This window comes from Oryza brachyantha, chromosome 12, assembly GCF_000231095.2.
Source record: "Oryza brachyantha chromosome 12, ObraRS2, whole genome shotgun sequence".
In the NCBI taxonomy this organism is placed as follows: domain Eukaryota; kingdom Viridiplantae; phylum Streptophyta; class Magnoliopsida; order Poales; family Poaceae; genus Oryza; species Oryza brachyantha.
Window position 1 is genome coordinate 13,479,697 of NC_023174.2, and position 70,245 is coordinate 13,549,941.

The 70,245-nt window shown below is 40.9% G+C and overlaps 5 protein-coding genes, 3 non-coding genes and 1 pseudogene across 10 annotated transcripts; 6 read left to right on the plus strand and 3 right to left on the minus strand.

Moving 5' to 3' along the window:
* Window positions 1-8,653: 8,653 nt before the first annotated feature.
* On the plus strand, window positions 8,654-13,493 carry LOC102716083 (F-box/LRR-repeat protein 3). Its single transcript, XM_006664024.3, has 7 exons — window positions 8,654-9,765; window positions 11,141-11,266; window positions 11,543-11,647; window positions 11,797-12,196; window positions 12,282-12,411; window positions 12,494-12,788; window positions 12,863-13,493. Exons 1-7 carry the CDS (start codon window positions 9,097-9,099, stop codon window positions 13,130-13,132), a joined length of 1,995 nt encoding a protein of 664 aa, XP_006664087.3. The 5' UTR covers window positions 8,654-9,096; the 3' UTR covers window positions 13,133-13,493.
* Window positions 13,494-17,458: 3,965 nt separating this feature from the next.
* LOC102702996 lies at window positions 17,459-20,358 on the plus strand. 2 transcript variants are annotated; one of them, XM_040529212.1, is made up of 8 exons: window positions 17,459-17,981; window positions 18,113-18,158; window positions 18,255-18,335; window positions 18,449-18,487; window positions 18,588-18,659; window positions 18,777-18,848; window positions 18,942-19,013; window positions 19,138-20,358. In XM_040529212.1, the coding sequence occupies exons 1-8, from the start codon at window positions 17,683-17,685 to the stop codon at window positions 19,981-19,983; spliced, it is 1,527 nt and encodes a 508-aa protein (XP_040385146.1). In that variant the 5' UTR covers window positions 17,459-17,682; the 3' UTR covers window positions 19,984-20,358. The 2 variants fall into 2 exon arrangements, with proteins under 2 accessions (XP_040385146.1, XP_040385145.1); XM_040529211.1 differs by having other exon boundaries at window positions 17,460-17,981; window positions 18,449-18,514.
* A 1,709-nt stretch (window positions 20,359-22,067) lies between these two features.
* On the plus strand, window positions 22,068-25,141 carry LOC102703269 (protein SREK1IP1). The gene is made up of 6 exons (XM_040529499.1): window positions 22,068-22,321; window positions 23,644-23,716; window positions 23,823-23,885; window positions 24,230-24,274; window positions 24,363-24,419; window positions 24,671-25,141. Exons 1-6 carry the CDS (start codon window positions 22,083-22,085, stop codon window positions 24,761-24,763), a joined length of 570 nt encoding a protein of 189 aa, XP_040385433.1. The 5' UTR covers window positions 22,068-22,082; the 3' UTR covers window positions 24,764-25,141.
* A 620-nt stretch (window positions 25,142-25,761) lies between these two features.
* On the minus strand, window positions 25,762-28,794 carry LOC102716364 (annotated as a pseudogene).
* A 3,361-nt stretch (window positions 28,795-32,155) lies between these two features.
* On the plus strand, window positions 32,156-32,242 carry LOC121056083. The gene has a single exon (XR_005812986.1). It is a non-coding gene; the product is annotated as a small nucleolar RNA Z159/U59 (small nucleolar RNA).
* Window positions 32,243-32,647: 405 nt separating this feature from the next.
* On the plus strand, window positions 32,648-32,746 carry LOC121056084. The gene has a single exon (XR_005812987.1). It is a non-coding gene; the product is annotated as a small nucleolar RNA Z159/U59 (small nucleolar RNA).
* A 57-nt stretch (window positions 32,747-32,803) lies between these two features.
* Window positions 32,804-32,946, plus strand: LOC121056081. Its single transcript, XR_005812984.1, has one exon. It is a non-coding gene; the product is annotated as a small nucleolar RNA snoR137 (small nucleolar RNA).
* A 442-nt stretch (window positions 32,947-33,388) lies between these two features.
* Window positions 33,389-43,056, minus strand: LOC102716641 (trafficking protein particle complex II-specific subunit 130 homolog). 2 transcript variants are annotated; one of them, XM_006664025.3, is made up of 21 exons: window positions 42,927-43,056; window positions 42,097-42,326; window positions 41,797-41,978; window positions 41,367-41,550; window positions 41,158-41,248; window positions 40,283-40,443; window positions 39,866-39,955; window positions 39,605-39,766; window positions 38,687-38,748; window positions 38,470-38,560; window positions 37,857-38,008; window positions 37,525-37,741; window positions 36,810-37,355; window positions 36,384-36,596; window positions 35,847-36,231; window positions 35,630-35,720; window positions 35,460-35,544; window positions 35,177-35,360; window positions 34,414-34,694; window positions 34,181-34,271; window positions 33,389-33,829 (listed from the first exon to the last, which is right to left on the minus strand). In XM_006664025.3, the coding sequence occupies exons 1-21, from the start codon at window positions 42,988-42,990 to the stop codon at window positions 33,654-33,656; spliced, it is 3,738 nt and encodes a 1,245-aa protein (XP_006664088.1). In that variant the 5' UTR covers window positions 42,991-43,056; the 3' UTR covers window positions 33,389-33,653. The 2 variants fall into 2 exon arrangements, with proteins under 2 accessions (XP_006664088.1, XP_015698684.1); XM_015843198.2 differs by having other exon boundaries at window positions 33,389-33,832; window positions 42,927-43,055.
* A 16,597-nt stretch (window positions 43,057-59,653) lies between these two features.
* LOC102703544 lies at window positions 59,654-65,017 on the minus strand. Its single transcript, XM_015843325.2, has 7 exons — window positions 64,552-65,017; window positions 63,062-63,253; window positions 62,668-62,940; window positions 61,697-61,799; window positions 61,150-61,268; window positions 60,793-60,960; window positions 59,654-60,685 (listed from the first exon to the last, which is right to left on the minus strand). The coding sequence occupies exons 1-7, from the start codon at window positions 64,897-64,899 to the stop codon at window positions 60,077-60,079; spliced, it is 1,812 nt and encodes a 603-aa protein (XP_015698811.2). The 5' UTR covers window positions 64,900-65,017; the 3' UTR covers window positions 59,654-60,076.
* Between the last annotated feature and the right edge of the window lie 5,228 nt (window positions 65,018-70,245).

The window sequence follows — 70,245 nt, forward strand, 5'->3', positions numbered from 1 at the left end:
TGCCTTGCTTGTGCATTTTCAGAATTTTACTGGTCATTGGTATGCAATCCCTCTCGTCTGACGGTTGATTGACATCAAGAAGGATCTGGACCCTGATAGCGACTTGCTGGGAGTGATTTATTCATGTGGTTGATTGCTTTTGCCCTCCCTCTTTGCTTCGACGTACAATCGCGTTACAAACCGAATTGAAGCATGATTATTGTTTTTGATTGATTCAGATCGAAAAAAATTAATTAATGGGTATTAAAGTATATGGTCGATCATTATACTTATTCATATGTCATTAGATAGCTTTGACGGGTATGCCACCTCACACTTTTTTATGAAGAAAATAATAGAAAAGAAAAGAAAAGGAAAGGAAAGGAAAGGAAAAAATGATTAAAAAAGGACAGGGGAAATAGGGGGAAATAAAGGAAAGAGGAAAAGAAAAACAAAAATGTCTAAGCGGGTCAAAATTGTCAATTACTGTAGAGTTAGCGATGATGCTATCTTAGGATTTGTTTAGGGCACGTGCAACGGCCGTCTTCAACCCATCTCGGAGACGGCTGTTATGTAAAAAAAAAAAAGAAAACTTCGCTCAGCCTGGCAAGGGCTCGTGCTTCGAGGTGTTTTGAAAAATTTTAATTATGTTGCTCTTAGTTATTGTTGATATATCTTAACTACATGTAAACCAATAAACAACTGCGGTCATTTTAACGATTGACAATACGTTAGCTCCTGGGTACGTGTTGTACGTGCCCTTAACATGCCACATCAGCGATACGTGAGATTGTAGTTGTAAGGAGAATCACCAAGACGTTGTCAAACTGTCTGTCTTCTCTAAATCACAATCCCGTGCTACCCCTGATGGATAAGGATAAAGATATATATGCATGATAGGTTTCAGATGACCAGACCTTCGTCCAATATTAAGTACGCTTTTATACTACCTTTCTTTTTAATATATAATAACTTATTAACTTTTAAGCATATTTTGACTATTTGTGGTAACTTCTTTTATTATCAAAGATACTTTAATCATTAGTTATATTTTCTATATTTACACTAACTATGTAATAAGATAAATGGTCAAATATTATTGTAAAAATCACCAATATCATTAGTTTAAAAATGACCTTGGGTATGGATTTTGCCACTTCTTCCATCAATTTTGAAGAAATTTAACTTTTTATCACTCTTACGAGTGGTCAAAACTGATTTACCGCTCGCTGTCTATGACATATGAGTTCTCATGAGTTCATGACATATGAGTGGCAAAAAGTTAAATGCCCCTCAATTTTGTCCTCCATCGTCGGAACTAGAGTGATACGATTTTCAGTTAAGCATCTATGCCCAAACATTTCATAAATCAATCAAGCATCTGATCCTTGTTACTCTTTCTTCCAAAGCATAATCCATGGCTAATTGTTCCAATTAATATTCCTCTAGCACTCCCTCATCAACTAACCAGCTTCCACCAAATCCCAGCAGCTGAGCCACCAATTCCAGCCACACAAGAATCATATCAACCACACCAAAACTGCTTTGGAAACAAACATACACAGCATCTCTGAATTTTTCTGCGGCTGGATGCAGACATCACATCTAGATCACACTGCAGTTTTCTAGCTAGATCTGAACATCTGCTTATTATTCCCATATATATCACAGGTGTTGAACTCTCAGGCAAGCTGATACCTTATGCAAGTTTGCAGGGGTGTGACATACATGCTGATGTGAACATGTCTGATGTCTCATTCATTCATATCACCACCTTATCACCATTTTATTCATCATATATGCTGTGTGACCTTTCAGGTTTGGATTAGCCAGTAGCCAGCACATGTATATAATATGAAAAAAAATTATTATTTTAAGGAAGTTAGTATTTGGTTATAATTAAATTCTTTGATTGGGATCTAGAACCAACGGAAGGAACTTGGTCCATCTCTGAAAAATAAACAAAGGAGAGAAATTAGTGAGCTTTGGTTTCATCTGCCTAATCGGTGCTTACGTGGAGATTCCTCCATCATATATAGGTTATGTTCGTACGATGATCAATAGTAAGAATACCAAAAAAGAAAAAAAAACGCTCGTTTATTCTTATACTTTAAGAAAAAAAAGTCAAAGTCGATTTTGGTAACTTTTTTATATTTTTTTAACTTTTATGTTTAGATGGTTAAGAACGTGTATATAAAAATTTTAACGTAAAACTATGTTTTAATTATTAATAAGCGTATGCATTTTGCAAGCAAAACCATGACCCTGCAAAACATTGGGTGATTGATTAATGCCATGAGGTTCTTCAGAAGCATTAGTTTACTGGTCCCCTGGTTCGCGATGACAAATGTATAAAATCATTGTCCTAAAATACTATATATACGGTTGCTTGCTTTTTTCGCCACACCGAGAAAAGTCATGATTTTTCGGTCAACGCCGACGTGAATAAATTTTAATACATACAGTTTATATAATCCTACAATGAAAACACTTTTACTGGATTAGAACACGAAACTTTTCAAGGCAAAACTTTCTTTCTTTCCTAGTTCCAAATAACTCCGGTTCACTACGAGTTCAGGAGGTTACGGAGGACAAATCGATTTTTGGAGGAATTTTCTTAACAGATTTTCTCTTTATTCTAAGTTTTCACCAAACTCAAACAAATCTGATTTGTTTTTACCGGATGGGAAAATAAACCCTAAACCTACCATGGCCGTGTTCGTTTGAGAGGGATTGAAAACATAGTAATAACTTAATACATGATTACTTAATTATTAATTATTAAAAAATATAAAATAGATTAATATGATTTTTTAAAATAACTTTTCTATATAAAAGTTTTAAAAATATACCGTTTAATAATTTGGAAAGTGTGCACATGAAAAACGAGGAGATAAGTTAATTTAGAGGGGCAACGAACGGCCTATATATGTTTATATATGTTAAGAGTACGATACGATGGTATCTACGGGTGCTATGAGTATTTATCATCACCAATAAAGGTGATCTTGACGAGCTTTACTATCGGCACAAAATAAAAACGTGTAAATAAATAGATCCAGTAAATTTAGAATTAGATTGATTTCTTAACAATTAGTGTTATTAATCAGTAAAGATCATCACAAACGTCTATTTTTTAAAGATAACAAACAAAGAGGATTGGTCCAAAAGGTGAACAAGAGCATATATAGCCACAGAATATACTCTAAAATCTCCTGTTCATGCAGAAGAGGAAGAAAAAAAATTCAGGTTTCTTCAGAGACTGTCAGTGCATCCGTGTGGCACCGGGGAAGGCTGGATTGGTTTGGTCGCCTGCAGAAGACAGATGCCGCCGGCCGAGCCTCCACCGATCGGATCGAGTGCGTCCGTCCATCGCCGGCAAAAACATTTCCCCAAAACGCCCCTCATTCTCTCAATATCTAACCTGCGTCGTGTTCGTGGAAGCAACCTATCCGACACAGAAAATATAATAATAAATTACTACATGATTAATTAATTATTAGTTATAAAAAATAAAAAATAGATTGATATGATGTTCCCTCTTCTATAGAAAATTTTCGTAAGTTTGGAAAACGTGCGCAAGTCTGAGTCATAAAGAAAGGGATTCAACAGGGCCCTACTCTACCTAAAATAAGTTCAGGTCAGGTCCTGGATAGGATTTATTATACTTAATTATTATTATTATCTATATTATAATATTTTAACTCTTTGTATTTATATGGATGCCTAATAAATACAAACATATATATATACACTAAAATATGTATTAATATATAGATAGTTCTAGATAAAATTAAAACAGTTTATAATATAAAAAGAGATATTGTAATATATCAGCTTGTTGGTAGATTTGCCTTTGCTCGTAACCTCTCCCAAGTGCGACCTAGCTGGTAAAGAACCTTCCTGGAATGGCTCCGGAGTGGCTAGCCAGCTACCTGGTTTTAATTAATTTCGTTACCTATAAAGTGGGGTGGCATCTTCTTAGATCATGTCACCATCGATCCATGGGTTTAGGACGCATTTTGAATTATAAGTTAGGGGAATTGGGGGTGTAACGTATTTTTTTAGGCAGGGAGAAAATAATCCAAAATAAGTTTTATTCTATTTATTTGGATATGGAAGAAGGACATATTTACACTGTTTCTGGATGGAGAATGTATTGGAAATTACTTTGCGTGGGATGTTACCTTGAGAATAAGTGACTAGGGACTTTTTTTTATCCCTTATCACATCGAATGTTTGGATGTTAATTAATACTATTAAATATATACGGATAACAAAACTAATTGCATAAATAAAGACTATTTCATTAGATAAATTTTTTAAGTCTAATTAATCCACGATTAGTGAATGTGATGCTACTACTATAGCATCACATTCACTAATCATGGACTAATAAGACTTAATATATTCGTCTCGCAAAATAGTCCAGAGTATATGAGATGGATTTTATTAATAGTCTATATTTAATACTTCTAATTAGTGTTTAAACATTCGATGTAACAAGGACTAAAAAAGTCAAAGGGAAACAAACACCCCCTAAATACCCAAGCCTTGTGTTGATAGAGCTGCCTATATGAACCAGCTCAAGCTTGTGTTGGAAAGCCTGCTTATGTTAGGGCATGAAGCGATGTATAAAGATCATGTAGTCTATATAAGTGAGATCCACCACATGTGATATTAATTACGACAAACTTTACAATGTTTATGGATAGAGCAGAAAACAAAGTGGGTCTCAAATAAGAAAAAAATATGAGAGTGTTTATTTTTATGGGCAATCCATATGGCTATAGACTATATTTTAACAGTTAATGTTATAATGACCGCCCTCACCATGTATAAAAACAACTCATATAAGAGCATTTATTGTAAAATATTCAGTTTTGTACTATACTATGGATGCCTTCGTGAACAAGCTGGCCTACCATCGATGGTCTTTAAATCCTTGGAAGTTTATTCAGAATAATTAGGGGTTGTTTAGATGGGGCTAAATTTTTTAGCCCCACGTCACATCGGATGTTTGAACACTAATTTGAAGTATTAAATATGGACTAATTAAAAAACTAATTTTATAAATGAGAGCTAATCCACGAGACAGATTTTTTGAGCCTAATTAATCCATAATTAGTAAATGTTTACTGTAGCATCACATACGCTAATCATGGATTAATTAGGCTCATTAGATTCGTCTCGCGAATTAGTCCAAGATTATGAATGTGTTTTATTTATAGACTATGTTTACTATTTATAATAAGTGTCCAAATATCCGATGCGACTAGGGGCTAAAGTTTAGCCCCTATAAACAAACACCCCCTTAGGTCAAGGATATAGTCATCTCTCATTTTTCTTCTTTTGCTTATGCTTATAAGCCAAAATTTAAGTTTTTAACCTTAAATTTATAGTTGATTTTTTAAAAAAAATTCATCATGGTTTATTTTGCAGCCTTGCTTTTAGATCGTTAAGAACATATAAATAAAAGTTTTATTTATAAATATGTCGTTTGTTTTTTTTAAAAAAAAGATGGCAGCAAGTGTGCTTAGCTAGTTTAGTCTGTACAGATTTTAATAGTGATGTAATTTCATTAATTCCATATATCATAGATTTGCGCTCTTAGCTGTGGCTATAGTAATATATGGTGCAAGAAGGTAACCTTCAACACACGTCTCAAATCACACCGGTGGCCAAGAGGCTATACTAATATATGGTGCAAGAAGGTAACCGTCAGCACACGTCTCAAATCACACCGGTAGCCAAGGGGCGTAAACCAATTTAGTTATTTGTATCATGTAGAGGCACTCTTAAACATAGTAAAAAACCGACCCGACTAGTGGTTGAACCGGAACCGGCAACCATAGCAGCTCGGTTACATTCAAAGACCGCCCCTACAATCAAGACAGTAAAAAATCGGTGACCCGGTCGGTTTTCTACGCCGATTTTCAATGAACCGCTGGTTTTTTAGAACCAGTATGGTTTTTAGATTTGTCCTATAACAGTATTGCATTATGAATTTATTAGGTTAATATGCTATAATTATTTTTTTATATTATAGTCATATAATAATAGATATATTGGTTTATTTATATATATTATATCAATTTATGTTGTATATAAAAATAATATAAATTATGTATAATATTAATAAATAAAAATCAGTGGTTTGACCGGTGAACCGATGGCTAAGGCGGGTCAACCTCCGGTTTAGTTTTATGTACTATGCTCTTAAGTAAGTGCATTCGTACTATGATTTCATTTACGATGTTGTCTTTTGGCATTTCAACTTATCAACTTCCACGAAACAATCAAGAGTCCAAGATATCACTCGCTAGTTTCGAGCTATAAAGCATGCTGGGAGGGTGTACCACTTTGAATGCTTCTTTTTAATTGCATTTCATATATATATATATATATATATATATATATATATGAAATTATTTTAAGTTGGATGTCACCTTACAAAAATGGCTCCTTTAAAATGCAAAATTTTCACAGGATTTCACATGAATTAGTTCGAATTCTCCAAAATGTCAAGCTTCGCGTTGGATGGGTTTCTTACCAAGAAGCCTACCATTGATGGTCTTCAAGTCCTCTAAGTTCACTGGAGATAAATAGGCAATAATATGATGCATTGAACAGTTATGTATCATTTTATATGATGTAATTTGATGAAGTGTATATAGAAGAAAATCTTCGCTACATGACTCGAATGACACCGGTGGCCAAGGGCTATAGTCCAATTTAGTAATTTGTGTCATGGAGCGGACCTTTTATGTAAGGGTTGTCGTCGTCTTTTGGCATTTCAACGCCTCGACTTTTGTGACGCGACTAAGAGTCCAAGATATCTTTTTCTAGCTTGGAGCTATAAAGCATATCATAAGGATACACCATCTTTAATGTATATTTTTCAGTTCCCTTATATTAATATATGGTTGAAGCAATCGTCCAATTGAATATCAACCCATCTAGTTTATAAGGCCATATGGATTAAAGTTCAATAACAATTATTATGCCGAGCTTACTTTTGTAAACAATGTAGAAAGAAATTATAAAAAAATCCAGTATTCTATTCCACAAAGCAAATTAAACTTACATAAATTACTTTGCAGTAAGAGAAAAAGTAACCAAACATATGACAAATGTGAAAATCGTCCAAACTAGGTATCGGAAATATAGACCATATATTTTAGCAGTCCAATTTAGAGATTTGACAAACTATCACTATTTAGATTTTACTTTAAAAATGATATTGGTGGATTCTCGTTCAAAAATACTCACGGCTATATTTTGTCACCGTAAGTGAAATAATTTACGGTCAAGCTTATCTTTGAACGGACAATATGCATGCTACTCACTTTAGTCCCGTAACTCCCGTCGTTCTGGACAACTGTATAGTAAAATTTTTAATACTTTAACTATTAATAATATTTAATTTAAAAATATTAGGACAACATATACGAATATTCTTTATTTCTTGTATTATTTTAATAGAAAAATAACAGTAAAAAGATAGATTTGGAAATAACATTGTGCTATCCAAAATGACACGACTTATCAAATTGGAGGGAGTATAGCTTTGGGAGTAATTAACTGATCATCATAAATATATCATTAACAATTTAACACCGATTCCATGAAGGTTCACGCCCATATCTTTTTGCCTTTACTTTTGCTTATGAGCCAAAATTTGTATTTTCAACTTTAATTTGAAGTAGGTTTTGAGGGCTTTTTATTATAGCTTATATTTAAGCCTTAGCTTTTAGATTACTAAAACACACACAATGTATATAACAGCAAAAATAGACGAGCAAAAATAGACGGAACCCCAACAGCGATAATATTTCTTAGACAAATTCGTTTGTGCGATGTTATTTCCTTACATGTTTGTCAGTGGCATTTTTTAGATTTTCTCAAGTTATATTCACCACTTATATTTTATTTTAAATATATCATTTGATTTTTTTATGAAAAAGCTAAACAATCACCCATTCAATCTGTAACGGTGCACTCAGACTAACAACCATTAATTAAACTAAATTTCTTTAAAACATATTAAACTAAAATAGTATTGACTCTATTTCACATTATAAATATTTTATTTCTATCTAGATTCATTAAATAGTACTTCCTCCATCCCAAAATAATTTTGTTTAAATTTTTGGATAGACTCTTTGACTTATTAAAAAAATAAGATTAATTTTTTTATTGCTATTAGATGATAACACATGAATAGTATTTTGTGCGTGACTATTTTTAAAAAATTTTAATATAATTTTTAACTAAATAATAGTCAAATGCCGGTAAAAACAAAAAATATAAACTATTTTGAGACGGTGAGAGTAGTAAACTTAATAATATAGAAAATAAATACTATCTTAGTCCCGAAATAAGATTATTTTTTGATTTATGTGTCCAACGTTTGATCATTCGGTTTATTTGAAAAAATTGAAAAAAAAATAAAAAAATTAGTCACGTATAAAATACTATTCATATTTTTTTCATATAGTAAAAATAAAAATATTAATAAAAAAATTTTAAATAAAACAAAAAGTCAAAACCCTATATTTAAAAACTAAAAAATAATATTATTTCGGAACGAAAGTATCTGAGACTAGGAGAAGTATAATAAGAGCAGCAGGGGCAATCTGGTCATCTTCTTCCCTCCACTCCTCTCTCCCTCTCAGTTGCTACCTTCTCCTCCTCCCCTTACCTGACCTGAGGCAGGCGGTATTCCGACCGGCGCCATCTCTCTCCTCTCCTCTACTCAACATCTCATCATCTCCACTTCCCCCTCGCCCTCCCCGCCGTCCGTACACCGCGTCGCGTGGTGTGGCTATTCCTGCGTGCGCGCCGCCGGATCAGGGCCGGACCGGGCCGGGACTCTTGTGCAAATCTGCGGGGTTGTGGGGCGCTTCCCTGCCATGCTGCGGCGCGGCGGTGTCTGCCGAGCACGCCGGCCTGCTGCTGACCCGTGCCTGCCGCTCCCCGACGAGCGCCCACTCGTCGCCGTCTTCTCATTCCTCTTTATTCCTACATAAAAAGGTGGGTTCTTGGGGGTGGTGGGTGCGTGCTTGATCCGGGAGGGATTTCTTGGTTCTTGTGTGCTTTGGGGGGTTGGGGAGGATGAGCGAGGAGGAGGCGCAGAGGTATGGCGGTGGCGGAGGCGGGGGAGGGAGGAGCGGCGTCGGGGCGCTGTCGCTGGACCTGCTGGGGCAGGTGCTCGACCGCCTGCGGGAGCCGCGGGACCGGAAGGCGTGCCGGCTCGTGTGCCGCGCCTTCGCGCGCGCCGAGGCCGCGCACCGCCGCGCGCTGCGGGTGCTCCGCCGCGAGCCGCTGCCCCGCCTGCTGCGCGCGCTCCCGGCGCTGGAGCGGCTCGACCTCTCCGCGTGCGCCTCGCTCGACGACGCGTCCCTCGCCGCCGCGCTGGCCGGCGCCGGCCCGGATCTCGCCGCGCTCCGCCGGGTCTGCCTGGCGCGTGCCAGCGGCGTCGGGTGGCGCGGGCTCGACGCCCTTGTGTCCGCCTGCCCCAGGCTGGAGGCGGTCGATCTGTCGCACTGCGTCGGCGCCGGCGACCGCGAGGCCGCCGCGCTGGCGGCGGCGACGGGGCTCAGGGAGCTGAGCCTGGAGAAGTGCCTCGGCGTCACGGACATGGGGCTCGCCAAGGTGGTCGTCGGGTGCCCCAGGCTGGAGAAGCTGAGCCTGAAATGGTGCCGCGAGATCTCCGATATCGGCATTGATTTGCTCTCCAAGAAGTGCCATCAGCTCCGGAGCCTCGACATCTCCTACCTAAAGGTTTATTTCCAAATGAGCTCATGAACTGTTCATTGATTTATGTGATGGAAAGACTTCTAGTAGTACTTGTTTGTTGCTTGGCTCAATTAGGATAAGAATGGATGATATGCAACATAGCTATAACTAAAGCTGGTAAACCGTGGCTTTCGATGTGTGTTGATTTTGACATGGAAAATGTTACCAGTTGGTTGTTCCTGTTAGAAGTGCATTTGAGTGAAAGGTCTGCTTCAAAGGAAAGCTAGCTTGGATCATTTACTTGGAGGAACACAACCGAAGTAGGAAAACGTAAAACCTTTGTTTTGTGTAGTCTTTGGTCATATTTAGTTGTCCTAGGGAACTGTTACTTCTTGGGGCCTGCCATGAATTAGACCTTCTAGTTGTGCTGGAAAAAACTAGGCGTGGTGAATTAATTGTGGTGATTTGTACTCTGGGAGTTTAGGAACTAGAGGCATGGAAAAGTTTGTACTTGGAGAAGGTTAAGGGCATCTTTGGCTCTATTCCATTGTTCACCTTGCCTTTTCTTTGCAATGAAAATATTAGGTATTGCCAAAATTTCGATACAGTTGCTTGTTTGGATTACTACCAAAAGTATTTTGTGGTAGCAAACCAAATAAGTTTGAGACTTGAGGTGTTCAGTAGCCAATCATATTTTTAAGTAACTATTGAAGAAAATGGGAAAACCATGCATCCTTTTCTATTAATTTCAGTTGGGTGATTGATCAGCTGTTTCTGGAAAGGGTGAGCTTGGGTCCAACCAAACCTTGATATTTGGTAATTAAATGGGGTGACCTGGTGGGATATACTTTCTTTGTCCCAAAATATAAACATTTCTAGGATTTGAATTTTGTACCACAATATAAGCATTTCTGCGTAGATTCCCATGATTTCAATCATTCCAATGATTCTAGAGCCAATCAGATGCTTAGAAAGGGAATCTAATCAATTCAAAAATTGACCATTGAAGTGACTAAAAGGGATTCTTTTAACATATCCTTAGTCTATGCTAAACAACCTAGAAATGCTTAGATTTTGGAATGGAGGTAGTAGTTGATCAGCTGCTGTTGGCATGGTTGAAGAAGATACCACTGGAAGCAGGAACAATTTCGACTTTCGAGTAGAACAGCTGTATTTTACATGTGGAGATTATGGATGTTTTGCTACCTAACATCTATGAACCGATCAAGTTAGGCTGTTAGGTTCTCATGCTTGTAGTAAATTGATAAATAGTTGTGTAATGTGTTGCTTCTTGGAGATATAAAATAAGAAAGAGAGTAGACAATGAGTTGGTCCTAGTTTTTGGTAGACGAATTTGATTCATGGATCTAATTCAGTTCTTCAAAACTGAAGATCTGCTTAATTTTTACTTGTGGACCAGGTGGGAAATGAATCCCTTAGATCAATATCCTCACTTGAGAAACTTGAGGAATTGGCGATGGTTTGCTGCTCATGCATAGATGATGATGGCTTGGGATTACTAAGCAAGGGGAGCAGCTCATTGAAGGTAATCACTGTCAAAATGAGGATAGTTATTTGTTACAGGCTTTTAATGCACATTTGCCATGTCAGTTGTGACATGTGAAAGGATGTTTCAAATTTGTAGCCTCTAGAAATCATAAGTTATGAAATTGTCATGTCTATTATGACATGTTGCTTACTCTCCTGCTAATTGGAATTTGTTTATTTAACTGGCAAATGAAGGTTTACCAAGTGCTAACTTTCTTTCAATGAATCAAAGTATTAATCCAGTCTAACTTTCAAGGACTTTCTTTCATTGCAGAGAGTTGATGTTTCAAGATGTGATCATGTGACCTCCCAAGGATTGGCTTCACTCCTAGAAGGTCACAATTTTCTCCAGAAGTTAAATGCTGCTGATAGTTTGCATGTGAGTTGGCATTCATGCTGTCAATTGCTTGTTCACTTTTATGTTAAGAAAAAATGGTTATATATATGACTAACAATCTGAGTGGGCTTAAGTATGAGTAAATAACAAAAGATGGTGGATGACTGACATCCTAGCTTTGAAACTTGTAGGAGATGGAGCAGTGTTTTCTGTCCAATTTGGCGAAACTGAAGGATACACTGACAGTACTGAGACTTGATGGTCTTGAGGTCTCAGCCTCTGTTCTTCAGGCCATTGGTGAAAGTTGTAACAACTTGACTGAGATTGGCCTTAGCAAATGCAACGGTGTTACAGATGAAGGAATCTCTTCACTTGTAGCTCCATGCAGCCGCTTAAGGGTGATTGATCTCACATGTTGTCATCTCCTTACCAACAAGGCCCTTGATTCAATAGCTGCCAACTGTAAGATGGTTGAATGCCTTCGATTGGAATCCTGTTCCTCAATAAGTGAGAAGGGACTGCAGCAGATTGCAACCTACTGCCCCATTCTTAAGGAGATAGATCTCACTGATTGTGGAGTGAATGATGCAGGTTTGTGTTACCTCTTGTTGCTTCATTTGCTCAATTTTCTTTCAGCGTTCTTGCAATGTTATGTTAAAAAAAACTTATTTTGCAGCATTGCAGCACTTGGCTGAGTGCTCTCAACTGCAAATACTGAAATTAGGCCTGTGCTCAAGTATTTCTGACAAAGGCCTTGCTTTTATCAGTTCAAGCTGTCGGAAGCTGATTGAGCTTGATCTCTATCGGTAAGTTAATCTTGTTGGTTGTTCATAACTTTTTGTCATCTTCGGCATGTGAAAGTAACTTCTCTTCCCTTTCTTTCAACAGCTGTAGCTCTATTACTGATGATGGGCTGGCAGCTTTAGCTAATGGCTGCAAGAAGATTAAGATGCTAAACCTGTGCTACTGCAACAAGATAACTGATAATGGTTTAGTCCACCTAGGCTCCATGGAGGAGCTCACAAACCTTGAACTGAGGTGCTTGGTCCGTATTACCAGTATTGGGATTTCCTCGGTTGCTATCGGCTGCAAGAACCTGATAGAACTAGATTTGAAGCGTTGCTACTCCATTGATGATACTGGCCTGTGGGCTCTTGCCCGATCTGCACTAAACCTTAGACAGGTAAATTTTCTCCATAGTTTAGTTTATTCCCTTGAAAACTCAAAAGACTCAATAAGGTTGTTCATGTCCTGCAGCTTACTATATCGTACTGCCAAGTCACTGGGCTGGGCCTGTGCCACCTGATGAGCTCCCTGAGGTGCCTCCAGGATGTGAAGATGGTGCACCTCTCGTGGGTCTCTATAGAAGGGTTTGAGATGGCGCTGCGGGCGGCTTGCGGGAGGCTGAAGAAACTGAAGATGCTCAATGGGTTGAAGGATGTGCTGTCTCCTGAGCTGCTCCAGATGCTGCAGGCCTCCGGCTGCCGCATTCGCTGGGTCAACAAGCCTCTTGTCTACAAGGACTGAAACCCATCCATGCTCATATCGTCGTTTGTGCAGTGTTAATACCCGCAGATTATGAGCCGTTGAGAGTTGAGACCTTACCAAGAAGTATAGCATGCTTGCGAGCCATGTTGGATGTCCGCAATAATTGACAATTTTCATACACAAGATGTAATAGTGATGATGGCGCCTGTGCCGTTTTTGTTTTGCACAACTCCTAGACGACTGATGTTCATCTTCTGTCAAACATTTGCAAACCTGAGGTATCGAAACAGTTATCTTCTGAACAAGTGTTGTAGTTGTACCAGATTGCAATGAAATGCTCTATACATTCTGATATCAGTAGGTGTATGCATTGTTTAGTCCATTGTTTACTCGAAGCTTGCTGACCGATGCTGATTTAGACCATCTGAAAAACTCCGATTCTTGTTGTCCTCTACTTACTCAGTCCCACAATAAACTAACTCTTTGGTTTCCTTGTACAGCGTTCAACTCTTTAGTTTCCGTGTACAGCGTTTGACCATTCGTCTTATTTAAAAAAATTTTAAAAAAATTGAAAAAAAATTAGTCACACGTTAAGTACTATTTATGATTTATCTAAGAAAAACAAAAATGTTAATCATAATTTTTTTTGAATTAGACGAAGAGTCAAACATTATAGGTAAAAAGTAAAAATTGGTTTATTTTGGAACGGAGGGAGTATGTACTAAAATAAGTTTATCTTTTCATTTCAAATTTTAACTGACGGAGGAAAATAAGACATGAATGAAGGCGCAGCACTGCATCAGCAGCAGAGATGCTACCTCTGTTTCCAAATATTCACCATCAAGATTACGATAATAGGAACCATTCGGTATATTGGTCAAGTCATATTTTGGTAAATTTTGTTTAGTTTCCCCTATTGCCGTTGATTATCAGAAGTAACTCTTCTAACTTACTGTCCTTTTGTCCTTTAACTTTAGGTTGCTAACATGTGATCTCTATATCTCATGAGCCTCTGGCTGCATTCGAACATGAAGTTACGAAAGCTGATTAGCCAGATGAAAACGATAAACGTAATTAGTATATGATTAATTAAGTATTATTTATTAAAATTTGAAAAATAGAGTTATTTGATTTTTAAAATAATCTATATAGAAAATTTTTACACGAAATAAATCAAGTAGTTTAAAAAACATGCTAACGAAAAACGAGAATTAGTTATATTGTCCGTGACCCACGTCAACGTAGTAACGTTAGAGGAGACTCATCCGATGATATCGCCCCTATTAGGTGAGGCAAATGTGAGTATGATAACTAGAAGCTACTTCTACGTTACATTTCTCGTTCTTTCTTTGCATAGCAGGAAATCCATAAAATCCTTTGAAACCAAACTAATTTCTAACAAAAACCTTGCAAAAAAATGTCTGTGTCAGACACAGACCTGCATATTTCGTTCCATCCGAAAATACAGCATGCTTAAACTTGGACACCCTTTCTCAGCCTAAAGATATATTTATAAATAAAAAATAATTTATGAATAATTTTTTATATGCACACTCTTACTAAAAGCCAATGTCAAAAAATAAATTTTGGTAAAAAAAATCTCTAAAATCAACTCTAAAATTAAGATTTAAAATTTAAAATTTAGCTCATAAACTTAAAAGGACGACACCATCATCCTGCCTGGGTGTTGGGGTCCCAATCATTGCTGTTCTTGGGAGACGACGAGAACAAGAGCAGATTCACATCTCTACCGAACTTTTGATGCTCGATCGTACCGAAGGAGACACCTGGAGTGCGTACGTCAGCACGTGCTCATCGCCGACGGGACACGTCAGCCACCACGTGGGCGACCGCGCAGCTTTTGTCTTCTTCACGTGTATCGGGAGAGCTCGACGGGCGGCGGCGGCCGGCGAGCCCCTCTCGCCGGTGCCGGCCGCCGCAGGGAGCCTCACGTGACCACCGTGCACGTGTGGCGCGTCGCCGGTGCAAACCAAAGCAGCCGCGGCGAAAGTTCAGCCAACCAAAATGATTGTTTCATCGTTTTGACTTTAAGCTTATAAGCATAATTAAAACAATAAATTCTAAAACTTTACTTTTGAGTTAGTTTTAGAATATTTCTTTAGCATTTATTATTTTCTACATCTGTTTTTAAATTTTATGTAAATTTTGTTCATAAGTTCTTTTATGTGTAATACTACTTATGTCCCAAATACTCTCTTAGGTTTTTTAATTAATAACATTGACTTTTATATCTATGTTTGACTATTCGTCTTATTCGATATTTATATAATTATTTATTATTTTATTATAATTCGTTATTACTAAAGTACCTTTTTAAGTATGATTTATAATTTTGCATATTTAAAAAAATAATATAACGGACAAACGTAAATCTAAAAGTCAACTGCGTCAATTAAAAAATCGGAGGGAGTACAGGTATTTACAGGGTGTTTAGCATTGACTAACAAGATGTCAAAATATTCATTTCTAGTCACTTCAACAATCAATTTTTGATTTTTGATTTGATTATATCTGATTGGCTCTGAAATCGTTAAAATAATTGAAACCATGAGAATTCATGAAAAATGTTTTATATTATAGTACAAAACTTAAATCATAAATTGTTTATATTTTGAAACAAATTAATGGAGCAAGTTGTTATGGATTGAGCGAAATGGCAAGTTTTTTTTTTTGTTGGCTAGTACGTACTGGAGTCCTCCATTTACTGTCAATGTCGTCTAATGTACGATATGATGAGCACTGCTTTGATTGACTCGGTTGATTTTCTCACCGGCGTGATTAGACTTTGTTTTAATCTCTGAAGCACAAGGCTTGACCGTTGTTTGTTGGTCCGTCACGAAGATTACAGGACATGATTTTGGTCCAAAATTTCAGCGGTTCACGTCAAAACCTTATGAATATTAATTAGGATGAATGTGTGATGCGTACGGCGGATTATCACATCCCCAACTGTGGAACACTAAATCTTTCATCTACAACTGAAAGAGTTGTTCAGCCGGATCAACAAAAAATCACAATTATAAGGGATTTTGTGACATTTACCAGCCGCAACAAATTTGGATTTGGGGGTCATTGGCTGGCTTTTTCATTAAAAAAAAACTAATCGACATATTTATAAATAAAAAATCATTTATAAATAAAACCTTAAAATTAACTCTAAATTTTAGGTTAAAAATTTAAATTTTAACTTATACGCATAACTAGAAGTGAAAAGATGATGGTGAAAATTTGATATAACATGATTGATATATGTACTGTAAAGGTTAGCGGTTTTAATTCACTCTATAGATGTTTGACAGGGGTGTTAACGGATCGGATAATATCCGATCCGATCTGATTCGAATCCGCTCAAATTTAGGATGCGGTAGGGGTTTACAACTATCCGATAGATATGAAGTCCGATTCGGATACCGAGTTGTAAATTCGGATACGGATGTGGTATCGTTAATACCTGGTGGATACAGATTATCCAATTTTCTTACCGGATTATCCGAAAATCATTTTGACGGATAATCCGAGTTTTTTAGCCCATAAAGCACTCAATCAAAAGCCCATCAATACCCCAGTATTTTTCATAATGGCAATGTATTGATTGCATATACATATCACATCCGGTCATAATAATCCATTTCCGAGCCGACTCCGTATCATTTCCGACATACTCAACAATCCGTATTCGCATCCGCATCCGAAAACATTCGCATCCGCTCTGTACCTGCTTAAAAGTTATGGTTTAGGATATGGTATAACCATTATCTGTTCGAATCCGCTCCGTTAACGATCTTTCTCGAGGAAATATCATCCCCACACACCACCACGCTTGTGTCCATCCAAACTCATGCAATGTAGGTGTGCACCCTATAGCACACGTCCAGGGTCGTATGTAGGAACTGGAGGTGCTAGTGGGGAACATGTAATAAGACCTTTATAAAAATTTGGCATAAACAAAGCATACATTCACTTAATTATGAAACATCAAATATGAATGCTAAAAGCCCAAAACGGTAAATGTGGTATCCAAGAGAAAAAATAAAAATCCATGCTTAACGTCATCCTATTTAACGTCGTCGTCGTTAGTTATATCAGCGCGGTTCAAAATGATCATTCGTGCAATAAATTTTTTTATGGTTTATTTATGAAATAAATTTTTTAAAAAACAAAATGTCAAAATTTAAGACACTTTGCTGCTGGGCAGAATTGTGCCATCAAGAAGTCAGGCAGCGGACGTGCTGGCTTTGTGGGATCGAACAAGTTGAGTTGATGGTCAGTCCAAGAAGCACAGGTGCAAACTGCCAACCCAAAAGGTGGAATTTTTAGGCGACGATGATCCGAGAGTTTTGGGTCTCGCGGCGCTTCCAATGCCATGCCATGCCATGCCATCCGACCGCCCCTTCCGCCGCGCCTAAAACCTCGACACCTCACCTCACCTCACCTCACCACCCTCTCTCTCTCTCTCTCTCTAGAACGCGCGCGCAAGAACTGCCCCAACTTCCCCCACGGACCCGACTTAATTGCGCGCGAGCGTGCGGCGGTACTACTCGTAGTGATTATTAATCGGTTGTGTTATTATGGGAGGAGGAAGTGGTGGCGGTGGCAGCTCGGCTGCGGGCAGACGAGGCGGCGGCGATCTTCGTGTGGCGCGAGAAGTGAGGGAGGAGGAGGAGAAGGAGGAGAGAGGCCGGGGTGGCGGCGGCGGCGGCGGCGGCATGAGAAGGGCCCGGGTGTGCGTCCGCGCGCCGCACGGCGCCGGCGCGCTGCTCATCGTCGGGGGCGCGATCGTCGGGGCCGCCGTCTTCGCGTGGTGCCGCCGCCGACGTGACGGCGGCAAGGGCGAGGGCGGCCTCAAGAACAACGGCGGGCGACCTTTGTGCGTGTCCTTTTTCGTTTCTTAATCTTGACTTGGATGGAAGAAGATGGTGATTCTTGCTGTTTCTTGGGCACCAGAGCTGAAAAGATTGGATCTTTTTTTTTTCTCTTTGTTTTTGGTGGATTTTGCAGAGAGGAGGAGGAGGCTTTGGATGACGGAGTTGTCGAGGATGAGCAGGTTAGGTGTTCCTGATCGTTTCACTTGTCACGTGAAACTTGAAATTCTTCTCGCTTTTATATTTACGTGTTGTTTGGTTGAAATTTGTGGATTCAGGGCGACACGCAGAAGCTTCATCGAATTTATGAGAATCTGAACAGGGACAATATCATGGCTGTCAATGGATCGGTAACATCGGTTAGTTCTTTAATCTGAACGAGAATTTTGGGAAAAAATTTTGGGTATGCATGCGTTTATGGGGTTGTTCACTGTGACCTTATGTGTTTGCAAATTCCTGGAGTTTCTTTCAGGATGGCAAAGCAACAGAGCAGCTTTATCAGATTCACAAGGTTGATGAGATCAATTCGTCAGAACTGGTTTGTTTCTCAATGAAAATGATTGCAGTTGTCAAAACGCATGTCCTTTGATCTTTTGTATTTCGGGTTTCAGGTTAGTGAAGCTGTGGAGAACTATGATCACAATTCAGTCAGTCAATGTGCTGAGATCACTGCAGATGGCATGGTCAGTTTTGTTGCAACCACGAAACCGTTTTCTATGAATAGAATGCTGATTTTCTAGGAGGCTTTCGCACTTCTTGTTCCGTAAATTCATATCGTTTATGCAAATTTTGGGTTTAAGGTTAGTGAACATGTGGAGAAATATGATCACAATTCAGACATGGACTGTGCCGAGATCACTACACCTGGCATGGTCAGTTTTGCTGTAGCCATGAAACAATTTTGCATTTTCCAGGAGCCGTATTTCACTTCTTGTTCTGTAACTAAATCCTTGTTCTCACTTCAGGGGACAACAAGTGTGACAGAGAATGACGATAATTCAAGCAAGAACATCACCGAGAATAAGATAATTGTACATGTAAATGGTTTCTTCTTGTTACAATCCAAGCAATTGTGAAATCCACTTTCTGTGATCATCCATGTGCTATTATCTCTAGTGGCCTTATTTATCATGTCTGTTTTTTCTGAACTATGATTTGTAGGACTGTAAAGGTGCAGTGAATTCTGATGAAAGAACTGTTAGCCTCAGCAACCTGGGCATCGCCCATGAGGAACATGACAACCACAACTGTGTTGCTCAAGATACTACGTCAACAGAGAGTGCGGCGAATCAAGAACAATTCTCAGAGGAGATGAAAATGGCAGAAATGGCAGAAGAAAGAGAGACCACACCAATGGCTGAAACAGTGGAAGTGAAACTGGAAGAAGAATCGGTGATCACTCCAATGGTTGAAACAGAAGTGAACCCGGCCGAAGAATCGGTGGCCACACCAATGCCTGAAACAGCAGAAGAATCAGAGACCACACCAATGGCCGAAACAGCAGAAGAATCGGACACCACACCAATGGCCGAAACAGCAGAAGAATCGGACACCACACCAATGGCTGAAACAGAAGGGGTGAAACCTGCAGAAGAAACGGAGACCACACCAATGGCAGAAGCAGCAAAAGTGAAACTGGCAGAAGAAGTGATGAAAGAAAATGAGTTTGAACAGAAGGAAGAGAAAGCCAAGCAAGAACCTACTGAACCGGTCAGTTCACTGGCATACTCCTCTGTGCCATCCTCTGTGCCATCTCTGCTTAAGCAAACAGTGAACAAAAGGATGGTGAATCCTGGATGGAATGAGACAGGGATGAAACTAGAGCAAGATTCCCCCTATGGTGAGCTGAAGGATCATGAGCTGACCAAAGGAGGAGCTGCAATGGGAGGAGCTATTTCGACCATGGTTCGTAGGACTGATTCTATGGCCATTCTTGCTCTCATGTTTGCAGTGACCATCGGTATAACTATCGTCATGCGCCTCTATGTTCCCCTGCAAGCAACATGATCTTCAAATAAACTCAGCATCATGTTCGCAAAACGCAAAGGATTTCTTCTGTTCATCAGTGCAAATTATGAGCTGTATGTATGGAAAATGGACGGAGTTGAAGTGCACAAGACTGTGAAATGCCTACTTTCTACTAGTTCATTTCCTAGCCTTGATGCCAGGTGTATGATGAACTTGCAAGGCCTGGTACCAAGATGCAAGAGAAAGATAAGAGGTTCAGATCATGAGTTTCTCCCCAAGTGGTAGGCGTTCTTCTTTCGTTTTCTCTAGGGTATGTCATTACTTCAGTGCTGAAGAACATCACAAAGGTTGTGAGAGGGCAACCAGCAACGCTATGTTGAAATTCTGATGAACAGCATTCAGTTTATCTTATCATTATATATATCATCCTTGTCATTTCCTGAGCCGAAATTTCTTTTTGTTTGCTGCTGAACAATTAAAAACTGACGAACAAGACAAGTTATTATGATACACAAAATACTCGTAGCAGTATTTGTTTTGACAAGGCAAATGCTCAACAGTATTCCTTTCGTTTGACGTTATAGGACTTTTTAGTATTGCCTAGATTTATATGTATGCTAATAAATCTAGATATATATAAAATATATATTGATACATGAACGAATGAATCAAGATAAACTTAAAAGGTATTATATTATAATATGGAATGGATGGAATACTCGTGATGATGTATGGACGTCAATGTTGTGGAATCTTTTAGCCTACCAATTTTCTTCCATTGTGCTAGACTTTTTGATGTAATGTTACTGGATGTCAATTCTTGATAGCCAAATGTTGTCCTGGCTGCTATTTCTGAGAATCTGACGAGAAAGCATGGGGTAGAATAATAACACAGTTTTTCGGGATGTACGTATACAGATATTGCAGCTCTACAGATTATACAGGCATATGGCGTTCTCCTTCTCACGTGTTGCTATAGGAGAACTGTGGGATATCACGTGTTGTTGTAAGAGAACTGTGGGATAATATAGTAGATATAAGTTCTAAAATAAATTTCTTACCTACTATTCGATTTCATTTCTTACCTACTATACGATTTCATGTGTTTATATATTTTTGGGCCCTTATCAATTATCGATAGATTATAAATGGTTGGGTTGTATGGTGTGTCTTTTGAGGAAGAAATCTCTTGATGAATCATTCAAAGGCTAAAAACAATTGAGGTGATGTGAAGAGATACAATTTACACCCTTGATATATCATTCTAAGGCTAAAAATAATTAAGGATAAAAACAATTGAGGTGACGTGGCTTCAGAATTAGTATTAACTACACTTACTGGGCCTTAACTACTTTGTAGAAAGAAGGGATACGTTTCTTATTTTATGTTGCATTGCTTAGACCACTTATTTTAAGCTACTTATTAAGTTTATTTTGTTAAATATTTAATATCCTGTTTTTATTCATCTAAAGCAAAATCTAAAAAACTAATTTTAATAAAAAAAAACCTCTAAAATCAACTCTAAATTTAAGGCTAAAAATTTTAATTTTGGCTTATAAATACAAGATCACTAGTTTCACACTAGTGGCCCGTTTAATTCGCCAAAAGAAAATTTTTTAATGTCATGTCAGACGTTTGATCGAATATCAGAAGGAGAGTTTTGGACACGAATGAAAAAACAGATTTTATAGCTCGCATGGAAACCACGAGACAATCTTTTGAGCCTAATTAATCCGCTATTAACACATATGAGTTACTATAACACTTATAGCCAACTATGGACTAATTAGGCTCAAAAGACCCGTCTCACGATTTTTTTCCTAACTATATAGTTAGTTTTTTATTTATCTATATTTAATGATTCATTTATATATCTAAAGATTCGATATGATGTTTTTAGGAAAAGTTGTTGAGAACAAAACGGGCCCTAATTTAACTCAGGCTGGATTTTCTTCGTCAGGTTCCAAATGGGCCGGAACATCAGCACTACGTGGGCCAGCTAGTAGTACACGTCACCGCGCACGTGGCCCACGTGACCGCCTCTCCGGCCGGCCCATAATAACCTCGCATCCGCGGCGCCTCCGTCTCGCGCAGACAGATCCGCCGCCGCTGCCGCCGCCGCGACGAGCTCCGTGTCCATGGCGCCGTCGGCCGCCGCCGCCGCCGCCGCGGCCACCGCCTCCTCGTCGTCCTACACCTCCTCTTCGGGCTCCTCCGACTCGTCCTCTTCTTCGGAGAGCGACCGACGCCGCCGACGCCGCCACCGGAAGGAAGCGTCCTCCTCCTCCGCGCTGAAGGCGCGCAAGGACCGGAGGTCCCGCCATAAGCGGCGCCGGAGGGAGCGGCGGCGGTCCCCGTCCGACGACGAAAGCTACAGGCGAGCCTCCTCCTCCTCAGCCGCTCCCTATGACCCTACCTAGGTTTAGGTTTCGGGTGCTACCGTGGTAGGGCTAGACCTAGTGATCTCGTGATCTAGGCTCTATGTGAAAGGTTCGGAGATTTGGAGAGGTGGCATCTCGATGAGCAGAATACCAAGTTTATTCTTTGCGATTAGCGTCGGTGCATGAATTTTGCTTATCAATTCCTATCTGTTAGTTCATCTTGACCCACAATTGGCTCATACCATCAGGAGGTATTAAGGGTATGACGATTTTAAGGTTCTCATTTGAGGCTTGGAGTTGTTGAAGATGCTGCACAGGGGATGAAAAATTTTTTTGGTTGGTTTAGAACTAACAAAGGGGGTCATTTGTTTGGCTTTATCAGGAAAAAAGCCAAATTGCATATTTGCAATTGAAAATAATTTATGAATAAATTTTTTATATGCATGTTCTTAACGATCTAAAAGCAATGATTGGAAAATAAACTACGATGAAAAAAAAACCCAAAATCAACTCCAAATTTAAAGTTGAAAATTCAAATTTTGGCTTATAAGCATAAGCAGAAATGAAAAGATGAGAGTTAAAGAGTTATGTTTAGTTTTGCTTGTCTTTGCTTGTCTGGACCTTACTTGAGCAATGAGTGCATTAACATCGAGGAAAAAAATAGTAATTCATCACTTCAGCATTTCAGCTTCATTAGTGATGGGTGATGACTGAACACTGAATATTATCTCTGATCCACTAGTTTGGTGAACTTCTGATATATTTTTTCAATGTGTGATAATTACAACACGTTAATCAAAAGAAAGCCAAATCCTCATTTCTGCTTACTTAAATAGTCAGTGATTGGTTCTATCAGCAGTAGGACAAGGATTTCTTATATATGATTTGAGCTCACTATTGAAGATGAGTGTCCACATCTCCATTTAACATTTCTTTTTCAGCCACTCAGTTAAATATTCTGTATGCCTGAGAGAATGACTATTTAAGATGAGTGTTCTTTTCAATTCTGTTTGTCTGTGATTGGGGGCTATCACGGTATCAAGCGTAGGCAGCTATAGCATAGTTCAGAATCAGGGAACTAGAGAAATATTGAAACAAGAAATGACATACTTCTGCATTAAATGGTAATGTGGACTTGAATCATTCGATCGGCTGACATCTAGGGTCATAGCAGCAAGTTTTTCCTAGCTGTATCCTTCTAGGTGTCTTGGCTTGCTAGCTACACCAAAAAATAGATATTCTGCTTCATGCAAAACTTGTATTCTTGTTTGGTTCCCCACACTGCAGGGATTTTGAAGTATCTGATTCTTTTTTGTAGTAGCTCAAGCTCTTACGACAGTGACCATGAGAGCAAATCACGCAAGCACAAGAAGAGGAGCAGATCAAGGAAGGTACTGCCCCATCAAATATGTATTGATTTCTCATTTGTTTCTCTTTAGTTTTTGTCTCCATGCATTGAATATGTATTGGCCTCATTATATTTCCTTGTCCTGACAGTCCAGGGAGAGGGAGCGAAGCAAGGATAGGCACTCTAAGCGAGACAAGAGCAAACATAAAGAGGTAAAATTCCTATTATTTTTCATAAACTACTTTTTCCATGGCATAACATTTCAGTTAATGAATTTTGTGTTACATGTACTAGTCACAATCTAGAGAAATCAGCGAGTGTTAGTTACATGAACAGAAATCTGCACTGTCATTTCCTTGTAGTAGATATGTAAACCTAAAATATACTATGATTTACACTTAAATATGAGAGGTCCTTATATTTCTTGCTGCCTGTTTCTGGGTTGGCTCTTTGACATTGGAGCTGGGATTCGTAAACGGGTGACAACATGGTGGATTGGATTGCTGGTTGTCTTGCTGTTTGGTTTTGTTCTCTTCAATGTGGGAGCTCTACACAGAAGAAAGATAGTGAGCGTACTAGCGGCCCCGTGCAGCTTTCCAAGGTATAGATACTTCATATTTTACATTGCATTACTTTTCTGTTAGTTGTGTTTCTTGAACATGTGAAACATTCTTTATTATGTAAATCAGTTTCTTGGACGTGACAAGGAAGAAGGTGTTCAGAGGAGTGCAATCTCTGGTAAAAAGGTGACAATAATTTCTTCGCCATTTCAATTGCACCTTTTTGAATTGTACAATAAGGGGTAGTACCCGTTGAAATAAAAATTCTTCTGGTCTAAGTGAGTTTATGAAATATGAACTAAGTTTCAATATCCAGATTGTTCCATTGGTTGTTAAATTCAATAAAACATAATGGGCTGAGTCTCCCTCGCATCTACCCCCTCACAAGAAGGTACTTTAGGAAGGCAAACGATCTGATGCATAACATTGACGTGCAGATAATGATGAAGCTCGAGAAGTCCAAGGAAGACAAACAGGCAGAGAGCAAGCGCAATGAACTGTTGAAATTCCTGAATGCCAGTTATGATTGACAAGTTGTTGGAAGTGTTGTCATTGGCTGTGTTTTGGATTTGTCTTGATACTACCGCTTAGTTTTTTATAAGCTTTGTTACATGTTTTTGCTAGTTATGGCATGACTATCTGTGTCGTTGCCAGTACTTAGATAGTTATGGCATCACTTTTATCACTTAAAAACAGTTACTTTTGAGCCTGGTTTTAATGCTTTTTGAACTTTCATGTTACTAGCATATGCATTTTAAATGTTTGCTGAAAATACAATGAGTAGTGTAGTAAGACAAGGTGTTCGTTCTTGTGGAAACATTGGTCGAACTGAATTGTTCACCACCCATGTCTCCTGTTCTCCATCGGTCGATGAACTTTTACTGCTTTGCCCGAAGACACCTTCATGTTGGAAATCTGTTTCTTGGCTCGTGACTGTTCTGCATCTTTAGGTTAGACGCTCTTTGTTATGGCCAGCTATTAGCTGCATCATTAACATTTACTCCTTTGTTTTCACTTTTGCTTATGCTTATAAACTAAAATTTAATTTTTTAACCTTATCTTGCCTCTGAATTTTGTTACAACAAACCAATTAAATATGCACGCCGGCGACGAGGCCACTAGGCACAACTGGGATGATCGCCGTAAATGGGTGTATTGCCTTAGTTTGTGATCGCTGCAATTGGTTCAGTGGGTAATTTTAAAAAGAATAAATTACAATCGCTATCATTGGTAAATATACTATCGATGGGGCTATTTTTTTAATAAAAAAACGATCGGCTACTTCTTTTCATTGGACTTCCAATAGGGATTGCCTATGCTCGTGATGGCTAACAATTTCTTCAGGAAAAAAAACTGTACTGAACAACGCGAATTTCAGCAGAGAATTTTCATATGGTAACTTAGTGACTTCTGCCAGAACTCAAGATTGTAGGGTATATTGTTTAAGAACACATGAGCTTCTTGTTCATGATTACCAAACTAGTTTGCTGGGCTAATAGACAAGCTCCACTGAACAAAACTTTCTTCCATTTTATTTATTCTCTGCAGCCAGAAATTATGGTAGTATAATACATGACCATGAAAAGAAAATGATGTCATCATGAATTATGATAAAGGAAATTTTCCTACTGAACTTGCGCAAACTCATTCCTGAAATCTGAATCTATACAGCCTTTTTGAGCCTTGAAGAATGATTGTGTGTGTGGCTAATCCCAGAACAGTACAAAAACTTATTGAAGGGCCATACAGATTTGCATGAAAAATGCTTCTTTCGTCAGCTGATGATAAGTAACATTAGATAAAATAGTTAGAGCTTCTCAAAGGTTAAAAAAAACAAAAATAAAATTGCATTTTGGCAATAGTCAGTTACAGTTGAGCAGCCAGGATCTCATTCCATGTGTCTGGAACACCAGGGAGGCACCAATGCAAGCAGTCCTGGACACCTCCTCTACCTGTGCTGCTGTACCTGGATATGTGCCCTTCATCCCTAAGGCGCGAGAGCGCCGTGATGTCCAGGAGCCTGATCCCGGTCCCTCTCACCGCCGCCTCGGCCTCTCCGTCGTCAGATTGATCCTGCAACACCGAATTCCCCTTCGCCAGAGGACGCGTGCTGTCGCAGGTCCCTCCGGTGTTCCACTCGCCATGGAAGAAATGCCTCGGTGACAGTGACCTGTAGAACACCCTCAGGTGAGGGTGGCTCGGGAGCTGCTCGTCCAGCCACCTGACGACGCTGTGGATGGTGAGGTTCTTGGCTCTCCAGATGATCTTGATGCCCCGGTCATGGGGCGGCGCTCCGGCGACGCGCATCTGCCACCGGTTCGCCTTCATCTTCCCCCGGTTCCAGTGGTGGCCGGTGTTCAGGACCAGGACATGGATTCTGTGGAGGTTGTTCCGAACAAACGCCGGTGGCCGGTCCAGGTGCATTGCGTAGCCGGATGCTGGGTTGGAATTGGATCTCCCGAGAGGCTCCAGATCACAGAGCGTTGCTGACCAGTAGAAGAGGATGGTGGTGTTGGTTCTTTGGAACCGGTAGGCCCATCCATCCGGCCGTTTTGCATGGTGTGCAGTGACAAGGCCGTAGTGTTTACCAGCATCCTCCACATGTGGGTGATCATCCCCAGCTGTGAGCATACACATCAGGGATTGAAACATCTGCCTCCCCAAGGAATCACCTACAAAGGCAATGGTTTTATCCTGCATCCTGAGGCATGTTATGGTAGGATTAGCATGGCCTGAAAGACAAAAGACAAGATGCAGCCTACGGCATATTTACAAACGAAAGATAATTTATGGATAAAAATTTTACATGCTTATTCCTAGCGATCTAAAATCCAAGACTGAAAAATAAACCTCGGTTAAAAAAACCTCAAAGTTAACTTCAAATTTAAGGTTAAAAATTCAAATTTTGGCTTATAAGCATAAGCTACAGTTTACCTTGTCAAGAACTGAGAGGCTTGAAACTCTGGCATGTCACAACCTTCAGGCTGCCATCTGAATTTCTCGTAGGCGAAATCATTGCGATGTGTCAATCTGCATGCCCAGCTATCAGAAAGCCATTTTTTACACTTGAGACCAGAGTATAATGGTCTGCGGTCATCAGGAACCCATTTTCCATTCCTATAGTCACATTCTGCAAGATAGATGATACAAACACATCAGAAAAAAAAACAGCATGACATTAGAGTTGCATGAAACTTCTGATTAGTAACAAGTTTTGCAAAGTCTGTGAGTTGAGTATTCATGGGTCAAGGATTTTAAGGAGCATGCCCTCTTTGAGAAATTAAGATCCAATTTAGTAAAAGTTTGCACATCATCGATAATTATAAGGGGATATTTGCTACAACATGCAATGCATTGGATCACAGAACTAGAGAGATGTTAGCCACAACCTTTCTTCTCAGGAGGTGATGATGCATCCCTTTGAACAGTGACATTTTCAGCATTATGAACTACAGACTGAGGTGGAGGTGGAGGTGTAGCAGTAGCTTCCCTTCCCACTTCATCCACTAACTGCACTAATGCATCTGAGCTTGAAAAAAATGCCTTCCTTGGAGTTATAATGATGATCTATATACTTGGATTTGTCTGAAGAAATTTACAGACAAAAATGTCAGCGAAAGAACAACACACAGAAAAAAGAACTCAAGAAGAGCATGGATATCAGTTTTTTGAGCTAGTAAGTGGCACAACCTGGATGACTCAAAGCCCGTGGCTCTGATCGGAGGAGCTCGCCGGTATTTCGCAGTGATCCCTTCTCCAATTTCCATGTCAGGAGCACCACAAAGAGGGCCAGACACACAATTTTGAGCTGCTTGAATCTCAAATCATTTAGGTTCAACAATGTCATCCTTCTATTGGACTCTGAAGCACAGAGCCTTCTTCAGTGTTGAAGTGTGCTCACAAGACATGAGCTACAAATGAGACAGAGGCTCTGAATTCTGATACTCAGGCATTCAAGCAGCTGCATCATACAAGAAAAAGGATCAAGTTAGAGTGTTAGACTAGAAGGAGAAGGTGAGCTCAGATTTTTAATGGTGGCACACCTAACATAATGTGAAAAAGGTGTTTGTTTGGCATTGCAAGAAGAGTGCATTAACCTAACAAAAGAGGTTTGTCTTGTAAAGAGAGTGCAATCATGCGTGTGGTAAGTCTGGTACGGAGTAGAGATCGAAGCAGTAAACAACACTTGTGATCGGTTGGGCATGCATAATTAAAACATCTTACTGAACTTGTAGTAATTAACAATTGCAGGTGATTGGCTGCATTGGCAGGTGGTGGTAGGTTCAGCACTTCAGCTTTGTAGAGTGCAAACTCAGCTCAAACTTTTGATGACCAGCATGAGTTTTTTTTCTTTTTTCTAGTCACAAAGTGCTGGTGCAGTCTGAAAGTCAGGAATAAACAATCTCGAGCACTCCAACCAAGACTTGTGAACTTTGACGAATTATAAGCCTTGAACAGCACAAATTTCTTTAAAATAAAATGTCAGGAAATATTTGCGTACGAAATTATCATCAGAATATCTCGGTCTTGAGCTTTGACGAACTATAAATCTTGAACAGCGCAAATTTCTTCAAAAAAAATGTTTGAAGAAACAGAAACTCCAAAGAAGTGCTTGCTCCTCTTCAAGATAAAATCCTCGAATTCGAAAACGACGAGATGAATTCACAATTCCGATTACCAACCAAGGACGACGAACTGAGCTTAATCTCATGAACAGCACGAGCAGCAAGCGAAGGAACCAGCCGGCACCGACTGCAGAGAGAAAGGAGAAGGACAGAGACACTGACCTTGCCGGAGCTCGCCTCGCCGTCGATCGCCGGCGAGCAAGTAGGAAGAGACCAAAGCGTACATGCTCTCCCCGGCCGGCGACGGGCAGTGTGCAGCGGCGGCGGCGGCGGACGCCGGCGATGGATGGCAGCGACGTGACGTGGGTGCACGGCAAAGCGCGCGAAAGCGTGGATGGATCCCTCCGGAAACGGAAAGCAAGAAAAAATGGAATACTCCAGTACTCGATCAATCAATCAATGGAAGGCGGTGATGTGCACGAGGCGAGCGAAGGGCGTCGCGTAGGATCGCAACAACGACACCTGGGCTGGAGCCGGGAGGATCGAGAGGTAGGAGACGACGGCAGAGTGGTTGGTGGTTAGGCATGCACGTCAAGAAAATTCAAGATAGCGTCAAAGCCTCAAAGGTTCCTGCTGAAGTGCCGATGATGAGACACGGTTTGATAATTCTTATCATTTAAAATCAGATTGAGATCAAATTTTAAAACTTTGATTATTAATACTACCTCGTTTCATCGTGATGTAAGATATTTGACTTTTTTTTACAACGTTTAATCATTTGTCTTATTCAAAAATTTGGTATAAATATAAAAAATGATAAGTCGTGCTTAAAGTTCTTTTGATAATAAAATCAGTCACAAGTAAAATAAATAATATTTCTATAATTTAAATAAGATAAATGATCAAACATTATAATAAAAAAGTCAAATATCTTATCTTATGAAACGGAGGGAGTAACTTTTTGAAAATATCTATGTTCTTAAAAGTAGTGTTGGTGGCCAGCGAATATGACGCCGCCTCACTGTCAACCCTTTATATTTTTACAGAAAAAAAATGATAAATGTGGAACTGGAGGGCTGATATGTCAATCATGCTTTCGCGGGAAGAAATGAGAACAATGGGAGCGTCAAAGGGCACATATATGCAAGGATTAATTGATTATATATGTAGAAAATAATGGTAATAGCCTAATAATAATATTTTTTTAATTAAAACCTGGTTGCAACGCACTGAAAATACAATATGCTAGTTAAGTTAAACATGCCTAGCTGGGTTTTAAAAAATATTTTCATAAAAGATAAACATTTATTTATTTTTTATATATTATAGTATAAAATCGTAGTCACATTCGAATCGGGCCTGGACTTCCTCATCAAATAACAAAAGGAAGGAAAATCTCTAGGCGAAGGAATGACAGTTTTATTGAGATTAGATCGCAATAAACCAGCGGATATCCGCACGTTGTGTCGGGGTTTCAGAAATTATTGTCCTGAGAACGCTTGAAAGTTGAAAACCGACCAGCATTCAGTTGAATTTGGGATGATATAATTAAGGTACCATTGAGTCTCCGTACAATTTTTTTAAATCCCTGTCACATTGAATATTTGAATACTAATTAAAAATATTAAATATAGACTATTAATAAAACTCACCTCATACTTTGGACTATTTCTCGAGATGAATCTATTGAACCTAATTAGTCTATGATTAGCGAATGTGACGCTACAGTAAACCTTTGTTAATCATGGATTAATTAGGCTTAAAAAATGTCTAATGAAATAGCATTTATTTATACAGTTAGTTTTCTGTCTATATTTAATACTCCTAATTAATTTCCAAACATCCGATGTGACAAGGGACTTAAAAAAAGTTCTAATAAATGATAGGCATGGTTGGAAGAATATCACCGTCACGCTAAGGCCATCCTCAATGTAAGTTTCATGGGCACGATTACCTAGAGTGATATATCGTCTACAAAGTTTAAAACTAGGATAAAATACCTCTCTCTCAATGCATAGTTTCATGTTGTTTCCTAGGTTACATGTAAGACACAAGTTGTCTAGGTAACAATGCAAAAAAGGTTTCATCTTCATGAAACTCATTTCATCTCTTTATTAATAATTTGTCACATCACCAAAAATGTCTATATGACGTCCTATTTATTGTCCATGGAACTCCCATTGAGATTGGTCTGACTCTTTATCACATGACAATCTTAGGTCTTGTTTAGTTGCCAAAAATTTTTACTCAAAACATCACATCGAATCTTTGGACATCTAAATAGAGCAACTAATTGCACAATTATGTGAGAAATCGTGAGACGAATCTTCTAAGCCTGATTAGTCCATGATTAGTCATAAATTTTACAGTAACCTACATACACCAATGACGGATTAATTAAGCTCAAAAGATTCGGTTCGCGGTTTCTAGGCGAATCGTGAAAATTTGTTTTTTCATTCGTGTCCAAAAACCTCTTCCAACATCCGATCGATCGTCTGATGTGACATCCAAAAATTTTTATTTTCTCAACTAAACACCCCCTTATTTGGCCATACCGGATGATGTGAAAAAAAATAGATCTGAAAATAAGGCCTTGTTTAGTTCCCAAAAAGTTTCTCTAAAAACGTCACATCGAATTTTTGGACATTTAAATGGATCATTAAACATAGAAAAAACAAAAAATAATAATTGCACAGTTATAGAAGAAATCTTGAGACGAATCTTTTGAGCCTAATTACTCCATGATTAGCCATAAGTGCTACAGTAACCAACATGTGCTAATGACGGCTTAATTATGTTTAAAAAATTCGTCTCGCGGTTTCCAGCCGAGCTGTGAAATTCGTTTTTTCATTCATGTTCGAAAACTTCTTCCGACATCTGATCAAACGTTCGATGTGACTATTCCTCTAAAAATTTTTGCCATCTAAACATGACATAAGTTTTAGGAATGTTTAGCTTTATTTTTTAAAAAAATAAAAAGGTCCAAAAGAAAAAGAAAAATTCGCGGATGGGCGCTCTTGGCGTGAAAGCACATCTCAGCCGCTGGTGCGAGATCGAACGGTGAGGATCAGAGGATTTCTGGGGAGCGCGTAGAACAAACCCTAGCCGACAGCCTATAAATTCAAAAGAAACCCTCCTCCCTCCCCACCACCCAGCCGCCAGCGGGATGCCCTCTTCCTAATTTCATCGTCTCCTTTCGAATTCGAGTCGATCTGGTCGACCCGATGTGCTCGTCGATTCGTACTTGTGAAAGAGTTTTGATTCTTTTGCACCGATTTGTTTCGCTGCGGATTTGATTTTGGTTTTCGTTGGATTCTACCTTGTTGTTATTGGTCTTTCTTTCTTGGATCGATCTGTGTCTCCGATGACGATGTATTTTTTAATACTTTCGTTCTTCTGAAGTCCAGTGTGGAAGAACAATTTGGAGACCTGAACTGAGGGGTTCCCATCGATCTAATCTCGTTTATTTTCTTCTCTTTCTTTTTGGATCTATGCGTGTTCTTGGATGATCCCAGTGAAGACTTGTGATTATGTTAAAGTAGTGGCCTGATTCATATCGTTGATGAGTCTTCTTATCATCACGCAGAGGGATCTTGAAATGTGTGTTTTGGAAAAAAAGTTCCTTTTTTTGTGATTCATGTGCGAAGATTTGATTGTTGAACTATTCAGCCCTGTTTGCTCCCGATGACTGCTGCATGTTTCAAAGTTTCAGCCTTGTCTGAAGAATTACCAATCTGTTGATGAACTCCGTATACATGTTCTGAGGTGCGCATTTGGGGCACATTATATTTAATTAACCTTCTTGATTCTGTCTGGATTTGCTTGATTTGACCTAATTTGTTAGTGTTTGTCTCTGATGATGATTAAAAATGATAACTTTCGTTCTTCTGATGCGCTTTTTCTCATGGCGCGCTGCGGAAGCAATCTGGAGACCTGAACTGAGGAGACAGATTAGATTGTTTAGTGTTTTTGCTGTGTAAAAACATTTTTTTTTTGGTTGGTGATGTTGCTTCACGACTGGAAGAATGGCCTGAAGAGAAATGGTTTGGTCATCCTGTAGAGAGAAGCATAGATTGATTTTTGGCCAGAATTAAACAGCATGGCGCTTCATTTCACCGCGTCATTGTTACCTGTCTCCTGGCACATCTTAATTTGGTCGATGTTGATTTGATTTTTCTTCTGCGGTTCTTCATACATTACAACTGCTGATTTGCTCGCGATTTAGTCAACATCTGCGTGAATTCGTGAGTATAATGGAAGGGATGGCATGTTCAACAGATGAAACTGTGACGTAGGCAGAATGTACACAGGGCCATAACATAATTTATGCAGTGAAGTGTAAATTGTATCTATCAAGTCAAATTCTGCGGATCATAGTTCAAAATTGCGTATGAACATGCATTGCCTAATGAATGCTCTACATTACCAACAAGATTCAGTTAACACCTACATTCAGCAAAAACACCCAGAACGATTTTAGCCTTCACAAGCTTCCAGAACGAAAGGTTAAAAATTCAGTCTATCAATTGATATATCCAGAACAATGATAAAAAATCAGTTGATCACTTGATTGACACTGAACATCAAAAGTATCAGGATGAAATTCAGTCTATCGCTCGATATACCTGAATTCTGCAATGATGATACATGAGAATTCTGTATACATGGTACAAGAAACAGTGAAATTTGAACTCGTTCCTGCAAAAGAACTCATCTGCACAAAAGAATGTCTCGGCCAAAACAGGATGCATCCCAGGATCCAATCAGACTATCTGTGGCAAATGGCAGTTCTCTCCTAATACAATGCTATATAAACCCGTGTGATGTGTGCTGCTGCAGCCTGCAGATGGATGGGTCAAGCCGGTATGCAGTACGAGGTGCTGAGTGCCGGCGGAAGGACGCACACCAGATGAGGGCCTGCAGGATTGCAGCTGATGTTGGCCTCGCCGACGTCCGGCAGGCCCAGCTGCGGTGGATGGACGTAGCCGGACACCAGTGGGACGCATGTCACCGTGATCTCTATCCTTGAACCTGCTGTGAACATGCGCGCAATGTTATTACAGAAGGTTGTGGCACAAACTGAAAATTGGCATTACAAGATGAAGAAATGGAGAGAAATGATATTGCGATTGGTGGTGGTGTCATGACTCACGCACCTCCATCTTTTCATTTCTGTTATAAACCAAAATTTGATACTTTTTTTAAACTTCAAATTTAAAGTTGATATTAGTTTCTTTTTTCGCTGAAGTTTATTTTTCAGCTTTGGTCTTTAGATCGCTAATAATACATATATAAAAGTCTTATTTATAAATTATTTTTTGTTTTTAAATATGCCGTTTGATTTTTACCATGAAAAAAATCAAACAATCACCCTGAGGTTACCTTGTGTGTTTGACAATGATACGTGACCAGATTTCCTCCCAGCAACCATCCAGTTCTGTGGGTTGGCGTCGACTTGATAAAGTATTTCATCCTGCAAAACCAAATTCAACCTCAGTTGGCAGGGGGAGATAATTTTATGTCTCTCGTCCTATGGGCATATTTACTGAAACAATGCATACTAACAAGGACTGTTACGACATGCGATTTTAAACAATGGTCGTATGCAGACTTACATCAACCAGAGAGGCATCCTCTGGGTTCTTGAGCCTTTCAACCCTCCATTTCATATTGACCAACTGGCCAACCCTCAGGCTGTCTGTAGAGAAGGGAAGGAACCCAACTGCTAGACATGGATCCAGGACAGGGCGTTTCAGCTTCACCGCAATCTTGAAAAGCAGCTCCTCAGAATCATCAGGTGTAACAGGAACTGGAGAGTGTGCTCCAGTTGTTCTGTCACCGGATATTCCATACTTAATATTCAACATGCTGTCTGCCTTTTCTAGCTCATCTATATCTGGAATATGGGATGCAAAAGTTATACCGAATCATCCATGTTTAAGAGAGTAAGGTGTAAGGGCATATATAACCATGACAAAGTGTAACCACATATGAAAATGAGATTTGCTTCTTTGACAGATCAGAGCATCAATACAGTTGGAATTTTTTTACATCTCATTTTCTGTTTCCAGGACAGAAGGGAAATATATAGTGTAGAAATATGGCATTATCCTGTTTGTGAACTTGAAGTCTACACATATGAACAAGGCGCACCATCCTAGCAAGGGCCAGCTTTTTTAGTATGGCAATATGCAAGTATAATACATATTACCACTATGTCCATCCCTGAAAGATCTTATCTATGCACTTAACTTGGTTTACTTTTTACAAAAAAAATGGCAACAGTAAGTAGCAATTTTGGTCACAGAAAAGCGCAACAGAAGCATTGCAAGTGCCAACTGAAATGAAGGGTGTGTGTGTTTTAAAAAAAATACTCACCTCCTGTGCCACTTAAACGCATTACAAATAAGATTCCAGCTCTCGAAGAAGGAGCAATAACCAGAGGGAACAAGTTTGAAGTTGGTCGTCCATCTCCCTTTCCTATGTGTTCAAATCCGGATTGTAGATCCAACCATACATCCTTTACATGCAGAGTGGCCTTTACTTCAGAATGCAATATCACCTGGACAACAATAAAATATAAATTGAGATTCAAGAATCCAAAAGACAAAATGACAATTAATACATGAAATGTCTCAGTGAACAATGTGCAGAGCTGTACCTGCAGTAGTAGAGTTCCATCATTGCACTTGTCTACTACACGTGTGCTTACATGGAATGGGTTAGTGAAATGTACTGCAATAGTCCTGGAAATAAAATCACAATGGTAAAGTTATGAGTTTATTATAATTAATGTATCTAGAAAGGAAAATGCGAGAACAAAAATTTTACCTTTCAAATACTTGATTATGGAAAACTCCAAATTCAAGCTTGAGAGCGATCATTCTCATCCCATCTACTATGCTCTGTTTCTGAGGGGATGCTGAACAAAAAGTTACAACAATACAAAGGTCAATCAATTGGCTGAAACTTGCAGAAAAGAAAGATGCCAATCAACTGCTGAACACAGTAACATTCTGAATGTATTACTTATTTATTTTGTACAAACCTGGCGATGCACCCCTTGCGATAGTATCATCAATAGCACGAACAGGAAACCATACAAGAGTGGTCACGTCACTAGCCCAATCTGGTATTTTTATCTTTCCATCTTCAATACGGACCTTCTCAACCTTACGAGTATCAGTGAAGCTGGGTGATGTCTTGGAAGCATCAGTATAACCAACATGCTCAACATCACCTATGTAAGTTTCTATCTCAATCATTTGGGACTCCTCAATTTTCAGTCCAGCACCCGCATCTATATGCAATATGCCATCTTTTAAAGAATAGTCTATTGGCTTGACAATCAAACCAATCCACTGAAGTTCATTCATAAGCAACGCAGAGGATACAGCAGGAGTAATATCAACTAAAGCCCTTGGTTTTCTCACCTGCAGTAATTACAGAAAACACTTAGGCAAGCCCATAACATGGTTCATTAATTACAAAAATGGCTATTTTGTTATTGGGCATCCATCTTTAGTTGTGGCTTGTGAAATTGAATAAATTTTAATGATAATCAAGATTATTTTAATGCCATCACCTTCAAAACAGGCCTTGTTGGCTTTTCAAAGCTCATGACTTCATCAGTGTCCACTGGACCATCTTGAGAAAATCCATGTGATCTGAATGATAGCTTGCCAATCTGACCCGTCAGAGCACCCAACACATAGGAACCAGGCTTTTGAGGAGGAATGTCGAAGGTGATAATATTTCTACCTGGCACAAGAACTCGAGCATCTGAACTCTTTATCGCCTGTATGACACAACAACATTAGGTGATTGAAAAAGAACAGATGCATTACATGGACCTCTTTACGCATTATACCATTAGCACTCTGCAAATTGATATAAAATGGTGAAACTGAAATTTAATTGCAACCATACTGGTATAAGGCTATAACTAACAGGTCACATCCCACAAGGAAAAAACAATAAGCAGACAGTAATGTAATAGCATCAGCTGTACCTTAAGACCTTCATCCGCACTAGAGGAAGCTGACAATCTTAAGCTAAGAGACTCAAGTGTGATGTCATCCGGGAAGGCACTCCAAACAGCTATAGATAGTGTACCAGGATCTCCATCACATAACTCTAGTGGTGGAGCAGGATTTCCAGCAAATGTAATAAGTGATGAGACATCAAGGGGCACAGGATGCTTCATTTCACTGTGAGCAAGCCGAACAACCTCTGACTGGAAAGCTTGCCGCTCTTTAGAAGTAAATAAGCCACTCTCCAGAGAAAGTAACTTCACGCAAGAAGTCAAATAACCAGGTTCATCATTGAGAATCTTCTGGCATTCCGCAAGATCAGGAAGAACATCTGCCAGCAGCTCTTCCCAGCCCCCTGCAGAATAGAGAGCACAAACTTTTTCATAGGATTTTGCAGCCATTTCATAATTTCCATGCTTAAAAAACAGAGCTGCAATCTCTCCATCGAGCACAACCCCATGTCTTTTCCACCACGAGCGGTGATAATTGTCAGCTGCGCCTTTAGTAAGCTCCATATATCTTTTCTGGTAACAGGAAAAAACAATTACAGCTGAAATCTATTATGTATTGCTTGCTTAAATAACTGTAAATTACATGATTGTCTCTGTAACTAGTCCATAAACAGAATTGCAAAAGAAAAATATTTTAGAAGATGGAACCTATCATGATGAGCATGTTGAATAAATACAATACCTCAAATTCTTCTAGTGATGCAAGTGGTGTCATAAAATTAGGATCAGATACTGTCTGCTTCAGTGCATGCTCAGCTGCAACATGAATTTCGGACAACCTCATGGGCCGATCAACTGGCAGAGAAGTCTCAGATGTCACTGGCCCTGACATTGTTCTACTCATGTAGTTGGAAGCAGATTTGTTGGGTGAATGTTTCGAATTTGCATCCAAACCTGAACTGCCCATACAAAAAAAAAAAGATATACATCAATAAGAAGTTCAAGCCAAAGTTTATGCTGAAATTTCACTTGAAAGATTACATCATGCAAATGGCGGTAGTTGACAGTCCTTACCCATCACCTGAATCATATAATTCAGATATATTCCCAACAGAAAGAAAAGCCCTGCGCCTATTAGCCTCACGAAGAAGTAAAGAAGGTTCTAGTGGAAGTGGTTTCCTGTGAATATTGAAGATTTTCTCTCTTGATTTTGCTTGAAGAATCATCTGGACAAGGAAATTATTTCATAGCTTTAATCTATAGTTTCCAAAATGTGAAACAAGTAAACACAGAAGTTCACGTGTACGATCAACAAAAAGACTAGCAAGTACTAGCACTTATTATTCTGAGGCAGGAGTTGTTCCATCCCATCGCATCTTATAATCATCATTGCTCATTACTGTTGTGTCATATTATCTGAGAAATTTGTTTTCCCATTCGTCTTCATTTGTTTTACATTAATAAATGAATGGTAAATGTTTGTAATTTACGTGAAAGTTCTCAATGTGTGCAAAAGATGCACATTCCCATAAGTTTATGGCTTCATTAGAGTTGTAATTAAAGTAGTATGGCCAATTAAACATGACAAGAGCAAACTGACTCTTGAGCCAATATAAGAAAACAAAGTCTAGATGAAGCATCATTAAAAGATTATAAATGTTACAAAGTAATGCTGAAAACTGCTTGCCTTCTCCTTTGCCATTATTTCTGCTGATGAATCCGGTGGAATAGAAGGCCATGTAGCTGGCTTTGGCCATGGTAGCATGCTTAAAGATGCACTACAGACATAAATAAACGTATCATTTGAATGCCAGATTGATGAATCATGGGAGGAAGCATTAATTGGTAATTAACCAATAGGAAAGTCAATTTTAGTAGATCTAATAGAGGAGCTGGACTCGTACCTGTTGACTGGACTTTTTTCTATCTCAACCCCATAGCCAATCAAATAAGCAAGCCTCAGAAACTGCCATATCCATCAAGTGTATCATATAAACAGACAGTTCTCGGCGAAGTACAAAACTTAGAGATGTAATTCACCAAGCAAGCATAGAGGGCTCAGGGCACACATGAAATTCATTGTAAAAGGCTAATAAATTGTCAGAATACACACACATACACACAAAGAACAGACCCATTTTCCATTTGAATTACAATAATGAGCAATTTGCACAATAGGTCAGTAACATAATTGGGCAGTTGAAGTGGGCCATTCACCCCTCAACTCGATTCCATAAATACATGGGGCCAATACATGGCAACATGGTTAGGGAACCCCTAAAATGATTCATCAGGACTACATAACTTAATACAATAAATGATTTAGGTCATACCAAATAATGTCAAGATTAGGATGTAACCAGTAAATGTTATACAGTTACAAATAAACAACAGTATGACTTATTAACAGAAAATATAAATGGTTTATGAGAATTGTATTAAATCATCAAACAATAGATACTTGTGTGAAGATAGGTAACTTCCAAGATGATTTACAGTTGAAAATAAAAGTATGACTAGTGTGAAACGATTAAAAAATCTAGTAACAGAAACTGATCTTTACCATGTGCAAACTAACTCTTGCAATCTTACATTATACTAATTTCCTCTTCATTTTTTTACTTAATTTAGAATATTCAATAGACACAAGGTAAAACTTTGGTCGCAGCCCATAGAACCATTAGAATAGCACAATGCAGCAAAGCTACAGAATTCTTCAATAACTCATGGAAAAAAAGGTAAATTGAAATTCATAACTTTAGAATAGAAATACAATATAGTAGGAAAATCAATATTAAGTTACCAGAAGCATCAGAACTTGCCTTAATACGGCACAGAGAATAGAGGTCACCCTGAATACGACAAAACTCCTTCTCTGAGTCAACAGCAACAACTGTACCATCATAGTGTGAGGTTGTTGCTTTTATTAAACCCAAGCATGCAGTTATCACCCACACTTCGCGAAAACAAAATGGCAGACCATTCTGAAAGCACATTTAGAATTACTTGAGTGCATTTCACACAATAGTCTTTCTAGAACATAACCAATGCATGTAGAGGAATAAAATAGAGAAATTACATACTTCCTGTAAGGCTAGTGTCTTGGAAAAGCTAACCACAAAAGCATATCCTCTTGCAGCAACCTCAACTGGGCGATGCAACTTAAATAATAACTGCAAAATGGTGAAATGAAAATATAAAGGCAATATATAATTTTCAGTTGACCTAGCTCTAAAAGAGAATAAATCTTGGCACTGGATGTCTACTTTTAATAACATGTTCCACTTGAGCACAACAGTGGCATGAGCCCCACCCACACGATTCGACCCTAGTTGCAGTGATTGTCAACTCATAATTAAAAAAAAAACTAAGCAGTGCAACGATGCCAAAAGATTGCAATGGAGTATAAATGATAAAAAAATATTACTGACTTGATGAAAAAAATATAGGAAAAATAGCATTCGGTTGCTCAGGCTTTTACTATATATCTTATCTTATACCTTAGCCTGGCAAGCAAATATGTATTGTCTAAACTCAAATTCTCTGAACACATCATCCTGAACAATTTGGGTCAATGCTTTGAATCCTGGATTTAGCACTGCAGCTTGATCATCACCAGTATCCAATCCTCCAAACTCTCGATGTTTCCCGGGAGAATTAACTGCATTCACGTGAACAAAAATGTTATGAATACTAATAACAAACTATGTTGTAAAACAATATTCCTTATATTTTATTTTAGAAATATCTAAAATATTATTTCAAACATATACCAACTTACGTAGTAAAGCGATAACTGATAAGTTTGACACCAGAGTTATATGGTTAAGATAGAAGAAAAGAATGGGATGTTAAGATAGAAGAAAAGAATGGGATCTAGTCAATGCTGATGAAATGGTAGTTTTGGAGCAAGAAACGTACTAAAGAATTTGTAAATAAATAATTATGCATCTCCAGAAAGACCAAGGAAAACTTTGGTAAGTGGATTTATATGTTTATGGTTGAAAGCAATATTAGTAATTTATAATGTCATCCAACTGATCAGGTGTCAGAAGGTCAGCTAAATACCTCTATCCAGTACTATAAAATCTATCTATGAAAAAAATCTAAAGATTTCAATAAAAATCTACATTTTGCATGAGAAGTGAGCAACATATTATGCAATGATGAAAACATAACTTTGTCCTAACAAGCATGAATAGATGCATGGAGTTACTGCAAATTCATGAAAAACTTCATCACTCTTGAGAAAAAGAAAACTTCTCCTGAAAACTTTAATGATTAGACCAGCAAACCTTTTGGATATGTAAATGTATCTAGATGTGAAGCTCAAAAGTGAATACAACATAACTGCCATATCAAAGTTAGAGAAAACCTGATTCTGAGTAGCATAGTTCAAGCTCATCGTATTCACGGAGTGAATCTTCATGAAGATTAGTAATCTCAAACATGAAAGCTAAGCTTTCCTAAACAAAAAAAAAATGGTATCAATGATGAAAGCCACGCAAAGCAAAGGCAAACCCAATGCCACTGAAAAATACAATTTCAACTGAACAGCAACCAAGCGTAGTAGCATTGTTATACCTTAAGAATAAAAAAGTTGCAGAAGTTCCATATCGGAGTGAATCTCTGCTCACTTAACCTGCGGATTTCCTCTTCATAAAACTGAACCCGCCTATCCAATGTGTTTCTAATGCAGTCCACCATTTTCGAGTCGAAGTCATCCCAGAATTCTGCATCAGGTCCATGGAGATCAAATTTGCAGCATCTGCATCATAAATGACCGTTCTTTTATATCAGTTAAAAATTTGATAACATTTGTAGTGAAGTTTAACTTAAGTTCCCAACAATAGTTCCTTGGGAATTCAAATGTTAAGCATCCATATGAGAACAACAAAAGTGCAAGATGACAGTAAATAGCATGTTGAACTGAATCAACAAGTACATTTACATTTTGCAAAGCCACAGATATGCATATTACCAACACTCTTATGTAGAATTGGCAAGCAAATACCTTTCTCTTTTTTTAGTGTTGAAATCACTCTCAAGCCTGGCATATACTTTCTTCGCCATCTTGCATGCTTGGTCATTGCTAGGATGGGCCTTAGACACAAATACAATGAACCATTCTCTCTCATCATTTTGCACAATCAATTTGAGACGAGGCTTAAGAATGGTCTTGAACTCATCAAGATCCTGGACATTTCAATAGATAGAAATGAATGCAACCATCATCAACATGGTCCATTTGAGAAGTGATGTTATTACCTAAGAAGAAACAGTTTGAGCAGTGTGCATAAGGATATAGAATTACCTCGCAACTGACAAGAACAACAGTGGCATATGGTTCCCGGAACCAAAACAAGTATTGATCTTGTGGATATCGACTACGCAGCCTCGAATCAGTAGTCTGTATAAACTCAGCTGGTAGATTTTCCACAAAAACAGGATTCCTCGCCTTGTTATTGAGGCAGGCCTTCTTCACTGGCAACCGTTGCTCAAAATTTTCTTTGACATTGAGCCACAGGTCACTCACATCTTCAACTGTAACATAAGGTAAATTACTAAATGAGGAGGAGTCCACAAATACACAAACTTGAAATCCATTTCCACCAGCATGTGCAGCAAAGAAATAACAAAAATGCTCGACAACATTTTCAATGTAATCCTCTACGCCCCCTATGGAGAAAATCTCAAACATTGTAAGAAAGGTGCGGCAAAGCGGAGGTCAAGTGAAGGTAACTATACTTGGAGAATTGATTCTACATGAGTTGGTTTGGTAGCTATAAGCCTATAAGCACCAACCAAATGCATTACATCACACTTCCAGAATTAGATCGTGAAATCAAATTGGGGGTCTCCCATTTTTTTTTCTAACTTCACCTGGGGGAGAGCATCACCACGAGCTTAAGCACTATGAATCTTACTAAACTGAAACTCTAGAACCACCGAGAATCTAACTAAAATGAAACCGACGGACCGCCATTACAGCCCGACCGCGCCGGCACCGAGATCACGCGGGGGGCGGGCCGCCGTGAGCCGCGGCTGGGCCAGTGGGCGAGGAGAGCAACGGATCATCCCCCCGAGGGACCATTTCTAGGGCCTAACGAAGGAGGAGGAGGCGGCGGCGGCGGCGGGCAGTACCGGCGACGACGATGCGGTCGCAGGAGGACTTGATAGTCTGGAACTGCGCGAGGTAGTTCGCCATCGCCGCCCGCGGGGGGAGGCGAGAGCGGCAGCTTCCTCTCACGCACTACTGCAACATGCGGCCGCTCGCTCCGCCGCGGCCGCCGCCGCCGCTGGGGAGTTCGCCGGAGAGGCGAGGGGGAGATCGCGAGATGCGGAGTGGTGGTGGAGTCGAGCGAAGGTTCGGGTGAAGCAAGCCGCCAGGTGGTGGAGACACTGACGTGGTGGGCCCGCCGTGTCAGTGTCCGCGGCTGCGTTAGCCTTCGAGAGAATCTCTCTCCTGGGCCAAGCAGCCCAAGATTTAGATGGGCTGCGCGATATGTGTTGGCCCGTGTGGCCGAACTTAAGGCCCACTTCGGGACAAACCTGCAGGCCGAGTCAGGCCCAATTAGCGCACAGTTGGGCCGCATCAAGAAGCATAGATGGGCTGAAATTATGTGCACAGTTGGACCGGATTTGCGCGTAATTTCGGGCCAGATTTACGCGCACCACTGGGCCGAATCAATGCAAAAACGGGCCGAATGTCCGCGCGTCCGTGGGCTGAATGTGTCGGGACTCTTGGGCCACAGTTATGCACAATATGGGCCGAATTGTGAGCACTTGCAGGCCGGGCTTACCGAACGAATAGGCCGAATCTTTTGAAGCACTTTAGGCCCATCTAGGAAATCTTTCGGGCTAAACTTAAACCAGTTTTGGGCCTAGTTGACAGGCAATTGCAGACCGTAATTTGTTCGTATCTTTGGGCCATATTTAATCCTATTTTGGGCTGAATTTATGCTATTATATGGGCCAGATTTTGCACATCTTTTGGGCCCCAAATCGCACACATTCTGGCCGAATTTATTACGACAAATAGGCCGAATGTTTGTGTGTCTTGGGCTGAATGTATCGGAACTTCTGGACCACATTTATGCACAACTTGGGCCGAATTTTGAGCACTTGCAAGCCGGGCTTAAAGTACAGATAGGCCAAATTTTGGACCAAATTTATGCGCATTACGGGATCGAATCATTGCAACCCAACAGGCCGAATATTTGCTTGTCCTTGGGCTGAATTTGTCAGAACGTTTGGGCCACAATTATGCACATTTCGGGGCGAATTACGAGCATTTGCAGGCCGAGCTTAAAGTATGGATAGGCCAAATTGAGCCTAGCTTTGGGCCTTGTTGACGGGCACTTGCAGGCGGTAATTAATTCGTATCTTTGGGCCGTCTTTAAGCCTATTTTGGGCTGAAGTTACGCTTGTATATGGGCTAGATTTTGCGCAGTTTTGGGGCCCCTAAAACGCATAGTTTCAGGCCGAATTCAGTTCACGAGAAACAGGCAGGCCGTATTACCGCGAACATTGGTATGGGCTGGCCTAACTTGCACGCATTTTGCCCCGTTCTTTGTGGGCTAAATTGATGTGTACTGAATTATTAGAAATTGGAACTACAGGCCAAATTTACACTTACATTTGGTTACATTTGGGCCGAAGAGTTGTCACGGTCCAATGCAGGCCTATGGCCTCTCCGTCCGAAAAGGCTATTTCGCGCGCGCGCACACCCCTGAAAATGCTGTCTCTAGCGCATGGTTTGGCCCAGTTTCGGCCCAAGATAGAAAAAAGTCCAATTTTGGCCCAGTTCCTGTGTATATGTTTTTTACTTTATGGGTATTTTTGCATGCATAAAATTTATGTGTATAAAGTTTATATGTATAAAGTTTACGTGTATAAAGTTACATGTATATATATAAAAAGTTTGCATGTATAAAGTCTATGTGTATAAAGTTTACATGTATAAAGTTTACGTGTATAAATACATGTGTATATATATATATATAAAGTTTGCTTGTTACATGTATAAATTTTATGCGTGTATATATTTATGTGTGTGTGTGTATTTATATATAAAAAGAGGAGAGGGAGACCCAGCCAATACGATCGCTGGCGCGGCGCACCCGCGAACGGTCCGCCCCTCTCCACCGTGCCGAGAGATTTTGTATTTTCATATGCACGCTTCTAGTAAGTTTAAAAGAAATTCCACATCTTATTTTGTAAGCAAATTTTAATTTTATTTACTAGTTAACACACATCTTTTAGCTTATGCTTATATGCCAAAATTTTAATTTTCAATCTTAAATTTAGAGTATTTTTTTAGGATTTTTTATCGAAATTTATTTTCTAGCCATGATTTTTATGTAGTTAAGAATATACGTATAAAATTAGTTTATAAATATACCATTTAGCTTTTCTATAGAATAACAAAACAATCACCCTCTAAATTATTCATTTGTACACTCAAATAGCTCACATAAATCATATGATCCTTAGATCTCATCTATCCCAAACAGCATCTAAATCTATTTTGCCCAAGCACACGATGAATCTCAAGCCGCTGCAGAGGAAGTCACAAACGTTAACTGTAACAATCATGATGAATCAGGATTGAATTACCACATTAGAAAGGATAATCCGAAGCAGAATTGCAGATGACATATAATCAAGAAAATCTGATACAGCTGCAGATTTGATCTGAATATACATTCTTAAAGAAAATCTGATACGACACGTATGCTGTGCGATATGGGTTGGCCCATGTGGCCGAATTTAAGACCCACTTTGGGACAAACTTGCAGGCCGAATCAGGCCCAATTCGCGCGCAGTTTGGGCCGAAATTAAATGCGCAGTTGGCCCGCGTCAACAAGCACAGATGGGCTGAAAGCATGCGCACGGTTGGACCGGATTTGCGCGCAATTTTGGGCCAAATTTAAGCGTGCCACAAGGCCGAATCAGTGCAACACAACAGGCCGAATGCTTGCGCGTCCTTGGGCTGAATTTGTCAGAACCTTTGGGCTACAATTATGCAAATTTTGGGCCGAATTAACAACAGCTGCAGGCCGGGCATAAAGTACGAATGGGCCACATTTGGAGCCTAGTTTTACGCCTAATTGGCAGGCACTTGCAGGTCCGCCAGGTCGTAATTTATTCACGTCTTTGGGCCATATTTAAGCCTATACTGGGCTGAATTTATGCTATTATATGGACCAAATTTTACGTATCTTTTGGGCCCTAAAACCCAGAGTTTCTGGCCGAATTTAATTAGCGAGAAACCGGCCGAATCGATACAACAACAGGTGCGCGTCCTTAGGCTGAATGTATCAGAACTTTTGGGCCACATTTATGCACATTTTGGGCCGAATTACGATCACTTGCAGGCCTGGCTTACAGTACGGATAGACCGAATTTTGGACCAAATTTGCGCGCACTACCGGGCCGAATCATTTCATCACAACAGGCCGAATGTTTGCGCGTCCTTGGGCTGAATTTAACGGAACTTCTGGGCTACTATTATGCACATTTTGGGCCGAATTAAGAACAGTTGCAGGCCGGACTAAAAGTACGGATAGGCTGCATTTTGAGCCTTGTTGTGGGCCTAATTAATGGGCACCTGCAGGCCGTAATTTATTCGTGTCTTTGGGCCATATTTAAGCCTACTGTGGGCTGAATTTACGCTATAATATGGGCCAGATTTTGCGCATCTTTCGGCCCCCAAAATGCACGGTTTCTGGCCGTATTACTGCGAACTTTGGGCTGAAACTGTACTTGCTTATGGGACGGCCTAACTTGCACGCATTTTGCCCCGTACTTTTGTTGGCTAAATTGATGCATACGGAATTACGACTATAGGCCGAATCTACACGTACTTTTGGGCCGAAATTAGAGTTGTCACGGTAGGCATACGGCCTCTTCGTACTCACGAGACATTTTGTATTTTCACATGCACGCTGCTCAAGTCTTAATAGTAAGTTAAAAAGAAATTGCACAGCTGATTTTTTAGTAAAATTTTAATTTTTGACTAGCTAACACCCCATCTTTTCGCTAATACGTGCAAGACAAAATTTAAATTTTTAACCTTAAATTTGGAGTTAATTTTAGAGGTTTTTTCACCAAAGATTATTTTCCAATCTTAAATTTTAAATTTTAGAGAGCTAAGAATACGTATATAAAATTTTTATGCACAATTTTTTTACTTTGCAAATATATCGTTTAGTTTTTTTTCAGAAAACACCCAAATAACTACCCTCTATGTTATTCATTTGTACCCTCAAATAGTCACATAAATCATATAATCCTTCGGTCTCATCTATCTCAATTCTCAAAAAGCACCAGCATTTATTTTGCCCAAATACATCTACAAGCCGCTGCAGAGGAACTCACAAACGTAAACAGTAAGTCACATGATGAACCGGAGCTAAATTACCACATTAGAAAGGATAATCCGAAGCAGAATTCCAGATGAAATAATTAAGAAAATATGATATGCTCCAGATTTGAATTGAATATACATTCTTAAAGAAAAAAATATGAGACATGTGCGATATGTGTTGGCCCATGTGGCCAAATTTAAGGCCTATTTGGGACAAACTTGCAGGCTGAATCAGGCCCAACTAGCGTGCAGTTCCGGCCGAAATTAGACGCACGGTTCGGACGCATCAACACGCACAAATGGGCTGAAATTATGCGCACAGTTGGACTGGATTTGCGCGGAATTTTGGACCAAATTTAAGCGCACCACCGGGCCAAATCAATGCAACACAATGGGCTGAATGTTTGCGCGCCTTTGGGCTCAATTTGTTGGAACTTTTGGGCCACATTTATGCACATTTTGGGCCGAATTACGAGCACTTGCAGGACCGGCTTACAGTACGGATAGGCCGAATTTTGCACCAAATTTGCGCGCACTACCCGGCCGAATCATTTCATCACAACAGGCCGAATGTTTGCGCATCCTTGGGCTGAATTTGTCGGAACTTTTGCGCTACAATTATGCACATTTTGGGCCGAATTCTGAACACTTGTAGGCCGGGCTTAAAGTACGGAGAGGCCGCATTTCCAGCCTAGTTTTGGGCCTATTTGATAGGCACTTGCAGGCCGTAATTTGTTGGCATCTTTGGGCCATATTTAAGTCTATTTTGGGCTGAACTTACATTTATATGGGCCAGATTTTGTGCACAGTTTCTGGCCGAATTCCATTTACGAGAAACTGTCAGGCCGTACTATTATGAACTTTGGGCTGAAACTGTATTTGTTATGGGCCTGACACACATTTTGCCTTGTACTTTGTGGGGAAAATTGATGCGTGGTTTTATGGTCAGAAATTACGACTACAGGCCAAATCTACACGTATTTTGGGCCAAAATTACTTGATGTCATGGTCTAAAGTAACTTAGAGGCCTAATCTCCGTTCTCACGAGAGAGTTTGTATTTTTGCGTGCACGCTTCTCAAGCGTCTTAACAGTAAGTATAAAAGAAATCCCACATTTGACTTTTTAAGCAATTATTATACTAGTTAATACCCCATCTTTGCGTTTTTTCTTATAAGCTAAAATTTGAATTTTTAACCTTAAATTTAGGGTTAATATTGGACTTTTATATAACTAAGAAAAGAAATTTTGCATCTGATTGTTTTGAGGAAATTTTTAGCTTTGTACTAGTTAAGTTATTCTTATACCCTCAAATATCTCACGGAAATCATATGATCCTTCTATCTCATCAATGTCAAACAGCATCTAAATCTGATGTGCAGAAATTTTGCCCAAGTACATCTACATGCTGCTGCAGAGGAAGTCACAAACGTTAACTGTAACGCACATGATGAATCAGGATTGAATTACCACATTAGAAAGGATAATCCGAAGCAGAATTGCAGATGACATATAATCAAGAAATCTGACACAGCTCCAGATTTGAACTGAATATACATTCTTAAAGAAAAATCTGATACAACACGTATGCTGTGCGATATGGGTTGGCCCAAGCGGCCGAATTTATGGCCCACTTTGGGACAAACTTGCAGGCCGAATCAGGCCCAATTCGCGTGCAGTTCTGGCCGAAATTAAACGCTCAATTGGGCCACGTCAACAAGCACAGATGGGCTGAAATTGTGCGCACGGTTGGACCGGATTTGCGTGGAATTTTGGGCCAAATTGACGCGAGCCACAAGGCCGAATCAATGCAACAGGCCAAATGTTTGCGCGTCCTTGGGCTGAATTTGTCAGAACCTTTGGGCTACAATTATGCATATTTTGGGCCAAATTACGAACACTTGCAGGCCGGGCTTAAAGTACGGATGGGCCGTGTTTTCAGCCTATTTTTAGGCCGGAATAAGTTCACTTTTAGTCTCTCAAGTTGTCACGAAGTATCAAAATCGCCCCTCAGCCGCAATACCAGAAATGCTGGCCCTCGAAGTTACAAAAACCGTTCAAATAAAGTCCCTGGACAGTATTGGAGGGTGGTTTTGCTGACGTGGCATCCAAGTCAACAAAAAATGTACTTAATAAAATATAGGGCCCACCTGTCAGCCTAATAAGAAAATAAAAAAATCCCCATTCCTCCCCTCTCCATCAAGACCGGTGGCTGGAGTGTTGGACGGGGGCACGCGCAGGTGGTGGCAGCGGGCGAGGGCTCGGGCAGCAGCGGCGAGCTCAAGCGTGGGCGCGGGGCGACGACGACAGGGGGTGCGAACTTGGGGCGGCTCGGCCGCGCGATAGCGGCAGCGGCAGTCGCAGGCTTGGGGTGGCGGGACTCCACCGCCACCACCACCGGAAGCGAAGCCGCGTGCCCTGTCATAGGTGAGCGTCGCGAGCGACGCCGCGGTGACGACATCCCGACACTGAGGGAGACGCTCGACGGGAAGGACGAGGTAGGTGACGCTGGCCTCGAGCCGGTCCTCGATGGCGAGCACTGGCGACCGAGCCAGAACCCGTCGACGCGACAAACGACGAGGTGCCCGACGTGCTCCACCATCACCTCCCCGGCCATCCTCCCCGCCTCCGCCGCCCACCACTCCCCTCACCTCAGCACCAGCTGCACCCCTCTCCGCCTCCTCCGTAGGCCTGGTCGGACGCACAACCACCCCAGAAAGCCACTGAGCAGGAGCGTCTGCAGGGAGAAGTTGCCGATGGACGCCGAGACCCGAGAGCGAGCCGTTGAGCCTGTTGCTGTAGAGATTTACAACGACAGCGAGCTGCTACCGCCAACGTCCTCATGGAGCTGCCCCGCCAGGTAGCTGCCCTGCAGCTCCACCGTGGTCACCGTGGTCAGCGCTGTCGTTATGAACAATCTGATGGTGCGTTTTGCAAGCAAACAACACATGAACCTTCTAATGTAACCAACTCACTCTCCATGCTAAACAACTCGATTCTCCTTCTCTAACACCTAAGTTAATGTAGGATCGAGTTGATGCAACCATCAGTCATCGGGAAGTCATCGGTAAGTCGCCGTCCGTGCCGCGCGTCGCGGCGTTCACGAGTCGACGCCGTTCGTCCAAGGTGCTAGCCTCGTCGACCCCAACCGCGCGCTCGACCCTGGCGTCGTGTACGACGCCGGCACTGACCTCCCGTAGCCACAGTGTCACACCCTGAGTTTTACCCTAGCTAAAACTTAATTAAATAATGCATTAAAAATAATTTGTTTAATTAAAGTTCAAGAGAAAACACAGTGCAAATTTAATTTAATTAATTAGAAGCTTTTCAGAATATTCTAAAATATCCCGAAAGCATTTTAAATGATTAACATGATTTAAATTTAAATTTCAGAGAATAAAATTTGCTCTAATCAATCTAATAAAAATCGGCAAAGTTGGAGGTGATTTCTTTTTTTTCTCCTTCCTTTTTCTTTCATTCTCTTTCAGTCATCCTTTCGTTCTTTGTTTAGCCGTAGGTTTTCGTTTTCGGGTCGAAATCTGAATTTTGTTCGTGTTTTAGGTCCAAAAGGCCACGGCCCATCTCTCCTCTCCTCTCCTCTCCTCTCCTCTCTCCTCTCCTCTCCTGGCCGAACCCAACTCCCTCCCCCTCAGCAAGTACGATCTCCCCCTCTCCCCCTGTCGTACTCCCTCCTTGCCCTCCTCCATGTGCGATCCTCCCTCCTACGCCCTCAATTCCTTTCCCCTCTCCCTGTGTCGCACTGCCTCTCCTCCTCCTCAACCCTAGCCACACTCCCACCTTCCCCTGGCGGAACTCCTTCTTCCCCCTTCCCCTATGTACGATCTCCACCTCAACTCCCTCTAGATCGCACCCCTCCCCTGTCCCTACCGTGAGTAGCCCCATCTCTACCTCTCTTACGGTAAAACCAATTTCTAATCTATTAGGACTCTAACTCTTATCCTTTTGAATTCTTATCTATTTCTTTTTAATAGGAGATGGATAACTAGATTGATCTCTAGCTTCCCCCTATAAATACCCCCCACAGCCTTGCCTCTTTTCCCCGTCTCCCTCTCCCGTGCACCTCCAGCCGCCTCTTGCGCCTCCAATACAGTTGTGCCGCCCCTATCCAGCAGCTGCGCAGCAAGCCGCTAGCAGCCCTGCTGCATCCCTGTTTGCAGCAGTGCGCCGTCTGCCGGTTTCTTTCCACCAAATCTCAGGTTCGCATATATTTTATTCTTGCAAATCAATCTAAATTCATCTACCGTTTAATTGTTTAGGTTTTCTAGCCGAACGGCGAGGAGTAGCAGCAATCCGTCGCTAATCTGTCCACCAAATATCAGGTTCGTATACATTTTACTCATCCGAATCAATCTATTATTGATTTACCGTGTAATTGCTTAGATTTTCTAATCTAATTAGCTAGCGTGAGATTGATCTACAGTACGGAGTTCAATTTCGTACACGTAGATTGGTTTAACGTTAAAGTTGTTTAGTTTCCAGTTTAGTAAGTCGTTAGATCTCGATTTAACGGGTCGCTAACTTCGTCCGTTGTTCCGCTAACAGTTCACAGTTTCACGTTTCGGATCTGATTTGTCGTGCGAATATCTGATTCGTGCACGTTTTGGATTTGTTTTGCGAATATGTGTTCTATTTGCAATTTCCCGAGCCACGATCCAACCCGCGCTCGAAGTCCCCATCACCTCCCTCCGCTCGAGTTGTGTACTCCTGCTCCCTCTTTTTTCCCTGGGCCGGCCCAGCTCTTCTCCCGGCCTAGCTCGGCCCGCTCCTCCTTCCTCTCTCTCCCTTCCCCACCGGGGCCAAGCCAAGCCAGGGCCCAGCCAACCCCGTGCCTGAAGTCCTCTCCTCCTCCCTCCTCTCTCAGGACACCGATAGGTGGACCCCACCTGTCAGGCCCATCTTCCTCCTCCGACTGCCTGCTCGCGCGCGCGACAGCCGTGCAACGTGCCGGCCTCGATGTTGCTGCGGCCATCTGCTGCTGGCCGCCGACTTCCCCTTCCCTACTCTCTCACGCCACTGTCATCGATAGCGCTGCCTCTCGCGTTGTCTCCCCCTTCCCATTCCGTCGCGTCACCGCTCTGCCACGCTGGTCTTGCCCTCGCCATGGCTGCCGTCCCGTTCCGCTCCCTGCGCCGCGTCCGCCAATCCCGCGCGCCCAACGCCAACCGCCACCCCGGCTTCGCCGCACCGCCACGATCAACTGCCGCCCGATCCCTCCGGCTGTCGCGCGCCGTCCGACCCGCGCCAACGGCCATCCCTGCACCTGGCTGCGCCCATCGCGCCGCACGGCTCCTCGTCCCACGCATCGCGCTAACCACTGTCCCGCTTCTCCCGGCGCCGCCCCTTTTCCCGTGCCCACCGCCAATCGCCTCCCGCACTTCCTGGCGCCGCATCCCGGCCACCGCGCTAACCGTCGGTCCGCCCTAAGCGCGACGCCGCCGCGCTAGCCTCCCCCTTTAAAACCGCGGAAGCACCGCCGCTGCTCCCCCTTTGCCCCGCCGCCCTCTGCCTCTCTCTGCCGCCCCACCGATTCGACGCCGCCTCGGACGCACGTCTCTCTCCCATCTACTAGACACCGCCCCTCTCATGTCGTCGTCGTCACCGCCGCGCCACCCCGGGTCGCCGCCGCTCTGTGTCGTCGTCACCATCGCGCCATCCCCGGTGAGCTCTCACTCTCCTTTCCCTTGCCCCTCCTTCTCTTCTCCATCTCGGCTATTGCCGCGCGCTGCCATGAGCGCGCGTGTGCCGTCGTCGTTCCGCCGTCGGTCGCCGCTCGGCGTTGCCGCCGCGCCGCGTGACATCGCGTCGTCGTCGCGACGACACCGCCGTCCCTCCCCGGCCATCGCCGCCCTCTCCCCTCTCCTTCCTCTCGGCGCGCTTGCGTCTCCTTTCCCCGGTGCCGCTTCGCCGCCATCCCTCTTCTCCCCCTCGCGCGCCGGTCACACGCCGCGCCGCCTTTGTGTCGGCCATCGCGCATGCGCGTCGTCGCCGTCGTCACTTCCTCCCTTCCCGTCCTCTCCTCTCCCTCGACTGGCGCTGCCTTGATCGTCGCCGCGCGCGCAAGCCTCACCGGTTGCCACCACCACCACCCCCTCCCTTCTCTCCTCTCCGCCGCATCGCCCTCGCGCCGCTCTGCCACCGTTCGGCCGAGGTCACCGCATCTCTCTCCCCGGCCGTTGTTGCCACCTCCCTTCCCTCTCTCCTCCCTCCTCGGCTCGCGCCGCCGCGCCCGCGCCATAGACGCTGCTTCAGGCCGCCGCCCATTTTCCCCATGGTCGCCTCTGCCACCGCGCATCGTTGCCGTCTCGGTCGCCTCACGCCGCCATCGCCTCCCCGCGCCTCGCCATTCCCGCCGTCGCCGACGTCGCGCCGTCATCGGCTGTCGTCGTGCGCTGTCGTCTCCGCTACCGCTGTGACCGTGCGCCGCCGCCGTTGCCGGGCGCCGCTGGCCGCCATCGGCCGAGCCGAGACCCCGCTCTCTTCTCCTCTGTTCTCTCTCACTGCCATGCCGGGCCCGTACGCCAGCCTCCCCTCTCCTCGCGGGTCCCGCGCGTCAGTCTCCTATCTCCCTCTCTCACCCAGCCATGGGCCCCATTTGTCGGTCTCTCTATCTCCCCTGTCAGCTTTCCTCTTTTTGTCTTCCCTCTCCCCTGGGCCCAAGTGACAGTGTCTCTCTCCTCCCTTGAGTCACTGCCCGGTGGGCCCATCCTGTCAGCAACGCTTCTCCCCCTTGAGCCAACTCGTGGGCCTAGTCCATGGTGCACCAACATGCCCTTAAGTCACCGCCCAGTGGGCTCGGACTGTCAGCCGGCACTCTCTCCTCGCTGACGTCATTCCTCCAATTAATTGCACAATAATTCATTAAGGTTTTCTGTTTAGTTCAAAAACACAATTAAACTTCTAAAATTCATAGCTAATTCATCTAGTCTCCGTTTTAGTCCATTCCAGTTTCATTAAATCCAGAAAAATGCCAAGAATCCATTAAAAATAGTTTCTTTCTCTGTTTTAGTAGTTTTATAGTCTGTTTTTGCTTGTTTTGCCTTGTTTGTCGTAGGTTTTGAACCCGTCGCAGCGCCGTTCGTTCTCGAAGTCGTCGTAGAAGTTCCTCGTGGATCTAAGCAAGGCAAGTGACACCCTTCTTTGATCATATTGAACCTATGATTATAAAATCCCCGGCTTTTACATTCAAACATGCATTGTATTCAAATATATTTACATTATTTACCTATTGGGCTTTTACCTTTATATCCATTGATTCCCACTTATTATTGTAATCCCAGGGTTAATTTTGACTAAAAATAGGCTTAGGCAATACTTAGCCATGCTTAGTTCAACTAGCTCACCAATTCTTATTTAATTATTTGTTAGACTTGATAAACCTTAATGGTTGTGATGTGATCATGGTTAATTTTTCGATGTGGATTAATATAACTAAAATATTGCTTATGGTGGGCTATGGGTGTATGGTTTTGAGAGTCGTGCCCATAGCAATTAAGGACCGGTTCTCAGGAAACCCTGAAAGTCTTACATGTACTAACCACAAGCCAGAGTGGGCAACGATGAGACTTGTAGTCTAGCTTGTCCCTATTCGACGTACCCAAGCAATGGTGGGCGTGATGGAGTATGGATGGAAATCGTGGTGTAACGATGGTCCTATGCTGCTTCCGGATTCACCTAGGCACAAGAGGGGGCTGCCCGGCTTGGTGTAAAGGAGAGGGCGAAACCTGAAGTGTGGTGTGATTGTCTAGGGAGGGTTAGGTGAAAGGTCTTATCATGGTTTCCGTACTGAGGTATCGTGGTGATACGTTGGGGCATGGTAACATGCTTGGGAGCCATGTCTTGTGGGTAAAGTTGTACACCTCTGCAGAGTAAAACTATTCGAATAGCCGTGCCCGCGGTTATGGGGCGAACTGACAGATTCGCTGGGATTAGTTGAACCATTAATAACCTGATTAATCTGGGAACTGGTTTGACCGTGCGCAATGTGGTGTAACATTGAACAGTGGTTTGGGTCTGTCGCAACGTGGTTTAACGTTGGGTAGAGGGTTAACCCTGTTGTAGTGTGGTGTAACGCTGGACAGTGGTTTGGGTCTGTCGCAACGTGGTGTAACGTTGGACAGTGGATGTTTATTTTAAATGTTTACTTACTTTTTATTCAGTCTATTTTATCTACTGTTTTACTAAATTACTGTTGTTTTGTGCAAGTTAACCTTAGCCTATCCTTGATACCCTATTGCATTCATTATTCTCCTCTCTTATGTGTTACTTGTTGAGTACGGTGGTTTGTACTCAGTCTTGCTTAATTTTTTCCCCACCAGAGCAAGTGTCAGAGTTCCAGTCAAAAGGTTGTTCCCAATGTTGAAGTGAGGTTCAGTCCGCCGTCGAGAATGCCTGTGGTGTGGAGCTGTCATCGCCAGCTGAAGCTGAAGATTAGATGGTTTAGTTTGTTTTCCTTTTCCGCTGCATTTCGATAGATAATTGTTTTTATTTGTTTTTAAGTCGTGGAACTGTGTATTGATTTATCATAGTGTGTACTCGGGCTGATTCCTACACCGAGATTTAATACATACTATTGTTCAGAAATTTGATGTAAATTTCTAGGCGTGACACACAGCCTAACGAAGTCAACGGTGACCATGCACTCCTCGTCGGCCCGTACCGCGGAACTCCAGCAGCGAGCTCGGACGGGCTCGTCAACCGCCACCCCCTCCCACCCAAACTCATCGGCCTCCTCTCCCTCGCAAACTATGCCGACGCTGGCTTTTTGGAAGAAAAGAGATGAAGAGGGAGACTGACACGTGGGCTTCACATATTTTTTTAAAATTATTTTTGCTGATTAGGATGCCACATCAGCGAAACCATAAATATATACTGCTACCGGACATAAATTGTATAGTTTTATATAGTTTATGGTGGAAAATTTCTGATATTACGGTTTAGGGATGGCTCACAGACTCGATGTAAAGTTAAGGGATGGTAGTTAAACTTATTCCTTTTTGGCCTAGTTGACAGGCACTTGCAGGCCATAATTGGGCTGAATTACTGCGAACTTTGGGCTGAAACTGTACTTGCTTATGGGCCGGCCGTACTTTGTGGGCTAAATTGATACGTACGGAATGGTCGGAAATTACGAGTATAGGCCGAATCTACACGTACTTTTGGGGTGAAAACGAGTTGCCACGGTCCAAAGTAACTTGCAAGCCTAAGGCCTCTCGTTCTCATGAGAGATTTTGTATTTTAACATGCACGCTTCTCAAGTGTCTTAATAGTAAGTTTAAAATAAATTCCACATCTGATTTTTAAGAAAAAAAAATATTTTTTTACTAGTTAACACTTCATCTTTTCCCTTATGCTTATAAGCAAAATTTAATTTTCAACCTTAATTTAGAGTTAATTTTGAGGGTTTTTGTACCGAAATTTACTTTCTACCCTTGTCTTTTATATAGCAAAGAATATGTATATACAATTTTTATTCACAAATTATTTTTAGTTTACAAATACACCGTTTAGTTTTTCTATAAAAAATCTAAATAATCACCCTGTAAGTTAATTCATTTGTACCCTCAAATCATATGATCCTTCGATCTCATCTATCTCAAATAACCTCAAATCTATGCCAAGCCTATCTCATTAGTGGAAGCTAGATTTCGAGGAACATACGTAACAGCGACGTGGATTTTGCACAGGTACATCTACAAGCCGCTGCAGAGGAAGTCACAACGTGAATTGTAACTCACATGATCAGGACTGAATTACCACATTAGAAAGGACATTCCGAAGCAGAACTGCAGATGACATAATGAAGAAAATATGATACAGCTCCAGATTTGAATTGAATATACATTCTTAAAGAAAAAAAAAACTGATACATGTCCCATATGTGTTGGCCCATGTGGCCGAATTTAAGGCCTACTTTGGGACAAACTTGCAGGCTGAATCAGGCCCAATTCGCGCAGTTCCGGCCGAAATTAGGCGCATAGTTGGGCCGCATCAACACGCACAGATGGGCTGAAATTATGCGCAGGGCTGGACCCGATTTGCGCGGTATTTTGGACCAAATTCAAGCGCACCACCGGGCCGAATCAATGCAACAGAACGGGCCGAATGTTTGTGCGTCCTTGGGCTGAATGTATCGGAACTCTCGGCCAAGAATATGCGAAATTTGGGCCGAATTACAAGCACCTGCAGGCCCGGCTTACAGTACGGATAGGCCGAATTTCGAAGCATTTTAGGCCCATCTAGTTTCTGGCCGAATTTAATTTACGAAAAACAGGCCGAATATTTGCACGCCCTTGGGCTGAATGTATCGGAACTCTCGGGCGACATTTACGCCCAATTTGGGCCGAATTATGAGCGCTTGCTGGCCGGGCTTACAGTACGGAGAGACCCAATTTTGGACCAAATTTATGCGCACTACCGGGCCGAATCAATATAACACAACAGGCCGAATGTTTGTGCGTCCTTGGGCTGAATTTGTCGGAACTTTTGGGCTACTATTATGCACATTTTGGGCCGAATTACGAGCACTTGCATGTCGGGCTTAAAAGTACTGATAGGCCGTATTTTGAGCCTACTTTTGGGCCTTGTTGACAAACACTTGCTGGCCGTAATTTATTCGCGTCTTTGGGCCATATTTAAGCCTATTTGGGCTGAATTTATGCTAGTATATGGGCTAGATTTTTGCGCATCTTTGGGCCCCCAAAACGCACAGTTTCTGGCCGAATTCCGTTCACGAGAAACAAGCAGGCTGGCCGTATTACTGCGATCTTTGGGCTGAAACCGTACGTGTTATGGGCCTAACTTGCACGCATTTTGCCCCGTACTTTGTGGGTTAAATTGATGCATTTATGGTCAGAAATTACAACTACATGCCAAATCTACACGTACTTTGGGACGAAACTACGAGTTGTCACGCTCCGAACTAACTTGCCCATGGCCTCTCCGTTCTCACGAGAGATTTTGTATTTTCACATGCAAGCTTATCAAGCATCTTAATAGTAAGTTTAAAAGAAATTCCACATCTGATTTTTTAAGCAAAACTTTAATTTTTTTAATAGTTAACACCCATCTTTTCGCTTATGCTTATATGTCAAAAATTTAACTTTTAACCTTAAATTTAGAGTTAATTTAGAGGTTTTTTCACCGAATTTATTTTATAGTCTTGGTTTTTATATAGTTAAGAACATGTATATAAAATTTTTATTTATAAATTATTTTTTAATTTTTAAATATACTGTTTAGATTTTTTTTCTATGAAACACCCAAACAATCACCCTCTAAGTTATTCAAACAGCATCTAAATCTATTTTGCCCAAGTACACGATAAATCTCAAGCCGCTGCAGAGGAAGTCACAAACGTTAACTGTAACGCACATGATGAATAAGGACTGGATTACCACGTTGGAAAGTATAATCCGAAGCACAATTGCAAACGACATACGTAGTAATTAAGAAAATCTCATACAACTCTAGATTTGAATTGAATATACATTCTTAAACAAAAATCTGATACATGCGATATGTGTTGGCCCATGTGGCCGAATTGAAGGCCGACTTTGAGACAAACTTGCAAGCTGAATCAGGCCCAATTCGCACGCAGTTCGGGCCAAAATTAGGCGCACATTTGGGCCGCATCAACAAGCACAGATGGGCTGAAAATCATGCGCACAGTTGGAGCGGATTTGGGCGGAATTTTGGACCAAATTTACGCGCAATACTGGGCCGAATCAGTGCAACACAGCAGGCCGAATGTTTGTGCGTCCTTGGGCTGAATGTATCGCAACTTTTGGGCCACAATTATACACATTTTGGGCCGAATTATGAGCACTTGCAGGCCGGGCTTATAATACGGATAGGCCGAATTTTGAGCCTAGTTTTGGGCCTAGTTGTTTATTCGGGCATAGTTGTTTATTCGCGTCTTTGGGCCATATTTAAGCCTATTTTGGGCTGAACTTACGCTAGTATATGGGCCAGATTCTGCGCATCTTTGGGCCCCCAAACACACAATTTCTGGCAGGATTCATTTTACGAGAAACTGTACTTGTTTATGGGCCAGGCTGACTTGCACGCATTTTGCCCCGTACTTTGTGGGCTAATTGATGCGCCAAATCCACACGTACTTTTGGGCCTAAATTACGAGATATCACGGTCCAAAGTAACTTGCAGGCCTAAGGCCTCTCCATTCTTACGAGAGAGATTGTATTTTGACGTGCACACTTCTCAAGCATCTTAATAGCATGTTTAAAAGAAATTCCACATCTGATTCTTTTTTGAGCAAATTTTTTAACTTTGAACTCATTAAGTTATCCATTTATACCCTCAAATAGCTCACAGAAATCATATGATCTTGCGACCTCATCTATCTCAAACAGCATCTAAATCTGATGTGCAGAAATTTTGCCCAAGGACATCTACAAGCTGCTGCAGAGGAAGTCGCAAAAAGTAAACTGTAACTCACATGATGAATCCGAAGCAGAGGTGCAGATGACATAATTAAGAAAATATGATACGGCTCCAGATTTGAATTGAATGTACATTCTAAAAGAAAAAATGAAAGCTAATATGCATATGCATGTCAGAGAGAGATGACGGGTTATCCTATCTCACTTTGAGATTAATATTCACAGCTAAAAACAGACAAATTGGCTTCTGGATTACAGAAATCATCACGAGGCTCAGCTCTTTAGCCCTTCCTGGTGATGGCTGTCAAAAGGAAATGACAGCAAATCAACAACAACAACAGAGTCTATCAGGATTAATTGTACAGCTTCATCTTGGACGCTACCACCACAAACAATGAAACAACCAGAACTATGGTACAGCCACTAGCAATCTGAAAACCCATGCTGCCTTTTTTCTTCTTTCCATAATCTGTACAACAACAATTATTCTGTACACCAGTCAATGCTACAATGATCCCAGTTGGTCGCTGTCGATGTCCTGGGCGAGATTGAGCTTATCGATCAGCAGCTCCATTGTCCTGATGTACTTGGGCATGTAATGTTCTCTTATCATCGATCTCGCCAAGCGAATCTTGCTGTAAAGATGTCGAGGTGTCTCATACAGGGCAACAGCCTCCTCCCGGCCACCTTGCTCGCTTGTGTTTGGCTCTGAACATGGCAACCCAACCATGTGCATTATTCTTCCTGGAGGGTAGAGCTGGCGTGGCTCTTGACAATGGCTTGAAGATGATGGTTCGGTCAAGGTTTCTAGAAGCTCCATGGCTTGATCTTCGTCTGTCTCGTTCGTAGCCGGTGCTTTCCCCCCTCTGTCTGTATCATCATCATCATTATCTGATTCTTGAAGGTCAAGTTCTTGCATGGAAATTGAGACCAGTTGTGCTGCTTGGATGTCGATTTTCTCAGCTTTGGCATCAACATCAGTTTGGTTTGTCATATCATGAGTACCATGTTTCGCAGTGGACTGCTTCTGTACAGCAGCAACACATGACCAGCAAGCCAGTGCATGGCGTTTCTTCACCACAGCATCTGAATTTGATGAAGTCTTCACCTCGGCCTGGCAGATCATCATGAATCAACTCAATAGGTGAGTAAGTATGGTTAGTGTCATCTTTTCGAAGAACTAACTGGTGTTTGCAACAGTCTAGCTGCAACTTGCCATACCTCAGAGTTGTTAGGCACCAGCATGTCAACATCTACAACCTTGGATCTTGGATCAGATACGAAGGGCGTGTGTGATCGGATGAAGCTCACGGAGCGATTGACAAATCCCAAGAATCTAGTCTGTTGAATTTGTTCACGAAGGTCATGTACCCATGATGATGCCATGACCTGTCATCAATGACCGCAATGATAAATATGTGATGACATCTTTTAGCAGGCAAAAACTGTTTGCAGGAAAGAATTTCTTTCTTCCAAACAACTGTGAATCCTGGTATCAAGTATGCAATATTGTTCATAGTTCCCACTTTAAGCATCATGCTAGATGCCGTGTCATGAATTCAGGTAGCTGAGACGTACCTCTGTACGGAGCTTGGCAGCAGATACTTTGCCAAAAGATGGCACTAGGTCATTTCTGTTGACAATGGTCGTGATGAAGTCTTTACCCGATTCAGCCAAGTCCCATGTCATGCAAGCAGCTGAACAGAAATGGTAGGATAGGAAAGCATTAATGTTTCTCACCATGTATGATCATAGCTTTGCAGAATCAAAAGAACAGTGAAGTTTTTCTACAGATTTAGATGTAGATATTATAGGCTAACGTGTTCAAGTGGGCTGTAGTTATCCTAAAATGTGATTGTGATCAATTGAACATTTAATCAAGGGATTCTTCAAGCATTTATGTGAAACTTTTGTTTCTTTTTTTGGATTCTTTGGTCATTGCTAAACTATTAAAGCCAGACACTTTTCTAATAATAAATTGTACGCTTGCAAATGCCCATGCGACTATATTGGTGTAATCTGTTAATACAGTGTTTTAATGAAAGATATATTCATATGTTATGAATGTGATTCCAAAGTTCGGTGATCAATTGTAAACTAGTTCCTTGTGTTTCATAATGCATACCTGGTCCAAACGCAATACATGTGGATGATGATAACTTCTCATTCTCACGTAGAATGTATGTCAATATCGCTGCGATACCAGCACCCATTGAATGGCCAATGATCTAAAATAACAAAAAAAAAGAAAGTGATTTGAGTAAGCAAACAAAAATGGTCAAGTGTAGCTCACAGGCATTCAGCATCATGTACTGCGATAAAACTTGATTACCAACAATATCATGCTATCTGATATTGCTAAAAAAGACTAGATAGTTGGTCTTTGCAGGACATAATGATATAGAGTCCAAGTAGGATGAAACTAAAACCACAGTTGTTATTTAGTGTCAATTTCACAGATGTGGTTAGTATAAACATGCAACCTTTATCTAATAAATTAAAATGGTCCCTTAGGTATTGAATAAATATTCAGATGTAAGCCAGTAAGAAAAATAAACTATAACGGTTCTACTAGTTTGCAAAACAAAATTCGTAGTCATTAATCTAAGTTGGGCTTCTAAGTGCTGTTTCCACTTTGTCCCCTGGTGGTAGTCTACTAGGCAGCTTCCAGATTACTTTCAGACTAATTATACTCGCTTGTTAACTGTCTTTCTCAGCACTAGAGAATCCTAGGAAATCCATAAAAGATTCTTAGCAGTAAGATTACTTAAAAGTCTTTCTCACTTTGACTTCAAGCTAAGGAACAATGTTCTGTTTCGTTTGGTTAAAACTCCAAGTTGGCCTTCCACTTGCTTTCTTGCACATGTTTTGGAAAATTTTGGTGTAACTTGGATAGGCATATATCCACCATGAGCTATGTTTCAAGATCAGCGTAGAAGATCAGGGATTGACTGTAGTTTCATGGCATATCTCTGTCCAAATGAGAGGAAGAGAATATATATTCTGCATCACAAAGTTATGGTCCATTTGTTGACAACTACCACTGGTTTTTTGTGTCCGGAAGTTTGTTACTGAAAATCCCAGCAAATAAATTACCTTCACTCCATATTCTGGGAATTGCGCAATGGCTTCACTTAGGCAAGGAATGGCCTGCTTTGCAATCCAACGAGCTGCCACTACCATTCCACAATGTGCATGTCCCAGCACCAACTTGGAGACACATCCATCTTGTGCCACAACATGATGAAATGGAACCTCTGCTCCAGTTGCTGCAGTCAGCCGATCCTTAACACTGATAGCCCCCCGAATAAAAAGGAAAAAGCATTTGGCACTTCTATCGCGGACAACTGTGAAAGAAGGCTTCATAAGCTGCACAATAGCACATAATTTCAAGTTTCAACCAAGTTGTCCGGATTTGTAATCTGAACTAGAATTAACAAAACAACTCCGTTTGTATTCAACAATGCAGAGTTGATTGATACTTACGCACCCTCGCCTTAGATTTCTTTATAAGAACATCGCTTTCGTCATATTCACCAAACTCCATAAACACTTTGTATGGCTTCTTTGAGAAATACATGCACAGCTTGAGATATCCTAGTAGTGAGATCAGCTCCTCCTTTACCTCTGGCCCTTCCAATAGTTGAGAATTGCTTCCAGCATACTCATGCTGAAGATTGCCCTGAAAAAGTAAAGTGATCATGACAATGCTATACTATGTACTTCACCAACAATAAAAGCTGATAACAAAGAGGCAAGACAATTAAATAAATTAAAATTATTGAATGTAGAATGCTTTGAGCAGCTTAAAGCAACAAGCATCTTTTTCCAAAGTTAGTTATCAGATTTCATACCTAACTATATCTTGACTTTTGCATTCATGCATTGTTGAGCCTAAAGTAACTAGAGTAAATTTCCTGTTTTGAGAGAGAGAGTAAGTTGCTGTTTTCATTACAAACGGCATATTGCAAACGAAAAATAATTTGTTAATAAAACTTTTATCTACGTGTTTTTAGCGATATAAAAGCTAAGGCCAAAAAATAAACTATGATGGGTAAATCCCAAAATCAACTTCAAATTTAAGGTTAAAAATTCAAAATTTTTCTTATAAACATACACAAAAATGAAAAGATGAAAAGATTGGCCACAAATTTAAGTGAAGGCTGGTAACTTCCAAGTAATGGAATGGACGGTAGCATTGCAACCACAAATGTATTATGTATACAAATGTTAAGATCACCAACACATATCGTCATGAATCAATAAAGACAGTTTGCTAATTTATTTACATGGATGCTTCTTATCACACAGCTTGTACATAAATACTATTATTCGGCTTCATTCTACTATTCATGACTTTATGTGGGTGCATGACTCTACCACTATGTTTGAATACCAAGCTAAATTATTTCACCCACAAAAAGAGACTGTTTTCCCTCTGCTTTTTTATTGAATTTCACCACACTGTAAATTCCAAATTCCAGGAAAAAAGAGAGAGAGAGAGAGAGAGACAGAAATAGCTGTGTGGGAATAATCGATCCACTGAGTGGTTGCATATTGCTATTCAACTTCTTTTCTTGCAAGCAACAAAGACGGGAGATGGAGATGGCGTTTTCTGTTATCTCCAATCCAAAAACGAGAGACATTTTTGGTTCATCCAAAATACAAGCAAAATCCAAGCAGGATGAGGAAAAAGCGGCAAGCTTTGACCGGGAAGAAGAAGAACCCCAACCGACGCAACTAATTAATCCCCTCTACGCCTCCTTACAACTAACCCCAAATTCTGAAAAAAAAAAGAGAGAAAAGAAAAAGGAAGGAAAAGAAAGAAGAAAATGAAAAATCTCGCGCAAGAACAGAGCACGCCAGGATTGAATCTTTCATGGCGGCGGCGGGCCGGCGGCGGCAGCTAGTAGTGATCAATCAGCTCGGCGACGCGGCGGCGGCGGCGGAGGAGGGAGGAGGAGGGAGGCGACGCCGCACCTGCTGCCGCATGTAGTACTTGATCCCGAAGGCGATCTCCCCGAGGGGCCACTTGCCGAGCGTCTCGCCGTAGGTGTACCGCACGGTGCGGGCGGCCACGGCGGCGGCCTCCCCCCACCCGCCCGGCGCGCGCTCGGGCCACCGCCGCGCCCGCGCCTCCCTCCGCTGCTCCCGCCTCGCCCGCGCCGCCTCCTTCCTCCGCCTCCGCGCCTCCACCGCCGCGGACACCGCGGACGATATCGTCTGCCCCTCGCCGCCGCCGGCGGCGTCACCGCACAGCCGCCCCGACAGCACGAGGTACACCAGCACCGCCGTGCCCGCCGCCGTCGCCACCCCCTTGGCGCCCATGCTCCGGAGCGCGAGCGCGAGGGCGAGGCGAGGCGAGCTGGCTTGTTCTAGGCTCCTTGCGCGCGCTCGCTGAGCGTGTGTGGAGGTGGAGGAGGGAAATCGTCGCCGTTGAAGACGAGGAGAGGGCGCAGCGGTTTGAGGGGCAGCAGCGGCAGCTAAATTGGAGGGAGACTGGGGCTAAAAGACCATTTTAACCCTGGTTTTGCCTACATGTTAGGCCCACCAACTGTTGCTATTGGTAAATGGGTCAATTTTTTTATTTTTTTTAAAAAAATGCCAAACAGTATATTTACACATGAAAATATGAAAATAGGGGTGTTAACGGTATCTGATTCGAATCCGCTTAAATTGATGATGTGGTAGGGGTTTGCAACTATCCAACGGATGTAGAGTCGGATTCAGATACAGATGTGGTACGTTAATACCTGGTGGATGTGGATTATCCGATTTTCTTACCGGATAATCCGACAGTCATTTTGACAGATAATCGTGTTTTTTAGCCTATAAAACACTTAATAAAAACTCATCAATAGTCCAAGTATTTTTCATCTAATATTGGATGATAATATATTGATTGCACATATATATCACATCTGATCATAATAATTCGTTTCCGAGCTGACTCCGCACTATTTCCGACACCCGCAACAATCCGTATCCACGTCCGTATCTGAAAAGATCCGCATCCGCTTAAAAATTATGGTTTAGGATATGGTATGACAACTATCCGTCCGAGTCCACTTCGTTAACACCCCTCCATGAAAAATAGTTTGTGAATAATACTTTTATATACATGTTCTTATCAATCTAAAATTCAATACTGAAAATAAACTATGATAAAAAACTCTAAAATCAACTTCAAATTTAATGTTAAAAATTTAAATATTGATTTATAAGGAAAATATTTTGCCATCATACTTCTAGTAGGTAAATAATAGAAGAAAAAGTTCTTTATCTTTTCACTTATGTTTTACATTGGTGAGTCAAAATTTAAATTTAGAGTAGATTTTTGATGTTTTTTATCACAATTTATTTTCTGCATGTACTTTTATATCATAAATTATTTTCTTAATGTTAATAAGTTACTCCACTTATACTTAATTTCAGCAAACCTACGAGGAAATATATCACCAAGATATTGTCTGATTTATTGTAGCCTTGTTTTGCCAAATTTTTTTTAAGAAATTGCCATGATGTTGGAGTTGGAGGTGTCAGGTGTGTGCTATGCCCCACGACCAGCATTCGCCTTAACGTATGTGTGATAACTCCATCCAAATTTAAAAATAATTTAAATTTCTGATATATTTTATTTATATTTTCATAATTGTCACGGTTACCATGGTGCTTACCCTATCTCATGTTAGTTGAATTACGTAGTTGAATTATGTTAGTTGAATTACGTTATCAGATGCCACAAGTTATTTTTTTTCATAGTATTAAGAATTTAAGATTGGACTTTCTTGATGGATTTTGTTGATGTTATTATGAGTACTACTAGTATTAAGCTACTGATTATGAATAAATCGAGTTTACCATAGGCCACTGCCGTCTTCACCAAGTAAGGATAGTATATTGCGAGCCTCTCGACTGACCTATAGTGTTTCATAGCTTGTTCTCCTAGAACTGCAAATTATTTTCAGATTTGTTTACTCTTTCATGTGACTGGACAATTTTGCCCTCCTTTTTTCTTTAATCATTGAATGATGTAAACTTTCATCCTAAGATGGTACTAGGATACTGTTTATATGTAGTGCATCATCTATTACATCACAACTTACATACAGTAGCATATTCCATTTCTTAAGAATTAGTCACATGACTAGATATTAGACATTAAATTAATCTTCTTTCCTCTTGAGAAAGAAATCATTCAACTATATAGATTTTCTAAGTCGATTTATTTCTTCAAATTCTAGATAACCACAACAACCAAATTGTTCTCGCTCCCGTAATGATGATAAATGGTCAATATTTTATTTGTATCATCGGCATCACAATTTCAACTACAGCTTTTTCTTCAAATAAATAAGCCTATTTTGTGGTCATAATTTGGATTTTTGAACTAAATTTGACCAGTCAAACAATAAGTTCATTATTTTTTCACAGAATATTTTTTAAAACTTTTATTTTTCAGGTAAGGACATTATGGTCATTCCCAATGGCAGGAGGAGACAACTGCTGGGCTTCTTCTGTGGAATCTCTGATTGGCAAGGGAGAATATTGGCAGAGCATATGCATGAAAGCTCTCCCTACGAGATGTGGGGCCCACCATCATGGGAGGGAGGCGTTACACGTCACCAGCTCAGTTTAAACAAACCCTATTTACAAAATTTGGGTGCAAATTAATCGGACCGAATCAAAACTGTGAATTTCGTGCGAGAAAATAGCCCCAAGTGAAGTGATCCAGGGAGGGACGAAGGAATAACTCAAAGGGAATAATGTTTATTCTGTTGGTATCTGGGTGATTTTATGCCTCTGGATATTCCATTCTTGCATGGTTGGGTTTGAGCTTCATGACGAATTTCCTTGCCCCTGCTGAAAATGATTAGCAGAGGTGGCATCTTAGATCAAACAACTTTGTAATCCCTTAGTCAGTTCGTGTGGGGGTGTATAATCTGTGTATTTTAATTTTAAAAATTTTGATCGATGGTTAACAAAGCTTCAATTTACCAATAGCTTCATATTTCAAGGTTAAATGTTGGAGACATTTTTAGTTTAAGGAAATCAATGATCAAAGTGAAATTTTAAAACTCTTTTTTAATTAAAATACACCATATAAAAACGAAGAATGGTAGTAGTAATAAATATATGCAATACTACTAGGTGACAATGAGCGATAAATGGTAGCGTAACATGATGGCTCACGCAAATGTCCTATTCGCGCATAGAGCAAATTCCGGTTCACTACTACCTATTTCTTAATATACATGAAAGAATGCTAAAAAATCACATCAATTCAATTTCCTACACCAACAACACATCAACCTGATTATCAAAAATAGAATGTTACTTCGTCTCTGTTTCATTCTTTTTTATTTTGGGAATATACTCATGATCAACCTTTATTAGAAAAGCTGTTTAAGTACCTAATATGTAAAAGATTTTAAACCCTCGAAGAGTTAAAAGATGTCAATTCTAACAACCGATAAACAATACATAGCATAACAAAAAGTGTTAGAATTTATTACCTCGCTCTTCAACAACATAAGAGTTTAGATGGTTTTTTTCTTTTGCGATAATATGCCACAAATTAACCTCACCTGTCCACAGAAGATCAAAGGTACATACGGGTGTGAAAAAGAAAACGGTCGGACGATCCGGCGGGCCCCCAGCATCGTGCCATCAGCCAGTTGAACAGTTCGCCGTGCCACTGACACCCGGGCCCACACAGCCGGTTCGTGGGCCCGGCCGGGTCAACGCGGTCAGGCACTGGAGGACGTGCAGCGCAGAGCACTGGTAGTTATGTACGGGTACCACTAGCTAGCAACAGTAGCATTTTTCTTTTGAAAAAAAAAGAGAGAAAAAAAAACTTTCTCTAGCTAGCTAGCATCAGCTGCAAATATCTTTATTTTTAAACACACCGTGATGTTAATTTGTTGAAATAACATCTAACCATTTGCCTTATTAAAAGGACTATATAAATATTATTTGATTTTTTAAAAAGAAATATTTATTATTGGAGGTAGGGTAAGCATGACTTACTCTCTTCGTTCCAAAAGAAAAAAAACCATCTCTACCACTTTAATTTTGTGTCAAAATATAACTATTTCAACACCAACCTGCTTATCTTAACCAATCACAATTATTTCTCTATTTATTTTTCCACTAACATACTTAACTAAATCACAATCTTGGTCGAATCATTTATAACTACTTTCTTAATACTCGTGCCCAACTCTAAAAATACTTACATTAGGGAGTATATTCTAAATTTTTGTGAGATAAATATCATTAACCTAATTTTCAAAAAAGTTAACAACAAGACTTATAATTATAAAAAAAATGAATTTCCCAAACGACTGGGTTTTTTTTATAGACGGATTATAGAAACCGCAGGTTTACAGTATATCAAGAGTTCAAGTAGCTTCACAACCATCTATAAAAATAGAATATTATAGAACCGAATGTAAAATATATATTTTTACTAGCGGGACACAAATTAAATAAAATAACCCACAGTCTATACAAACTCTCTGGTGCATTTTACTTGTAGTATTATATTACCAGTAGGAAAAAATATGTTTGTACTTTGTTAGTTACTTGATTAGCTTATTTGTAATTTTATTTTTTTACATAAATATCACAATAAAAAGATATTGCCCCTTCAAATTTCTACTACACCTAATATTGTTGGTAGTATAATTTAATCACAACCCTCTGATAAAAATAGGTTAAATTCTACTACCAGTAAAATGCACCGGAGTCAGCCGTGGTTGATGGAGCAGTAGCAGCGCTAAGTGCCTCTATCTCTCTCCCATCTCCAACACAATTTGGCTCCTGACTTAACAGCTGCACTGATGAAAGTATACGACATGTCATATATTTAAAAATGAAGGGAACATTAATCTTAAAAACCCTCATAGAAGGTACCAAATCATTCGTGTACCAAATGATCATCACACCATATTAGGTATACGCGTGCAGACATGTACTCGTGGCCTTGGACTGGAGATAGCTTTAGCTCTATTAATTCTCTATCTAGCTGGCCATGAAGACCATGATGATTTAAATGTAGGAAATGGCCAACCAATTTCGGGCTAGTTAGCTAGCTGCAATTAGCATGAGAGGAAATTAAACCATCTTCTCATCTCATGTGATCATGTCCCCCTTGGCCCCTACTATCATCTTCTTTGATTTTTTCTCATTTGTAGGGGGGGTCCATACATTGATATATATACTTTTGGCATCATCAAGTTAGGTGTGTAGTATAGGCATGGTTTTGTGCACGCATGGGTGCATGCGAAATCGTCCTTTTGGAGGATGTATATAATGATTGATTGTATAAGAAAGTGGTAGATTGCACAACAAGGTTGAAGCATGACTTACAAGAAATTTAGAGCTTATTCTTCTAGGTTTATTTCTATCTTTTCTGTTCCCCATATTTGAGGTCTACGAATTTCGTGTATCTTTTTTATGCATATTCACTTATGGATATAGAGACCACACGACCTCCTAAACACATATTCCCGCCGTTCTATATTATAAGGCTTTTTGGCCTTTGCTTAGTCTATAAAACATATATATTGATACATGAATAAATCTCGACAAACCCAGAAAGTCTTATAATATGAAACGGAGGAAGTATCATGTTACAATGAGCTTCTCTCCCTCTCCCGCACCACTCCG

Excerpts from the sequence above, each read along its gene's own strand:
- LOC102716083 (XM_006664024.3), top strand. The coding sequence starts at position 9,097 with ATGAGCGAGGAGGAGGCGCAGAGGTATGGCGGTGGCGGAGGCGGGGGA. Across the intron at positions 9,766-11,140 it reads TCGACATCTCCTACCTAAAG|GTGGGAAATGAATCCCTTAG; the intron begins GTTTATTTCCAA and ends CTTGTGGACCAG. Across the intron at positions 12,412-12,493 it reads ATTGAGCTTGATCTCTATCG|CTGTAGCTCTATTACTGATG; the intron begins GTAAGTTAATCT and ends TTCTTTCAACAG.
- LOC102702996 (XM_040529211.1), top strand. The coding sequence starts at position 17,683 with ATGGGAGGAGGAAGTGGTGGCGGTGGCAGCTCGGCTGCGGGCAGACGA. Across the intron at positions 18,336-18,448 it reads TCAATGGATCGGTAACATCG|GATGGCAAAGCAACAGAGCA; the intron begins GTTAGTTCTTTA and ends AGTTTCTTTCAG. Across the intron at positions 18,849-18,941 it reads AGATCACTACACCTGGCATG|GGGACAACAAGTGTGACAGA; the intron begins GTCAGTTTTGCT and ends TTCTCACTTCAG.
- LOC102703269 (XM_040529499.1), top strand. The coding sequence starts at position 22,083 with ATGGCGCCGTCGGCCGCCGCCGCCGCCGCCGCGGCCACCGCCTCCTCG. Across the intron at positions 22,322-23,643 it reads TCCGACGACGAAAGCTACAG|TAGCTCAAGCTCTTACGACA; the intron begins GCGAGCCTCCTC and ends TCTTTTTTGTAG. Across the intron at positions 23,717-23,822 it reads AGAGGAGCAGATCAAGGAAG|TCCAGGGAGAGGGAGCGAAG; the intron begins GTACTGCCCCAT and ends TTGTCCTGACAG.
- LOC102716641 (XM_015843198.2), bottom strand. The coding sequence starts at position 42,990 with ATGGCGAACTACCTCGCGCAGTTCCAGACTATCAAGTCCTCCTGCGAC. Across the intron at positions 39,767-39,865 it reads AGACACTAGCCTTACAGGAA|AATGGTCTGCCATTTTGTTT; the intron begins GTATGTAATTTC and ends ATGTGCTTTCAG. Across the intron at positions 37,356-37,524 it reads CATCACTAGAAGAATTTGAG|AAAAGATATATGGAGCTTAC; the intron begins GTATTGTATTTA and ends TCCTGTTACCAG.
- LOC102703544 (XM_015843325.2), bottom strand. The coding sequence starts at position 64,899 with ATGGGCGCCAAGGGGGTGGCGACGGCGGCGGGCACGGCGGTGCTGGTG. Across the intron at positions 61,800-62,667 it reads TCCCAGAATATGGAGTGAAG|ATCATTGGCCATTCAATGGG; the intron begins GTAATTTATTTG and ends TTGTTATTTTAG. Across the intron at positions 60,961-61,149 it reads CTGCCAAGCTCCGTACAGAG|GTCATGGCATCATCATGGGT; the intron begins GTACGTCTCAGC and ends CATTGATGACAG.